General features: G+C 35.9%; 6 protein-coding genes across 8 annotated transcripts; 2 read left to right on the top strand and 4 right to left on the bottom strand.

Annotated features, from left to right (window-relative positions):
- The first annotated feature begins 10530 nt into the window (after positions 1 to 10530).
- LOC113297485 (nuclear pore complex protein NUP160-like) lies at positions 10531 to 23644 on the top strand. Its single transcript, XM_026545968.1, has 27 exons — positions 10531 to 10837; positions 11052 to 11184; positions 11277 to 11535; positions 12265 to 12325; positions 12527 to 12684; positions 13153 to 13238; positions 13687 to 13791; positions 14409 to 14506; positions 14630 to 14750; positions 15151 to 15333; positions 15483 to 15675; positions 15768 to 16339; positions 16671 to 16833; positions 17254 to 17531; positions 18361 to 18548; positions 19440 to 19513; positions 19594 to 19940; positions 20696 to 20764; positions 20867 to 21185; positions 21375 to 21506; positions 21613 to 21721; positions 21810 to 21881; positions 21994 to 22129; positions 22236 to 22343; positions 22553 to 22693; positions 22929 to 23102; positions 23206 to 23644. Exons 1-27 carry the CDS (start codon positions 10635 to 10637, stop codon positions 23248 to 23250), a joined length of 4527 nt encoding a protein of 1508 aa, XP_026401753.1. The 5' UTR covers positions 10531 to 10634; the 3' UTR covers positions 23251 to 23644.
- Positions 23645 to 27784: 4140 nt separating this feature from the next.
- LOC113297483 lies at positions 27785 to 29973 on the bottom strand. The gene is made up of 4 exons (XM_026545967.1): positions 29649 to 29973; positions 29329 to 29441; positions 28782 to 28945; positions 27785 to 28437 (listed from the first exon to the last, which is right to left on the bottom strand). Exons 1-4 carry the CDS (start codon positions 29683 to 29685, stop codon positions 28038 to 28040), a joined length of 714 nt encoding a protein of 237 aa, XP_026401752.1. The 5' UTR covers positions 29686 to 29973; the 3' UTR covers positions 27785 to 28037.
- Positions 29974 to 30668: 695 nt separating this feature from the next.
- On the bottom strand, positions 30669 to 32471 carry LOC113292947 (zinc finger BED domain-containing protein DAYSLEEPER-like). 2 transcript variants are annotated; one of them, XM_026541752.1, is made up of 4 exons: positions 31990 to 32471; positions 31414 to 31723; positions 31179 to 31331; positions 30669 to 30944 (listed from the first exon to the last, which is right to left on the bottom strand). In XM_026541752.1, exons 1-3 carry the CDS (start codon positions 32293 to 32295, stop codon positions 31207 to 31209), a joined length of 741 nt encoding a protein of 246 aa, XP_026397537.1. In that variant the 5' UTR covers positions 32296 to 32471; the 3' UTR covers positions 30669 to 30944; positions 31179 to 31206. The 2 variants fall into 2 exon arrangements, with proteins under 2 accessions (XP_026397537.1, XP_026397538.1); XM_026541753.1 differs by having other exon boundaries at positions 30669 to 31106; positions 31231 to 31331.
- LOC113294700 (zinc finger BED domain-containing protein DAYSLEEPER-like) lies at positions 32315 to 33966 on the bottom strand. The gene is made up of 5 exons (XM_026543078.1): positions 33372 to 33966; positions 33123 to 33263; positions 32675 to 33041; positions 32449 to 32572; positions 32315 to 32359 (listed from the first exon to the last, which is right to left on the bottom strand). The coding sequence occupies exons 1-5, from the start codon at positions 33964 to 33966 to the stop codon at positions 32315 to 32317; spliced, it is 1272 nt and encodes a 423-aa protein (XP_026398863.1).
- An 11245-nt stretch (positions 33967 to 45211) lies between these two features.
- On the bottom strand, positions 45212 to 47082 carry LOC113294699. Its single transcript, XM_026543077.1, has 3 exons — positions 46878 to 47082; positions 45973 to 46772; positions 45212 to 45889 (listed from the first exon to the last, which is right to left on the bottom strand). The coding sequence occupies exons 1-3, from the start codon at positions 47080 to 47082 to the stop codon at positions 45212 to 45214; spliced, it is 1683 nt and encodes a 560-aa protein (XP_026398862.1).
- A 7158-nt stretch (positions 47083 to 54240) lies between these two features.
- LOC113297482 (alpha-N-acetylglucosaminidase-like) lies at positions 54241 to 68981 on the top strand. 2 transcript variants are annotated; one of them, XM_026545965.1, is made up of 19 exons: positions 54241 to 54687; positions 56084 to 56157; positions 56548 to 56759; positions 57007 to 57128; positions 57879 to 57964; positions 59299 to 59393; positions 60984 to 61065; positions 62144 to 62250; positions 63555 to 63585; positions 64508 to 64625; positions 65176 to 65226; positions 65650 to 65759; positions 65945 to 66047; positions 66268 to 66366; positions 66943 to 67053; positions 67370 to 67614; positions 67984 to 68221; positions 68313 to 68391; positions 68511 to 68981. In XM_026545965.1, exons 1-19 carry the CDS (start codon positions 54448 to 54450, stop codon positions 68744 to 68746), a joined length of 2439 nt encoding a protein of 812 aa, XP_026401750.1. In that variant the 5' UTR covers positions 54241 to 54447; the 3' UTR covers positions 68747 to 68981. The 2 variants fall into 2 exon arrangements, with proteins under 2 accessions (XP_026401750.1, XP_026401751.1); XM_026545966.1 differs by lacking the exons at positions 54241 to 54687; positions 56084 to 56157 and adding an exon at positions 56241 to 56258.
- The last annotated feature ends 1888 nt before the right edge of the window (positions 68982 to 70869 follow it).

The raw sequence follows: 70869 nt of genomic DNA, 5'->3' as shown, positions 1-70869 counted from the left end.
CTTATTTTATTATTATTATTTCCCTAATTTCATGAAATTCCCCAGTTTCAACAAAACTCATGGTTTCTCCATAGTTTCACGAAAGATAATATTATAAAATAGGAAAAGGTGCCGTGAGACCGAGCAACTTGGCCGTACGGCCATGCCCTAGACGTGGTCGGTCCCACACCTTGCAATCCCTATTCTTTCATAAATATTATTTCTCTCATCTCATGAAACTCCTCAGTTTAAGCAAAAATCATGATTTCTTCATATTTTCTCAAATATTGCTCAAACCATGAAAAGGCCAAAAGTCGACATGGTCACACGACCGACTAGGCTACTCACGAAAAATATTAAAATACCATTATTTTAATGTTTACAAAATAGTTATCAAATGAGCACACATGCTCATTCGAGCAAAAATCAAGAACTTCAGTCAAGATAAAACTCTTCTGAAAATCTACAATGTTGCTCAAACGCACATCAGAAAATACCAAAACTCTTAGGACTGAGACACGGACATTATGGTGACACGGGAATGCCTCCTTGACCGACCAAGGCCGGGTCTAGGGCTTGCAAAGAGCCGGTCCCACACGTTTTCATAATTTTGACCTAATTTGCTCAATTGCTCATATTGGATCCAAACTCTTTTCAACCAACTTGGAGTTTGCTAAAACGGCCACCAGCTGGTGCCACGACCACCAAGAGTCGGTATCATGCCCTCTTGATCGGTCCCTCACTCTTCCATAATTAGGTTTTATCACCTAATGCTCAATCGAGCACTATTTCAATAAATGATGAAACCAGCATTTTATCATCATTCTTTCACCAACTGATCAACTCAGGACCCTGGTGCAAGCTCACTTGAGCACTTGGACACCACATGGACGTCCATCATTCCATGTGGTCGGTCTCTCCTATTTTCAACAATTCATCAATTAACGAACGATTGATCAAAAGTTAGGGTTTCGAACAAACGCTTCACGAATTCATCATTTTGAACAAGTTCAAACACTAATAAATTTATGTTGATCCAGCAATCAACATCTGGATTAATTATATAATATTCGGTAGTCTACCAATATTTTAATTAATATTTTATTGGGTCATGTTACCAATAAATAATTCGTCGAATTGAGCAATACTTGCTCAATTGCTCGAATATTGATCCAACTATCAATATTCAGTAATTTATCAGTAATTCGTAGAATTGAGAAATACTTGCTCAGTTGTTCGAATATTGATCCAACTATCAATATTTGTCGAATCAATGAATCCCTGAGAACTCTTCACTCATGCTCAATTCAACAAAACCTGGATTCATTGTCTAAACAGTCAACAACCGACTAATAAAATACACGTCTGTTATGCAGACTCCACGATTCGTGAGACACTAATCACGTCACATGGGGGTATATCACTTAGGGTTTTGGTATGGCGGCCTACGGCACGTGGATACATCCATGACGAGAAGTGTGAGTAAGTCGTGCAAACGGTTGAAGGAGTTAGCAAAGTAGTGGGTGGACGGTTAACCAAGTCTCTGCACAATCTGGAACTGGTTTTCACCACGATTCCCACTTTCCTACTCTTTCACTCAAGAAACCGTCACACCTACAGGGGATCAATATGTTTACTATTCTGATAATATAAATAAGTCTCTGAATCCATGATTGAGGACAACGATCATTAGTCTACACAGAATTCCTCGAGCAATTACTCTCAAGAATTCATCAATCTCTCAGAACTTATTCGAACTCATCAGTTCATCATTATTGCAGAAACCTTTAATACATCCACAATCCTTGATCATCATTGATCTCACACAATTCTCATCTTTCCTCCTACAGATCAACCCATTCCCCTATTTGCGACCGAATTGACTCTGGAACGACCATTGACTTGGTTTAGGCCGGAGTCATACAGATTGATCTCTCAAATCTAAGCACTCCCTTTTGCAGTGCTTCTGTGTGAGGTTGAACAGTTTTCTCGGTTGAGGAGTCTCGACAACATGCTCGTCTCTTCAATTCCCCGAAAAACCAGCAAATCGTTTTTCTCCATCTACAATCCCTATTTTTAGGAGGAACACGATTATGTGGTTTATCTGATGACTTGGATTCATCTCTGGAGAACCGTTTACTTCTCTTCAAAAGAAGATCCCTAAACTGTCTTGTGATCAACGAGACTGACTTGTCAAGATCTTCATCTGATGAATCGGCCTCAGAAAGATCATCTTCAGAGACGTAAACACTTTTACTTTTATCAAGTAATTTAGTGTTCTTTAGTGCTTTGAAAGCAACATCCTTACTAGACTTGGACGTATGCTCATGATCAAAGATCTTTATCTTCCCAACCAGAGTATTTATGGATAGCGTTGCGAGATTATTTCCTTCAACGATGGCATTCTTCTTAGAGTCGTATCTAGATGGCAACGATCTGAGAATTTTCATCACAATGTCCCTTTCAGGAATGGTCTTACCTAATGCAAAAGATGCATTAACAATTCATAAACTTTGTGATTAAACTCATCAAATGTTTCTTCATCTGCCATACGAAGGTTTTCCCAATCAAAATTTAGGTTTTGAAGTCTAGCTTATTTCTCACTGGTATTTCCTTCAAATACGGTTTCTAAGATATCCCAGGATTCTTTAGACTTAGTGCACGTAGTCACATGTTGCTGAAGATCTGGGGTAATGGCATGTATGATAGCATTTAAGCCGTCAGAATTTTGCTTTGCAGCAAGGATTTTTTCTGGACTATATCTACCAATATCCTTAGGTATAAATACATCGTCTTCTGTATTAACCGAAGGATCATAGACATTAACAACACGTACCCATGTTTGAAAATCACGAGCTTGAAGAAAAGCACGCATAGCAATTTTCCACCATAGGTAGTTTGAGCCATCGAAAACTAGTGGTCCGTTTATGGAGATAGAATTCATGTCCATAGAGTCAGATCGCTACAAACACAGACTTGTAAGGTCTTTAAACGTGTTTTCCTACTCTGATACCAAGTGAAAAAGCGGGGTCTAACAACCACACCCAATATTTCGATTAGAAATCTGTATGGACTAACTCCAATATACTTTTAAGAGAATCAACTAGACAGTCAGACTCAATCTTAATAAAAGTATATCAAAGAGTTATATATTTCTTTCTCGATTCAATACTTACTCAAGCAAATAGAAATCTGCGAGTCTAAATGAATACAAGAGAAATCACTTGAACGGTACCAAAGACCAATGTTCAAGTATCAATCAATTTCAATCAACAACCAAAGGTAGGATTTACCAATTGATTGATTCAACGCACAACCTGTGATATTTCAATTATATAACAAAATATAATGCGGAAAAGAAATAACACAGACACCTGAAGTTTTGTTAACGAGGAAACCACAAATGCAGAAAAACCCCGGGACCTAGTCCAGATTGAACACACACTGTATTAATCCGCTAAAGACATTAGCCTACTACAAACTAACTTCGGTCTGGACTGTAGTTGAACCCCAATAAATCTCACACTAATCCAAGGTACAATTACGCTCCTTACGTCTCTGATCCCAGCAGGATACTACGCACTTGATTCCCTTAGCTAATGTCACCCACAACTAACAGTTGCTACGACCCATAGTCGAAGACTTTAATAAAAAAAATATGTATCACACAGAAAAGTCTATGGTAATAGATAAATATGTCTCCCACAGAAATACCTACGAGTTTTTGTTCCGTCTTTTTATAAATCAAGAAGAACAGGAACCAATTGATAAACCGGACTTATATCCCAAAGAACAACCTAGTATTATCAATCACCTCACAATAATCTTAATCGACTAGCGAAAGAAGATATTGCGGAATCACAAACGATGAGACGAAGATGTTTGTGACTTGTTTTATATCTTGCGTATCGGAGAAATCAATCTCAAGCCAATCCTTACGATTGTACTTATTACGATAGAAACAACAAGATCAGATCACACAACTACAAGAAAGTAGTATCGGTCTGGCTTCACAATCCCAATGAAGTCTTCAATTCGTTAACCTACAGGGTCTCGGTAGAAACCTAAGGTTAAAGGAGAAACGACTCTATCTAATACAACTAGTATCACATAGGAGGCGTGGGGATTAGGTTTCCCAGTTGCTAGTGTTCTCCCTTATATAGTCTTACAAATCAGGGTTTGCAATCAATGTTAGCTTAGTAACAAAGCATTAAATATTTACCGTTAGATGAAAACTTGATTAGATTCAAGCTAATATCTTTCAACCGTTAGATCGAAACTTAGCTTGTTATACACAAATGAAATGCACGTTTGTGTAACCGTACCCAAACTTGTACATCTAGTTGGTTCAACAGTAGTTAACCAAATGGTTAGCCATATGAGCACTTTCATATCAACCATATTCTTCTTTACCACAACTAGTTCAAATGACTCAAATGAACTGGTTAGAGAGTTGTTCAATTGCTTAGATCTTTATAATGGACACAATTGAAATAAAAACGATTTGATTCACTCGAATCAATTCATGAACTTTATAGCCACGGTTTGCAAACTTGCATTCATTAGTTTATATAAGTTTAAGTCCACGAATAATCGTTTTTAGAAAATAACCAACTTAAGTTCGCGGACTTAAGTACCCATAATAAGTTTGTTTTCAATTCACAAACTCCAGCAGAAATTCTTGGAATGAGAACCTCCGACAGTATGCGGTCTGGGTAAGCGGACTCTAGTTCCGGTTTTCCTGAGCAGCAAAGTACGCATACTTTGGTTCAAGGAATAAGGACTTATACATGTATGAGTTACCATACAATTCTTATATCCAACCATGGTTATATAATTTAAACTCTCATTTTAATCATTGAAACATTCTTAGAGGATGTTATATAGTTGTTGTTCACAAACCACTTTTTATCAAAGACATTTTCAAGTGATTGAAACTTATCATGACTTTCGTCACTAGTAAAGATGAACTTGGCCAAAGCGAAAGCTTACCAACACATATTTCGATAAATAAATAAGCGATATAAACTCGACTTGAAATAGCAAATGTGTATAATCATAGTCTATATAGCAAAACGACTTTTGTCTCAAGATAGGAGATAGACTATATAGACTTTTGAATGATAGATAAGTTCAAGTCTCCACATACCTTTAAGTCGATGAAGTTCCACCATTTCCTTGAGTAGTTCTTCGTCTTTGTATGATGATCGCTATGGTGTCTTGAGCACAACTACACTTTCTATCCTAGTCCGAGACTTAGCTAATATTTGACTAGAAATCAAGACTTATAGTTTTGATCACTAACATTGACAAACATGCTTGAGATAGTAACGCATGCGAGTTCGACCGAGCAGTGCTCTAACAATGTTTTTCACTATTGGGGTATTTTCCGACTATGGGTCTAGTTTGTGTTCGACGGGTACCCATATTACTTTTCGCGGACCTTCTTTGGAAACCCTAAACTGTGTTTCCTTGAGAAACCATTTAAATACCAAAACCTTTTACTTGAGTACGCTTACTCCAGGTTTTTTCTATCTAGAATGGTTGCTCCTCCGTGTTCTTGGGATTTTCCGGAAGATTTTATTCATAACTCTATTTATTTCGAGTTCGAAGTAAAGAAGAAAAGAACCATTGTTAAAGCTGACAATCTTCATCCCGGTGCATCATGCTTTTATGCATACTCTCATCAAGATCGAGAAAATGCCGAGATGGTTTCTGCTGAAGTAGTTCATGGTTTTCTCAATGATCTCGTGAGAGCAAAACTGAAGCTTGAAAACTCTAAGAAGTATCTTGATGTGTTCCATAACCGAAAATATTCTAAAGATATGCAATAAACACTAATTTTCGGTTTGTCTAATTCCAATTAATGTCCAACTAATATATCGAAATCCTTCATGGATGACAACTCAACATTAGCTAGCATACAAATATACTTTACTAATATATCTTCCAGAGATATGTTTTACTTGTTGGAAAAATAAAACATATATATATATATATATATATATTTAAAAATGTTATCGAAAAGATTCTCAAACATTTCAGTTTGGGATCTCACCTTGATTATCAAGGAATATCTTTGAACAATAAAAGATAACATTTTACACGTGTTCAAATTACTCACAATTTCAACATCTTGAACTTTCCTTAATAACAACTCATATTCCGATATTTACAAAACCCTAAAGTATATGTAAAACCGGAAATGTGAGATTATCTATTGGGACCGCTCCTGCAAGAGATCCCCCAAAGGGATCGGTCCCGCTATGGATCCCCAAGTAGGGATCGGTCATACTATAAATACCCAATGTGAATTGGACCGCCAATCCCATTGATTCCTTTCAGCTACGATTTTTTTCCCGCAAGTTTACTTCCTTAAACTCATGTAGTTAAACATAGTTTTCTAGGTATGGGAATCAATCCTAAGTTCATTACAAAATCTAGTAACAAGTTACAAATATATTGTTTATGTCGCAATTACGAAGTTCAAATGATAAGTGTTATACTTCATAATTCAGTATACGTAAGTTGCGATGCAACTTGTATAGTATTCCCTGAGACTTTGAACATATCTAATACTAGAGTTTCATATATATAACTACGCATGTTATATTTTCAATCTAAATGTCTTGAAAGTAACGAAGATAGAAATGGAGATAAGTCAAGTCTTGTATTACTAACCTCGAACAGAAGGGTGATGTGTTCGGTATGTCGATATATCTTCAGATTCTCCAGGTCTTCAGAGTAATAGTTGTATGTCTCATCATTTCTAGACTTCCTAGTTTAACCTAATGGGGTTGAATTTAGTAATTTAATCAAGCAACCTTGAGTTTTGAAACTAAAATATGACAACCAATCTTGACACACAAATGTTTGGCTGGTTCAAACGAGCAATGCTCTAACAATCCCCCCTTTGTCAATTTTAGTGACAAAACTCTAACACAAATGGATAATACAAGAATTAAAAGATAAAGATATCAATGCTTATACAACAATAATGTTTGGTGAGTCACCCAACGTCCAGGATACATTGGATTTTCTAACTACCGGCTGAGATCTTCCTTCCCCTCCTAGAATAACGTACTTGATTTGGTTAATCCAATGGCTGGCGGTCACTTACATCCCATGCTATAGTGTATTAATTCTGTTTCTTAAAAGCGAATCATAAATTGAGTTTTCATTGGGTTTTCATTCATATTCGTATTCTGATTAATATTTTCCTCTTAACTTTCTTATTCCATAACGTATCATAAACCCTAGATGCGTTTCTCTCTTCCATAACATAAGGTATTCCCAATCAAGGTATTCTCAATCCAATTCATATTGAATTTTGCTTGCTGCTCAGAAAAAAATGCTCATCCTTTCTCTATAAAATGGCTAATCCCAATCGAGATCAGCATCAGTTCCCGAACATGTAAGTCTTCTTCCCGAAGATTCCAATTTCGTTTTACCTCCACTTTCGATCCGGTGAATATTTTTCGTTTTCATGTTAGCTTGGGAATAGCGACAAAATATTGACGTGCTTTCTTACTTTCGTTTTCTGACTTTTGATTGTTTGGCTAATAGCGATAAAATATTGTTAACATGTTAGCTTGGGAATAATATATGGGATGTTATTTCTTTAGGGTGGATCCCCTGTATGATTGTTTTTTTCTTCTGTTCGTAGGTGCTTAGGATGCAAGCAAGACCACCCCACCATACATAGTGGTCAGTGGCATGAAAAAAGGAAAAACGCCTATGAGATTTTGGATACTTATTAAAAAAAACTATTACCCAACAAATCCATATGAAATGGGACCTCTCCTACACCGTCAAACCACCCACTTAATTTTATTTTCTCTAATAATGTACCGCATATGCATACAAGCAACAATGACTACATGAAGAGAGCAGCATTACGAAGGAGTATTGATGGATAACAGTTGGTACTATCTTGCTTGCCGTTGATGTAGCAAGAAAGTTCTTGGTGAGGATGGTGACCTTTGATGCACTAAATGTTATTAGATTACATAACAAATCTCAACTCATTCTTCATAAGCTTGATTCCGAGTTTCAACAACACAATAACATGCAGATATTCAAAAATAAATGCCATTGTTGAAGCATTTGAATGACAAAATTTTTTACCCCCCAGAAGAAAAGCTAGGTATATATTCAATCCAAACATATTTATTATTCCCTTTTGTTGTATGCAATACTACACAACATAATGATATGTTTCCCTCCCTTAAGTCAATGCTTTACTCTTTACTTAGATATATACTTTTCAACACATATATCCTTTCTCAGTGATTATAAGTCACCATATACTCCATATATTTCTCTTCCTTTTGTCACAAAAATGACAAAGAAACGAAAAAAGCACATAAACAATCCGATAAGATCTTACAAGTTCATAAGAACACGATATACAACCTATAAGAGTTAAGCATAGAGGTTTAGCATACCACTTTTAATAAGCATCACTAAAACCGAAACTACCAAGGTAATTTGTTTTAACCTCTTACCAACGAAACAATTACCCGTAGTAATTTTTTTTTTTTTGATAAGTCAAACTAAAATATGAATTTACTTAGCTACTTATCAGGATCTAATTATTCAGAAATAACTGTACCTTATTTTGATAAGTCTAAACTAGGTTAGCTAACTAGTTTCTTATTGGGACTGATTAAAGTTGAATAATCGTACCTTGTTTTGATAAGCCTAAACTAAGATTAGAATTAACTTATTTTTCTTATCAGGAATCAATTGGACTAAAGCAATTGAACCTCCTTTTGTTAAGCAAAAACAAAAATCAAAATTGATTTAGTTTATCTTAAATAGGAAATAAGGTACCAAAACAGTTCTACATTATTATGTTGAGCAATAGCAAGAATAGACATTAAATAAGCTTTTCTTAGCAGGAAAACGATTAAACCAAAAATTTTTACCTTACTTCGATATGACAAACCAGGATCAAAACAGATCAAGTTTTCATATCTGGAAAGATTATCAAAATACTTCTTCCCTCGGTTTTCACAACCACTCACCCTACAAAGATATGACGCTTAAGCACCAGTTTAGTATATAACTCTCCCCCGTTGTTTTGTTATTCCCTTCAAGACAAAAGAATAACAAAGCGAGACAACCTTTACCGGAGAAAGGTCGACAAGATCTTAGCTATTACGTGCCAAAGTAAAAAGCTAAAATTGAAACTCATATGTATACTAAATACACAACTTATGAAACATAAATTGATAATAGTATAATCGTGACATCACACATGAGTTTAAACAATATCTACTTAGGATTATTTGATAAAGCAACCCAATATGTTAAGTCACAAAATCATAAGAGATAGACATATTATGAGATCGAAACAATAAGGTTAATAAAAACTGAAAGTAAATCTCATAATCCCAATGAAAAGAGAGATAAGAACCACAAGATGCACAACCTATCAAAATAACACAAGATTTATAAAATAAAAACTTATTATTGATAGTTGTAAATAAACCTATACAAGAACTAAAATATATCAACAATTGATTGTCTATTAGATGATTAAGCAAAAAGGCATCTAGCTTAAGCTTTAGATGTGCTCTAATTGTTCACTGAAGTTTCTTCAGTATTCAAACTCATGAAACAGGTCTCGAGGAACTTGTCAGCTAGCATCTCTTATTTTTCAAGTTTTTCAACTTGTTCTTTCAATAGTTGTAAGGTATGCAATAGTCTCTTCAATCATGTTCTTCAGCTAGTCTTGATTCTGAACCAATATGATGAGATTGGTTCTTAGTTCTTCTAAACCAGTGATGAAATCGTCCATACTGTCAGTAGGAATCCATTTGGTTACCTTAGGATCTTGAAAATCTAAAGCAAGTAGGACTCCTCTTGAGACCCTTTTGAACTATCTGAATCATAATCAAATATGTTTTTGGAGACAGTCTTCTTCTTACTCTTTGTATTAGTCCCTTGAAAATCTTGAACTTTTGAGCTTCCTCTTTGTTTGTCTTAGTAAAACTGCAAGTTACAGGAGGCATGTTCAAGACATTAAATAAATTACTTTTATAGTCAAGTAATTGCACTTTTACATTATTCCACTTGGTAAGATCCCATGGTTAGTTCTGTCACGAACTTAGACTTTATGCCAAGGTACATCTTGTTGAAGTAATTTTTTGGCCATTATTGTGTTGGTAGAATTATACAAGGGGTATTAGGTTGATACAAAAAGATTATGGTGTATTTTGTACCCTCGTCATTTCATACATATAAACTGATCAAAAATTTATGATCACATGAGATTCAATACCTAAAACTTAAAAATGATTAAAAATGAGTCACTTTACGGTTCACGATTTTAAAAAACCTTGATCACTACTACTACGACCGCGACATCGCATCAGAAGTGGATATTGAGATCACAATTCACAATGTTTTTCCATGTTTCAGCAAACCATGGGCTGAAACAACCTGAACCGGAAGTACTGGGCTTCAATGTCAGGTCACGAAAACTGGTCCACTGCACTTTAACAAGATCCACACATCTTTCGGTCTTTTCAGTCCATTTTTCTTCTTCTCTAGAAAAAAGAGAACACAGCCTCTCTCTCCCGCTCTAAGAAACGAAACCAAGGGAAGGGGAAAAGTAAGGGAAATATTTTTGTTGTTTGTGCGAAGATATGAGGAGTGGATCGATGGCGGGGCTGGAAGTTCCTGTAATCGGCAGTGATGCAATCAAGTGGTTTGAGATTCAAATTCGTCCTTCTTCACTTGCTATTACTGGTAATACTGCTACTTCTCAGCAGCAGCACTCCTTCGCTCCCATGCCGGAAGATGTTTCCTCATATCACATCATTGGAAAACCCCCTGCATATCTCATCTGGTACTAGTACTCTACTTATAATCACTATTTCTTTTTCTTTTGTTCTTGTTTGATTTTAATTTCATAATCTCTTTTATTATGTATGTTACATATTTTATGTAACCCTAACTACGTAGTTAGTTCTTATTCACTCTCCGTACAAAACTTATTGTTAATATTAATATTATTATTTTTACTATTATTACTAAGTCCTGTACATAATTTCTTTTGACAGGAGAATCCATAAAAATCAACCCAATGCTCTCGAATTGATTGAATTTTCAGCTTCAGAAGAGTTTCCAAAGACTGGTCTTCGCCTCATCTTTCAAGATGCACTATCCCCATTTGCTTTCATATGCAAAAACGAGGTTATAGTTTTTTTGTTTTGTTTGTACTGTGTTCTATTTTGTTTGTACTAGTTTTTGGTTTAATACCTGTCAATGTCTTCTTTGCGGTGCAGACTCGCAGTAACCCATATCTTCTTTACACACTTACGATCTCTGGAATTGCTTATGTTATTCAACTGAGAAACTTATGTGATTATGCATCATGTACCATATACCCACAAAATGAGTTTACGGAATTCGATTTGAAAGCTAATTCACAACCTGAAACAACCATAACTAGTGTAGCAGCAGTCAAAGGTTGTTTAGTTGTAGGGAGAACTGATGGCTCAGTTGGATGTTTCCATCTTGGCATACTTGATCCATCTTCACTAGGTAATATTCTGTCTGTGTGTATCTATTTATTACATTGTATAAGACAGTTAGGGATGGTTGTCTAATATTTGGAGTTCTTGGTAAGCTTCCAGACTGGTACATTTCTTAAGACATTCTTTATCGTGAATCTGATTTGTTATTTTGCTGCTGATTAACCAGTTTCGAACAACTACAAAATTAAACGAATATCTGATTTAGCTAAATGAATATCTGATTTAGCTATATTGTTGATACAGTAAGGGCAACCAGTTTCATACAACGGCATATTTCAACCTTACAGAAAAACATCTACAACAGTCACTTTTGTCAGGTCCCAGGGTTTAGCAGTTGTTCATCCTAGGAATATTCTAACATATGGAACAAGCCAAGTTGAAATTTTATATTCCCTAATGTGAGGCTGTTACCAGCCTCATTTGACTCTAGGTCGCATGAACCTGACTTCTTAGTGTGTTATTTACATTGAGTCAGATCTTTATCTCAAATTCGTCTAATCTTTCGGGTCTGAATACCCAATATGCTAACTAAAAAGTAGTGTCTAATTTTGAACACATGAATAGTAAATGATCATGATGAATTAAGACCTTATCGTCTTCTACATCTGCTTCAGATTGAGACTGTTTTCATTTCTATGCCCCCTGCGGATAAAACGTTGGAATATGTGCATCGTTTATTACTATTATCATTGATGCAGCAGATTAATAGTAAAAAAATTCTGTAAATTATGGTTAGGATTCGTGAACGAGCTGAGAGATGATGCTGGGATTGGTCGCCTGTGGGGTTTCATGTCAAGGTATCCTTGTCTTCCCTGTTGACATATATTTTCCACAACTGACTTGAATAAGAATGTTCGAATAAGAATGTTCGATCAATGTACAGTTTTCTTTATGATCAGCTGAAATGATTCTATTGTCCAACTGCAATATGTATTCTGGCTGTGCACATCTTCTCCTCTTTATCTCAATTTTTCTTTTTGTGTTCGCATGTCAAACAGGGGTAGAGCTGTTGGACCAGTACAAGATATGGTGATATCGGATGTGCAGGAAAGAAGTTTAATTTTTGCACTTCATGCTGATAAAACCTTACGAGCGTGGGATCTTCTAGGTCATACAAGGGTTCTTCATCATACACTTAGCATTCCTGAATCAGCAGGTAATCTTGTTTTTTTCCTTCTTTCTTCAATTGAATCTGTAGATCATTACACGAGGCAAGATCACATTGTGAAGACATCCGAAAGTGCACAATGAGTTCTTAACACACCGATGGGTGGGGTGTGGGGTGGGGTGATGACTTGAACCTCCAATTTACTTAGCCGAAGTTAGATCCCTAGGCAACTAGCTATTCCCTACTCTTCATCATCTCTTGTTATCACTACTCTAGATTTTACCTGCTTAATCCTCTAATCCTCTTTCACTGTCCTCAAAATATCAGTTAAATTGCAGCCACAGGGGTAATATTGAGCGGTGTGGGGCCTCAGCCAAGGGTCAACCCAGTATTTTATACCACAACTTTTAGGCAATAGTGACTGACCCTGGGGTTAAGCCCATTCTAGTTGCAGATCGACAAGATTTTTCTTGTAGGCAATGTGTTTACTGGCCTCTGTTTTTATTTTACTTTCAGGAGCTACACTTTTGAGATTTTGGGTTGGTGATGCTAATCCTGTTACGTGTCTGATTCCCATCGCACTCTTATATAGAAATGACATGGTACGTTCGATGTGCTTCTTCGTTGATCAATATGTTTACAATTTTATTTTTTTCTCTGCATTGCTTTCTCAATCTGGCAGGGCATGGCTTGCTGTTTAGATATAGAAAAGTACCAATGCATATCTCAAGTTTCTAACTGCAAGCACTTCCAACTTATTAGAGCTAAATACCTAATACTTCTCCAAGATTCATTTAGGAACAATTGGGATATGATTTCCTCTTTGTTTCCTTATTTCTCGGCATGGGGATAACCTTGAAACACGGCCGTGTATTCTTAACAAGCTGAAGCTTAATAAACTGCAAAGATATTTGGTAATTTCATATGCAATGAAGCTGAAAGTAAACAGACACATTTACTAAACGCCCCATCCAGGATATTTAGATTGATGATTTTTCAAAGGTTTCTGTAGCTAATGGTGATTCTGATTTGTTTTGTTGAATTTTGAAGGAAGTGGATAAGGACATCATCGGCATGTTTATCCTACGTTTTAATCCGGGAGACAAAATCAATTTGTCAATGGAACCATCAATGCAGAATATTTATTTGGGAGAGGTAATAGCGTAATTTCTATTTTATTTGAAATACAAAATCATCATTTGCATTCAATTCTGCCAAAAAAAATATCGACCCTTTGATTGATTTCCTAACACAACAGTGTTGGCTTTTTAAAGCGTGTTTATGTCGCCATTATGCCCTAATACTAGCTTAAGGTTAATGCTAGATTAAGTTAAAGATAAATAGTGAACTGTCCCATGTATGCATGATTAGGACTCTTTTCTAGCTTCATACATTAAAAGAAAATTATGTTTTATTCATCAACCAAGTATGAGGAATAGAAGTTGTAGAAGTCCAACTCAAATGCCCAGTAAGTTAGCATCCTTATCTTCTTCAATCTTCATAATGATGTTTTATGTGTTGTTAATGAAGCTGTATATACCGTTTATGATACTTCAGTAGTAACTGAGAGCATGTCCTAACTCTGTAGAAAATGAGTAAGTATAAAGTTATGCCTATTACTGAATTGTATATAAAGGGTATAATCTGTTTTGATATGTATGGTGTGTATACCATGTATGATGCAGATTTTATGAGCTGTAGCGGTTAAGTTGATATCATGTAATGAAGAATAAAGAGCTGAAAATCTAACAAATATAACTTATTTGCATCAGGGAGCTCTAGTCGACTTGAAATTCGCTTCTGACAAGCTTTGGATACTGAAAGATGAGGGGCTAGAATCGTATGATATCCTTAACAATGATGTTAATCTGTAAGTGTAACTTATTGTGCTCATCATTTCAGCAGTTTGCTAAGGATCCTTTTCCGCCCATCTCTATTTTCTCAGGAAAATATATCTTTACACTGTCTTAGTCCATATAAAACTCTTTGCCAGGGAGAAAGTGCACAGCTATGGTATGCAGGAAGCATTTGTTGCCGACCAGCTACTTCAAGTTTCAGAACATTCGTCGGATGATCTGATTTGGGCAAGCAATTCATTATTTTCCTCCGTTAAGGTGCTCGCAATTGCCCTTGTTTTTTTAATTTATTCATCTGTCTACAATAACACGTACTTCAGTTTTATTTACTTCTTTTCTCTAAGCAAAAAGTGAAAAGTTCAATGTTGTGGTTGCTCAAGGACGAGGCTTTTATTTGCAGTTCTACTTTACCTTGATCTGGTTCCATCTGTAGATAAGATGGACGATAATTTAAAATGCATTCTAGGACATACATAAGATAGACGATAATTTGTAATGCATTCTAGGAAATAGATGTTGAATGGTAACAATTAGGGTTAGGTTAATAAAGGAAACTAGGGGCTCTACATGTTGGAGTCATTTTTTGAAACATCAGGTTGCTCGATATCTTCTTATTTTTCTTCCAAAAGTCAGTGTTTTTTCTTCTCTCATTTTGCAGGATCAGGTTGTTCCCTTTGTATCTTCTATTTTTTCACGTAGGCTGCTGCATCCTGGGGTTCATCAAAATGTTACTTTTCGTGCAACTATTCAAGACTACAGTAAGTACTGGACTGATTCTGAGTTTCAATCCTTATCACTTGATGATCTAAAGCAGGAAATGTTTTCTCTTATTGAGAGTGAGGTATGTCTCTCTCGGCACTTGTATTATCAATATTGTTGCATTATGTGTCAATATTCATAATAAACATTGTTTGTCCACTGATTTTTTCCTTTTCTCGGAGGAGTGCGCAACTGAATAAAGCTTATGATTGATTGTTTCTTCTGTCTCAGGGAAGTGCCAAAAACCCAATTTCGATAGTTTATTGCTGGAAAAGTTTTTGTGCTCGCTATTTTCGTTATTGGTGTAAAAATAACAGACCATATGGCTTGCTGGTTGATACGGCGACTGGTGCTGTTGGTTTAATCAGGAAAAGTTCTATATCTTTGTTTCGTAGTTTGGAGAATGTTGAGCTGCTTATCTATGGTATGTGTGAGGTCCTTGGTCACTTCAGATGATTTTCCAGAGATGAAAACTGCTATTTCTTTGTACTGACTTAATTTTGCCTTTTGTGTTAGGTGCTTTCGATGAATTTGGTCATTTAGTTATATCTGGCTTGGATTTGCCAGATGATGATAGTGACTGTGAAATTCTTTTTGATGTTTTAAGATGCATTAGTAGTATTAACCAACAATTAGGAAGAGCTGCCCCGGCTATTTTTTATGAATGTCTTGTTGGTTTACCAATTATCTCGTCTGAAGAAGTTATCCCGCGTTTGCTGAAGATTTTGGAAACTGGATACAGCTCTTCTGTAGCAGCAATCCAAGTATCACAAGTCGGAGCTGATAGCGCCTGGTTGAAGGAATTAGGGGACCACAAAAATCAGAGAAAATTTTCAATTGACATGCTGCGGTCTCTTAATTCTTTATGCAATAAAGCTGGCACATGGACCAGAGTTTTGAATGTCATAGAACATTATCTAAAATTTCTTGTCCCCTGCAAAAGCATGCAAAAATTGGATTCAGAAGTGGACTTAAATATTAGTACATCCATTTTGGTTCAGTCTACATCTCAAGTTGCAAAAGTAATGTTTGAATCTGCCTTGGACATACTTCTGCTGTTAGGCTATTTGGTAAACATTAGTGGACAGGTATTATTTTTTGCTTTCTACTTTTGCAGATACTAAAAAACTACAAGTAGCATCCTATGCACTCTGGCTATCTATGATTGATTGAGAGAATCCTGCATGTATGCACTCAGGATTGCTTTAAAAGCTTACCAACTTGAGGATGAATGTTTTCTTATACTGAATAATTTAAGGAGTTGGAATTCTGAAGTGCAATACTGGAACCCATTTCCATATATCCCTTAATCATTACTATTCTCATTGTCTTGGTAGCTTTCTGTGTTTTATGAGTTATCTTCACATAATGCTTCAATTTATTCTCTTTCTACGAAATTCCTAATATATTTTGGTGCAGGTGCAAATGGTAGGAGATGATATCTCAAGGATAGAACAAGAACTGGTCCCGATGGTTCAAGAGATTCTTATGGAGTGGCTCATCCTGCATTTCTTAGGAACTATGCCTTCCAGATCACCGACCCCGGAAGATTTCAGTTCTCAACTCTCAGCGCTGCACATTGGTGAGCTTATGCCATTGTTTCTTTAGAACTTTGTCTGTTATCTTCATGTGGTGTGATGGGGTGAAACAATGTTCTGGTCTGTAAGAGAAAAAAGATTTACTGACGAGTCTGACATACATGAGGTTTCAGACATGTCATATACAGTGGCAGTCATGGTTCTAACCTCTGATATTTCGGTACCGTGAGGTTCTGACTAAATTTTTACTATGTCTGGTGTACATAGTTTGCCCGTAAATTTTTAGATTCCCGACTCTTCTGGTTGAAACATCTTGTTTGGTGTATAGCAGTGGTTATGCCTGTTGCCATGCATGTGATTTTAGATATTGCCCAGACTTGAAGTACATTGATTAGTTACCACTTGCTTTTAGTTCATCTTCATTGTGTAGGTTTGATTTTGATTTTTTTTCATGCTTTTTTCAGATAGCAACGCTGATAAGAAACGTTGGAATCAGAAGCTTGGCACTTATGATTTCACGTTGGCCAGTTTGCTTTTTCTAAATTTCCAAAGTTCCGCTGAAGACAAAGTCCACCTCTGTTCTAGATATCTTCCTAGTCCAAACAAATATATTAATTCGGTAAGAAATTTCATCAGTTGGATTATTTGGGGTGGGATGGGCGGAGAATCTTCTGGTTTTTTTAGTCATTCAACGGAACTCGCAAAAATCCTACTTAGGCATGGGCAGTTTGAAGCTGTTGAGGTAAGCTTTACATCCTCGTTAATGTTTTTTTTTTTCTTTTTGGTATTTAGCATAACCAATCGCATCTAATCCAAAAAAACTTTAGCTCACTGTTAACTTTTATGCAACTGAAGTGAAGGAATGGCCTTTCCGGCCAAGTCTTTTTGAGTAAAGTATTGTATGGACAGTGAGAGCCTAGTTTATCCAGTTTATAAACATTCTGCTCCATTAAACTTACTATCAAGTATCAAATGGTTTTGCTGCATTCTCTGTGATGCTAAATTCGATATGCCTCCTTCCGTATTTTCCTTTTCCTGGTAAATAGGTTTGTAATGAGATTGGGAAACACCTGCCAGTGCTAAATATAAAAATGTCACTTTGATCTCTGATCGGGAGAACAATACACTATCTGGAAAACCGAAGGTTTCACTATCCCTCTAATGGTTACATAGTTTCTTCCCCATTTTGCTTAGTTGCCGCCAAATGGTTTATAACATGTCACTGAATGCTCAATGGTGTCCTTAAAATGATAAAGAAGTCTGACCAACAGTAATATATAGAATAGGAAGGAGACTCTAAAGAGAGCAAAAGAGTAACAAAGGGAAGTGAAGAAAGATCCCAGTGGTAGTTGTGGTCTTTGAATTGAAAGGTGATTTGGACTAGGCTTTTAGCCTACGATGACGATGTGATACTTAACGACTTTTTCAGTAATTTAATCAACTGAGAAGTTCCGAAGGCATAGGTCATGATTTACTGCAAAAATAATTGCGGCTGTTAATAACCTGCCTTTTGTTGATACTGCTACATTTTTGCAGTTTTTTTACTAAAATTTATTTTCTCTACTTAATAGAGCCTAATCGCAATGATTGATGCACACTCACGTAAAGAAAAGACGTCCCTGGGTGTCCAGACTACTGATGGCGACTGGTGTATACGCCTTCATCTTCTAGGATTGTGTCTTCTTGCAAGGGCACAATCTGGATTGCAAGGTATCTCAAAAGAAGTAAAAGTTCGTGAAGCTGTTCGCTGTTTCTTTAGGTATTAACATTTCGTGCTTTATGTTATCTATTGGTCTTTTGTGTTTCGTTGACCATCAATGTGTTCATAATGGTTAAGGATTTACTTGCATGGCTGTGTGCCTGAGTTTCTAACTTTCTACTGACAAACCATAAGGTATAGAGTGATAGCTTCAAACTTGCATTTTGCTGTTTGATCATGTGTGCTTCCCTATATTATTATTTTTAATCTTGCATCCTTTTAGCTTTAAACTTGCATTCTACGATGATCATGTATACTTGTATCGTTATTTTTAATCTTGCACCTTTTTAGTTGTTTATTATGAGCCATATAATACAGGTTTTGGATCCATATCAGCATGAATTTACAAGTTGTGCGTTGTTGTTGGAGTATGATTTTCATCCTTTATCAGTATCCCGTAAAGATTTCAAGTCCTTAAATTTGAGCGTCGATGCATTTATTATTCTCAAAATTTCTGACCTTTCTGTGTCTATTCAAAGTCGATATCTGTATAATTAGGATACTGTTATATTCCTAACCTCAGCGTCTATTTGGATATGTGAGGGTGTCATGTGTGACTGATGTAACGTTATCTAACACATCCTGAATTATTTATTTTTTAGTATTTACCTATAGTTATACAAGAACACATTATACGGGTAATTTGCAGTATAATTTTCAAAATTTGAGCAAGTATGAAGAATAGAAAGTCAGGCATGTTGAAAGCAATATGAGCAGATCGGGGTTTATTTTAACTTTCTGGAAGTCATGTAGCATGTTCAGCATAGTTTGGTGGAAGAGTAAGGTTCAGTTTGTTAACTGGGCTGACAGATTGTGTGTTAGCTTACATCTGCCTTTCTGTCCTACAAGCTTGCATTTTCTTTTCTGAACTACAGTTGTTTATACTTACAGGGCTTCTTCTGGAAGTGGAGCATCAGAAGCCTTGCAGAGTTTGTCTTTCCCAGGCCTCCCCAACCCTGGTCATTGTGAGTTCAGTTACGGAAACATGTTTTTTTAGTTAAGCATGATAGACTTTTGACTCTGTTTTCCCCCCTTTTGTTTTTAGCTGATTGTGAGTCGGCAGCAGCATGGAAGCTTCATTATTACCAATGGGCGATGGGAATTTTTGAGCAATATAACTTGAGTGAAGGTGCTTGCCAATTTTGTCTTGCAGCACTAGAGCAAGTTGATGAAGTTGTTGACTTAGAAGATTGCACAAATAGAGGAGGTCTTCTCGATGAATCCGCAACTATGATTAAAGGAAGGCTATGGGCAAATGTCTTCAAGTTTACATTAGATATGAGCTTCTACAATGATGCTTACGGTGCTATTGTCTCTAATCCGGACGAGGATAGCAAAAATATCTGCCTGAGGCGTTTCATCATTGTTCTATGCGAGCGTGGAGCTACTAAGGTGATTATATATATTCTTGTCTTCTATGACTGTGTATGCTATATATTTACAAAAAGTCTGGACGAACCGAGCCAGAAAACCACAAAAAAAAACCCGATAGACACATTACCTGTGGGCCCCTGCTAAACAGGGGCGGGGCCCACTGGGACCCACAAAATTTGTGGAAAATGTGAGAGGCGGTTTATTTCCGTTGTTTTTTCCTCGGTTCGTCCAGAACCACTGATATATTTATCATGTTTCATAGTGTTTAGTTGTGTTTCTGCTGGGACCCTCACAAAACTTCCAACAGCTCAGAGTTCATCACATACAAGTAGGAACCCACTCTTAGGTCACTGTGTGAATGAATCCTGAGATGTTTTAAGGAATAAACTAAAATTGGATCTCTATTGAGTAACTCTGTTAGTATCTGGTTTGACAACTAAATACCAGATTTGCCTACTACTTTATCTCTCATATGTACCATAAATTTTTCTTTGACACATGTAGCTGACCTTTGAATCTTGTTACAAAACAGTAGTCGTAACTTAGTCTTAAAACACTTTTCCTAGTTTCATCTCTTACCGTATCTTGCACATCAAGATCTTTCATAATGAGAATGAGACCCCTAAGCAGCACAAGCTCAGATGGAACATTGTGGTCATATGTCATTTATTTTCTTTATGAATCCGTGGCATCAAGTTATCCAATGTTGTGTATCAGTGTGTTCATATTCTCGGTTTGAAATGTACTTGGACTAATAGATTCCTGTATTGCAGGCACTTTGTGATGGTCAACTACCTTTTGTGGGGCTTGCGGAGAAGGTTGAGAAAGAGCTTGCATGGAAGGTATGCCTTTTTTTCCTTTGCAAATGCTAGAATATGCATATCTATCAGGCTATCTCTATTTCCTAGAATTTATCATTGAGGTTCGTTTTATGAACTCAACAGGCGGAGCGGTCAGATATTGCAGCAAAACCAAATGCATATAAATTGCTTTATGCTTTTGAAATCCGGAGACATAACTGGCGAAAAGCAGCTAGTTACATGTACCGATATTCAACACGCTTGAGGAGTGAATTAGCCTTGAAAGAGAACCAGCAGCTTTCCATGGCACTACAAGAGACACTCAATGGGCTCTCTGCTGCTATTAATGCTCTGAACCTTGTGCATCCCGCGTACGCATGGATAGACCCTCAATTTGATGGATACTCTTGCACAGATGAAAATTATCCAAATAAGAAGGCTCGAACCAGTATTGAGGAGAGCTGTAAGTTTCTTTAACCACTATTTATTCAGGAACTAACTCGCAACATCTGTAATGCACTCTTTTAGTATGACTCTGCTTGCACCCGAACTTTGTCAAGCTAGTGATTTAACCACTGGTGTGCTTTTTCATCATATGATAGTGTTGAGAGGTTAGATAACTAATTGTGCGAAAAATCTTTTATTTTTGCAGCTCTGGCTGACAAGAATATTAAATCTTCTTGTCCCCAGCATTGCATCGATATTGAGAAGCTTGAAAAAGAATTTGTCTTCACCTCAGCGCAATATTTGCTTACACTAGCAAATATGAAGTTGAAATTTACAGGTAGAAGGTCAAACACTCAGTTCTTTAGATATATTCTCTCTGTGCGCACCAAAAAAAACCCTTTCAGATGTGCTTATTGTATTGCCTGGTCTGTATTTCTTTTCAGGAAAACAAACAATTTCGTTAGAATTGGTGGATATTTTGGTTCAAGCAAACTTTTATGATATGGCATTTACAGTTCTTCTGAAGTTCTGGAAAGGTTCTGAATTGAAGAGGTACCATCTTAGAAGCTCGGGAAGATATTTTTATTCTGTAGTCTTGTTTGCTGCATGATTATAATATTGGACGTAATTCTTTTCACAGGGTATTAGAGCGAGTATTTGCTGCTATATCGATAAAATGTTGTCCAAGCGGATCAGGATCCACATTTATTGGGTAAAGTACATAGTTTCCATGTCTGATCTTTCAGTCTTTTTTTAGTCATGCAGATGTTGCTATTGGTGACTGGTGCCAAATATACATAATGTAGTTGACATCTTGTTTTCAGGAATGATTTGAAAGCACACAGTCTTATACTGACATCATCAGAAGATGAATCATATGTCCATGGTGCAATTGATGCAACTCCCTTTATTCATCAATCGAAGGGGAGTGGCCAGTGGGAAAAACTCGAGCTTTACCTTGTGCGTATCTATTGCACAGCTATACCTTCGATTCTACTTTATTTATCTTGCCCGCATATACTTGAACCACAAGCAATTTATTCCCACAAGTGATGGACATTTGCAGACGAAGTATAAAGATTTGCACCTGAGGTTACCAGTAATTGTTGCTGAAACACTAATGCGTACAGACCCTCAGATTGAGTTGCCTATTTGGCTGGTTCATATGTTCAAGGTAATTCTCTTAATTAAAAGTCTTGCTCTTGCATAATATGAGGGAAGGTACCGTGTTACACTTTTAGTTTCTGTATAAGAGGAAAATAATACCGTTTCTTTTTCAAAATTTCTGTATGGTTTATCTGTAATTGTCTTCCCTAACACGATGATATATATACTATACGGCAAAGCAAGACCCCTGAATTAATGCAGTCGTGCAATCTACAGGGAGGTAGACATGCAACCAGTTGGGGAATGACTGGTCAAGAATCAGATGCTGCATCTTTATTTCGGTTATATGTTGATTATGGTCGATTTACAGAAGCTACAAATTTATTGCTTGAATACATGCAAGCCTTTGCATCTCTGGTAATTTTTATGAAATCAGTTCTACGCGACCGTATATAGCTTCACTTTATAGCTTGCTGCCTAGCTTTAAATATTTCGTTCCACGTTACAGAGGTTGAAAAACCATGTATTTTATGCTTTCTTTATGATATACTATCCTCGTTTTCATACGTGCTATTATGATAGTTATTGCGATTTCCATGTTGGGTGGGCTACTAAAAGGAGGCTCTCCATTCCATTTGATTATATGGTGCAGAGACCAGTGGACATACTCAAGCGAAAAAAGATGTCTGCAGTTTGGTTCCCATACACAATGATCGAGAGACTTTGGTGCCAAATTGAGGAGTGGAAAAGCTTTGGTCATAATAGTGATCAAGGTGATAAGCTCCAAAAGCTATTGCATGGAGCTTTATTGAATCATCTAAAACTAGTATGTTATGCTTTTCCTTTTGATGAATATGTTCTCTGATTTGCTTTTATCTTCGACAGTAAAGATCTTCATTCTTTCTTTTCCCCAAAACTCTGCTTTACAGATAAAGGTGGATTCACGTGATGCAGTATCTTCCGCACAGTGTTAAGAAGCTATCAGCAGCCAAAGATGGTGTCCAATGCTGCAGTAATATTTCAAACTCCATGATCTGCATTATGAGCAAGAAATTAAAGTAAGCGGTCCTTCACGCTGTTCAAGCAAGTTTTAGGTGATCTCAGTTCAGAACATCAAGTGTTCAGGTTACAAGCAAGTTGGAGTTGGAAATGTCTCTTTTTTTCTTCCCGTCTCAGTTGTGCGTCCGATGTTGTATTAGCTCAAGCAAGTATTACAAATATGTAATGTTGAAGACGAATGGTTGTTAGCCATTAGAAGAAATTTAGGAACAAATGTGCATAATTTCAACAATAGTGGAGTTTTGTACTACCAATTTCTTGGTCTCCGCATGATTTGAAGGGATGCAATCGTTCTGCTTTTGCTGTCAATTTCTCAATTTGTCCCAAGGAGATGCTCTCTTGTCTTGCGAATATGTTTGAACAATTTCTACCTACTTCTCGGATGGTCTCTCTACTACGGTTTAACAATTTCTACCTACTTTTGGGATGGTTATTCAGTTTGTAAGTTGACAAGGGTAGTTGAAATTTCGGAAGACACAGTCACAAAGATAACAGATCCGGAGGATTTGTAAATGGTATACGAGCCCAATGTCAACGTGAAATAAAGAACAATAATAGCGTACATCTCAGAAGTGCTGGGGCATTCACAAACACAAATATACCTTTACCTTGCTAAATTGGGGCATATGCCACTTAATTGGGGCCTATATCTACATGACAAAATAGGGTCATTAAAAAGTAATTTCTAGAAACTCCTTATCCACTATTTATGTTAATGCATAATATGCCCTTATTAAATTAGTGATGATTAATTAAGTTAATATTTGTTAAATTAATTAGTGTTTGAGTTTGATTATAGTGTTAGGATTAGATTAAAAATTCATTTCTTTTTTAAGGTTTGGAGGGAAAGAAGAAGCAGAGGGAAAAAAGAAAAAACTAGGGTTTGTGATTTTCTTACCAAAATTTATAGTGATGATGAAGACTCTAGTAGTGATGAAGAAGTGGGTGCATCAGATTATCATGATTTCGATCCTACCGAATTGGATAATTTGTTGAATGAAGAAGAGCATGACAACCAAAGAATGCTTGAAGATATTATTCAAGCACAAGAACAATATCGTCGGGAAGAAGAAGGTGATAATGCTTCAAATAGACAGGTATGAGCTGTAATGATCTACAAACATGTATTTGCATGTCTCGACCGCCCAAAAAGGGAAAACTTTTCAAAAAAATAATCCCAGAATCGGTTTATTCGATATCACCACTTAAACCGATTCTGGGTAAAATCCCCAAATTGGGTACAATAATCGGTTATTGTCCATCACCACATACACCGATTGTGGTAAAAATTTAGGCGCGATGGGTACGTGACTAAAATCGTTTTTGTTGGTGATGTGCATAATCCGATTTCTTCACTTGAATAATCACGTAGAGTACACGAAGTTGACAATCGGTTTATTTACGTGTATATGTAATCCGATTTTGGAGAAAAAAAGTTCCAGGACAAATATGAACAAAAATCGGATTACATGATACGAGACATGAACCGATTGTAAACTTTGAAATTTTTTCGTCAAGTCCTTAATCGGACTTTATAGTTGCACATATAAACCGATTACTGATAATCGGTTTTCTCGACTGTAATATATAAACCGATTTTGGATCCTCAACTTGTTGATATTTCTTGTAGATTGTTGTGGCGTTTGAAGAAGATCATCCCAAACCCGTATCTCTGCTGGGTCATGATACCTCTGCCCACTATTTCATCGATTTGGAATGGAAAGAAAGAAACAATGCAAAGCAATGGTTTATAGACAAGGGAATAGAGATCAAATGCGCGTTAGTTTTAGGTCGTCATTCAAGTCAAGATCGTTTGGAACTTGTTTGTGAGAGAGGTGGACAACAAGAAAGTCACTGGGGAAAGGACAGACTGTACGTGAAGACGACGACAAGGGAATACATTACTAAATCAAAGAAGTATGGTTGCCCGTTTAAGATTATAGTTAATAGACCCAAGCCCAATGGTAAGGTATACAAGCACTCTAAAGTGATGAATATTTGTCATAATCATGATGATCCTGGAATCTCTTGTTGGACACGCGGCCGTTTGTGGGTTGAAACCACATCAATTGGAAACGGTGAGGTCGATGAAACCGTGTCGTCACATGATTGCGAGGTACCAACAAGGAATTCCTTTTGAAATCATTGATCCGTTTTGGAAGCAACTAACTTTCAAACCACCCCCACCCGAAGAACCACTCGAATCCTTTGTGGACACGGATATTGGAAGAGAAATCATCGAGAAATTCGCAAAAAAGGATGGCTTGGGACGAAAAGTTTTGATGTACGACTTAAAACTAGACGCTAACCCCCATATGGTACTGGTCAGAGAACCAACGGTGCTACCGCCGATGGGTAGACCACCTACCAACATGGATAGGAATGAAGAAAGGAACGAGTTTAAGGTTGCAATGAGAACCGGAAAAAACCCGTTATTGAGTCGTAAAAGAATCTTTTCTCAACATGAGCATGAAGGCGCTAAATATGAAGAGGCGCAGGTTCCAAAGAAAAAGGGTCGACCAAAAAAGGGGGAAAGCGGGACAAGTAGCGCACAAGCCAAGACAAATGTTTCAAACGTTCCTTCACAAATTGAGAATGAAGAGGCACCGGCCAAGAGGAAAAGGGGTCGACCAAAGAAGGGAGAAAGCGGGACAAGTAGCGCACATATGGTCCTTTCAAATGATCCAATCGCTCCTTCGCAACATGAGGATCCAATCGATCCTTCTCAAGAAAGTCAAGCGCCAAACAATCTAATTGTTCCTTCTCAAGAGAGTCAAGCGAGTACAACACGAGTATCAAGGATACGTGCGTGGAAGGGACAAGCAAGACAAATGGGTTCTATGGTGACTATAAGGACCGCTCTTGGTGATGGAAGCACGCCTAGGGATGAACGAGGTAGACCCCATCGAACGTGTTGCACCATATTCGAGGAGTATTACTCGAAACTTCCTGAAATCGTTAAGCCCTATGTGTTATCTACCGACGACGTGGATGCGGATGGGAATTGTGGTTATCACGTTGCGTCGGAACAAATATGCCATATAAGTTTGGCGGACGATGAGAACCTAACTCAATGTCAATACTTTAGAAAGATGATGGCTTTGCGCTTACAAGAAGACAAGGAATTTTACATATCGATGATAAAGGAAGGAAAAACAAGACAAGACAAAGAAGTGATTTTTGAAAAAATGGTTGCTAGAGTACAAGGGCCAAAGGGGAATGGACCAATTACCCGACAGTATTGGATGCTTATGCCTCTATGTGGTCATCTCTTGGCGGAAACGTGGAGTTGCGTTGTTCATCTATTTGTCAAGGTATCATGCTATACATATGCACCAAAATACACCATTTGGGATGAATCGCTTAAGGATCGGAGAATTGTTTTATTCAACAATAACAACATACATTATATCGGTCTTAGAGTACGTGATGATTGTCCATTACCACCGGTAGATAGGTTTCATGAGGTCTCGGAGGCCACCAAGGAGTGGCTAAAAAATACGATCCCAACATGAGGTGATGAGAGGAATTGATCGGGTCGGATCAATTCGATGGTCTCCATTTGTTGGAATGAGTATTTTCCTTATGTTAAAAACTTGATCTATCGAATGTTTATATTTTGTCGCTTTCTTATATTGTATTTTGCAAACTTGAATCAAGCTTAATGAATGAAAGTGTTTTTCTTTTTTTGGGTACCTTGAACTCATGAAATTTGTAATAGAATCGGATTTCTAATACGTTTATAAAGTCCGATTTTGGAGGTAGTTTGCTGCAGCTTTTTCAGAATCGGTTTATATGGACGACAATGTAATCCGATTGTTCGAAGAAAAAGTTGCAGAGATTTTTAACTCAATAATCGGATTACAAATGGTACAAGATGTTCCGAACCTGAAACCAGAATCGGTTGATGTGTGTATTAGTGTAAACCGATTATAGTTGTTGTTCATCACATCAACCCAGAATCGGGTTATATAGGTTCACATTAAAAACCGATGTAGGCCACAATCAGATTAATATGGTGCACCTATAAACTGATTCTGGGTGGATTTTCAGAAAATTTAATGACTGAATTTTAAAGATTTAGAGGTAAATCATTGTAGAGTACCACTTGGAAGGAATGGTTTAAAGGGATTTAACTTAATCACTTGAATTGTTTTTTGTTTTTTCAGAATCCATACATAAATTAGATTTCAATTGTTGTTTGAGATTGATTAGGATTTAGTTTTGATTTTCATGGAAATTGAAAAAGAAATCGAGTTTTGATTAATGATTTTTGTTTTTGTTAATTAAGTTATAATTTTGTATTTGTGTTAGAATAATTAAGGTTTCTTTAAGGGTTAATTTAGTATTTTTACAATCTTTTAGACACCCTTTATCATTCTTTATTGGGTGGATGAATAAATCCATAGGCCCCAATTTAGCCAGACAAATATACTGTTCTCTTTAAAAAAAAAAAAAAAAAAAAAATTTGATAACCATACTGTTCTCTTTAATCAAGAAAATAATCATAATCCCATTAACAGCCTGTGGACCCATCTCACTATAGCATACCCATCTCACTAAAGAAAATAAACCCATCTGATCCTACATGGATGCTCACTGTCAATCAGCCACAAGCCAATATATAACACTCACTGTTCATCCATGTCAACTCTTTCTTTGTTATCCTTGTGAGTTTAATTTCCTTCGCGCATTCAGCTTCTCATTCCTCCTGCAGCCATTCTTGTAGTTTTGCTTCTCTATCAGCTTTGAACTCCTCGTAGTTTTCTGTAAGCAAAGATAACTCATGAGGGGGTGAGTCTCCATCATAGGGTACTGGTCTTTCATGCTGCTGCTCTGCAATCTGACTTGACAACGGGAGCTCTTCAGCTGCTTCTTTATCAGGCAATGTTGAAACATGTGCTGTAGCTGATACCTCTTCAGAGAGTGGAGGACTAGGAAACCGTAGCTTCTCTTTTGCCGATTTCAGAACACTTGACAAATAACTAGCACTTCCTTCTCCATCTTGCGGGTTGCCAACTGCTCCAGACCCAAAAGCCACGGGTCCCCAAGAGTTGATGCTTCTACTTGTCTGAGATGCTGAACTCGAGTTGCTGATTAACCTGAGACAACACTGCACAAACTCATCATCAAAGATTCAAAAGATACAAAATAAAAAACAAAATCTAGCTAGTCATAAATCGATATCTTGAATTTGATAGATTTTGGTTCCTGCTCTGGTGTGTAGCAGCAGCAGCTTAACTCAATAGACAATTTTGCGAGTTTTCCTTCCAAATTTCCAAGCTTATCTTTGTAAATCGTTACATTATGTGGTAATAAGATGATTCAGTTGCAAAAGATAGTAGAAGCAGGAACATAAGTAGATAACACAGTATTACATGTCAACCAAATGATCCAAAGCATGTTTACACCAATTACATCAATATATAAAATATATTACCCTCACCGTGGGTGTGATGTCAACATGACAATTAGAGACTTATTGATCTCCTTAACCATATCATCGGCAATTGACAATCCACATTGTTTCATTGACCTCACCATAGTAATAGAGTCTTCCAAATCTTCTGTATGAAGCATAGTTTTGTAAGACTTGCTCACAACTTTTCCCTACAAAATTATATGTACATATTGCCACATCAACATAGCGTCTATCAATGTACCAATGGTTTATACATGCAATTTTCTTTCACATAGTTACTCCATAAGAGTTATATACATCTCTTTAAGATTGAGACTTCTTTTAACGCAGTGCACGCCGAAGAAAACAACTGTCGACCCAGAAGCACCAGAGCAGTGTTTCTACAGCAATATTGGATCTTTGGAATGAAAAGTGTACCATAGTTACGAAACATGATGTAGGCAACAATTTTTTTTTACAGCAACTATAATTTAAATTCCCAATCGTATGTTTGATACTATAATACCAAATTCTGATTGCACTAAAAGAGAATCATAAGGCAAAATATGGAAGAGAGCTAGAATAGACTCACATTGAGATGGAGAAGATTAGGAAGGGCGGTGTGGGTATGTTGCTGGACGTAATAAAGACCAACAGAAGGTTCATTTGCCAAATACTTCAACATATCTACCACGCCTTCGTTCACTATTTATAAATTTTCAATCAGAAGAAAAAAACTCATTCAGTTTGAACTCACCAAACCATCAATCAAACCCTATAACAGTTAAAACCCATCAATCAAGCTCGAATTTTTTATGCTAACAATATTTACATATTTATTTTTGTGTGCCCTAATAAATTGTAAACTTAAACCTAAGAAACCGAGATGAGAAATAAGCAAGGAAGTATTACCATTCACAAAGCCATCGATTGTGGAGAATCCTTCCATCTTGTTATCATCCACAAGGAACAGAAACACCACCCGCTCATCACGAGTCACTCACTGATTGCTTTTTTCTTCTTTTTGTTACCCGGATTGAATTGAATTGGATTGAAAATAATCTATTTCCTAACCAGACGTTTTCATTACTAAAAGACGATGATTGTGTGTAAATGAGACAAGAGTTTACTCTGCTTTTAACCTGACATCACCAGATAAACAATGGTCCATGTAGATTGTTGGTAAGTGGGTAGGAGTAGGTAGGAATTTGATGGAGATTGGATTGCTGTCTATCGGTTATTTCATTAGAGGTTGAGACTTGATATATACACGAACGCTATTATTGGGGCATCACATTCCATTAAAGAGGCGTCACCTAATAAGACAAAAATGTGTCATCCAGAAATAATATCAAAAACCCCTTATCTCAAATAATTTTGTAATGACCGAATAACCTTTTAGTTAATTTTAATTTTATTTTATTTAATTTAATTAGATAATAATTAATTTTTACTGTTGGAATCAATCCAAACCTGGACGTAAAACTAATTTCTACGGTTGTAATCAATTAAAACCTGGACGTAAAATCAATTTCTACGGTTGGAATTAAAAGGAACCTGGACGTAAAATTGAAATTTACGGCTAGGTTGACGAAAGGAAAATTTAGTAAACTAAACCTAGACGTAAAATTGAAAATTACGGTTGGAATTCAACTAAACCCGCGGGTTACGGGTTAATACAAGCCTGAGCTCGCGGGTTGAAATTCTTCACGGGTGGTCATTTATCCCACCCGTGCCCGTCCCGGGTAAAGCTCGCGGGTTCACGGGTGCTCACGGGTTACCTGGTTTTTGTTGAGTCAACTCGCCAGAAATCGATTTCTGGGCTATTTCCTTCCACATTCAGGGCATCTAAAGTTCCTTTCCTACAAGCTACAACCTAAGTATCCAACATTCATCCAATTCATTTGGTATATCAATTCAAAAACTCAAAATTGCAAAACTAAACAAATTAGTCTTCTTAAAGAAACACAGACACAGTCACACAGATACTATCATAGTATCATACATTCATACTAGACTTACTTTACTAGTCATTAGTAGTTTACTTTAGTACTTAAGTACTTTAGTTACAGTTACACAGTACTTCATCAGTTCATGATGATAATTGATAAATAATGAAAATAAACTTCCGAGACCGAGACTGTAGATACCATTGTTTCTAATTTGTATCACCAAGTGCGACAATATCACAATATTAATAACCACTTCCTGCACAAAATATATATTGTGTGGTTAATCAAAAAAAGTGTTAACTATCAAAAAAACATCTCCAATCTCTTTTCTATGCAATATTTGGAGATACTGGTAAGTGATAAAACATTCTCATATTCCATGTTTATCTTTGAGTTGCTCCAACTATTCAATATGAATCTGTAATTTCAAGAAAAAATAAACCAAACAAAAAAAAGATTCAAGTCAAAAACATAGAATTTGCATAATTACCCCGCTTTATATTGAAGAAGTACGCATACTAACTAGACGCATAAGAACTTACTTCCTCCACATCCTCCACTGCCCCATCCTCCACTGCGTCAGGTTCAAATCCTAATATATCTTCTTCAACGATCACATTGTCCTCATCCATATCTTCTTTTCCTATATGGATCATAATAAAACAACCAATGTTATAGATAAGATTTAGACACTCAACTAAATAAAATATTATTGATTTACTTACCAATTCCATATTCCCAATCACGAGTTGTTATTAACGCCTCAGCATTTTCAGGTAATAAGGAACTGCGAAATCGACCAATCACCCTTCCTCCAATGCTAAATGCAGACTCCGATGCGACGGTTGAAATAGGAATTGACAAAATATCCCCTGCCATTCTTGAAAGTACTGGATATTGTTGTTCATGGTTCTTCCAATAGTTTAGGATGTCTAGTGAATTTAGACAACCTCTGTACGTCTCGCCAAGATATTCATCTAACTCTGACAAGTCAGTTAATACATTACCACCACGTTCCTGTGTTGCAACATATTCCTGTTGACAAGACACTAGATATCAAGACACGGAATGACAGAATCCCAAACAATCCAACAACCAATTCTTGGGTACATTCCTCATTCTATCATAAGTAATTACAATGACAAATAAACGATATATGGCATTCTCAGAGTTTACATTGACATATTAAATCTGGGTTCAAAGTTATCATCTTGTATTAAAAAAAAAGAACATGTTTTGCAGACTTATACCAATCATGAAGAACTCAAATGAATCAAACTGAACATAAAAGTTGAAATTACCTGAAAAAAATCACTCCCTTCTTGGGCAGCAAAATTCCCACCATTTTGAACACTCAAATTCTGAGCTGCACAACTGTTGGAAGCTCTTGAACTTGACAAGGTGTAATACTCATTAAAAAGTGCTTTTATATTACTATGCACTTTATTAACTTGACATTCTAATTCTCTCTCATCAGGATACAACTTGGAGTAAGTAAATTTCACAAAATTCATTTTCGATGTAGGATCTAACACAACTGCCATAGCCAATATAGGACTCAACTCCTTCCAGTAACTATCAAATTTTGCTTGCATCTCTTTTACCATGTTCCTAATGAATTCAATATTACTTCTGCTCTCTTTCTTTAGTAACACCTGAACTTGACAAATTCTTTCAAAATACAGATTGGAAGTAGGATACTTACTACCAGAAAAAACCTTTGTGAGTTCATGAAACACCTTGAGAAACTTTGTGACTACTTCAATTTGTTCCCATTCTTCATTAGTTGGACAGTCTTCATAGTCTGAATCCACCAACTTTAAATGAGAGAAAACTGGCTTATACAAGATACAACTGTCTAACATAAGATAAGTTGAATTCCACCTGCATAAAACAAACATTCAGTGAGTATCTAAAAAAACATTAATACAAATTATACAATTCTCCAACTTTGTAATTTATAACAGAATAGAAGTGGAATCCCACCTTGTCTTTACGTCTTGCCGAATACCCTTTTTCAGACCAGACATTCCTAAAGTTTCAACAATGTCCAAGAACATTTGTTTTCTTACTTGGGACTTTTTAAGGGACTTCACTGACGCTCGAATCTTAAGCACGGCTGGATCAATCTTCGTAAGTCCTTCTTTTACAATAAAAGCTAAGATATGAGCACAACAACGCACATGAAAGTATTTTCCATCGTTCAACAAGATCTTCTTTGCAACAAGTCTACTCTTCATAATTCCAGCACAAGCTCCGTTATTTGCAGCATTATCCAAGGTGATGTTGGATACCTTTTCTTCAATTCCCCAATCTTCTATCATTGCAAATAACTTAGAAGAAAGGTGTTCACCTGTTTGAGGTAGTAGAAAGGGGAATAAGTTAACATGAAATTATATTTAAGATAATAAAGAAACAAAATTAAGTGCTTTACCTGTATGAGGTGGTGGAAGGGGAGAGAAATTCAGAAGCTTCTTTTGCAATACCCAATCTTTATCAAGATAGTGCGCAGTTAAGCTTATATATCCAGTAGTTGTTACAGAAGTCCACATGTCTGATGTTAGACATATCCTACCTGTAAGGGTAAGTCATACACATTAGCACATCATATTAATCAATTACTCATACATAAAAGTATAAACAAATCATATGGGTCATTAGGATTTGAAATTTTGAATCATACCTGGAGCAAGTTTCAATCTGTTGCGAATAACTTCTTTTTGTGCTTTATGTTTCTTTACCACATCGGCTTTCCCAGTATTCCTTGATATTGGTTTAAAGTCATCATTTAAATAAGCACATATATCCCTAAACTCTTTCCACTCTACCAAAGCAAATGGAACATTTCTTGCAATGAGTAAAGCTGAGAACAAATCCCGTAATTTCATTTGATCAACCTTGCGTACACGGGTAGACAGCTGGGTATTTTGTGAAGCTAATATCATCTGCCCTACGTCCATAGACTGACGTTTAATGCACTTATGCCTTTTCATGGCTGAGGTTCCACCTCTTTGGCTTTCATATTTATATCCTACATTACAAGCCTTGCACACCCCCTTCGTTGTACCATCCTTATACTTAACGAGTTTAAAAAATTCCCAAACTTCGGATCTAAGTCTATTTTTCTTTCCACGTGCAACTTGTGCAGGTGCACAACCAACAGTTGGATCCTCATTCACAGAATCTAGCATCTCAACATCATCATCTTCATCATCAGCACTCATAACATCCTTGTAATGGTCTGGTTCTGGTAACTCTTGTTCTTGTACACTTGACATCCTGAAATGGATGGAGCGGCCACAAAGAACAAGTCAAAGAGTCATTCAGAAACATGAAAATTACATAAACAGAAATTGAAAAAATACATAGACAATGACATCCAACAAAACTATTATAGTACATGCATTTTCAAGTCACCCAAAACAATAACATCTAACAAAACAAACAAATCAAACAAATCCCCTAAATCTCTGTAAAGAACATAAAAAATCTCAAGACCCACATGCCACAACAATAAGAAATTTAATTCAGTTAAAACTGTCATTCCATGTTTCAACAAGAATTCATGTGATAAAAAAAAAAGATGGAGACACCAATAAGCAGTATTGCAGTAACATTGTAAGACTAAGAGTCTAAGACCCTGACTTAAATCAAGAATTGCATTATATGAAACAACATCTGGTCTGCAATTCCATTTCAACATCTGGTCTGCAATTCCAAATAACACTTTAGTTTTGATAATGATCCCAATTCCCAATACATGATTAAATGTAACATAAGATGGTAAAAATACTAAAAACTAATTGATCAACTAAAAACTTAACCAATAAACCAAAGTTACCAAACCACAAATTAGACGAAATTTGAGAATAATAAACCAAAACTAATTGATCCCAATTGTTAATATTCTTAAGGATTTCAACTAAAAACTTAACTATCCACAAATTAGATGAAATTGTGAATACCCATTGATTGGCTCACAGAAATCAAATCACCAAATCAACTAAAGCCTTTAAACCAAGCAAAACTAATGAGTAATAAAAAATTAAAGATTAAGAAAAAAACCCTTTTTTGTGGTAACTGGTAAGAACTGAAACATCATGAAATTAAGAAAATTAAAGATTACCTATCTTCACAGAATCACAATCACAAGTTCACAACACAACAATACTAAGAATATTAAAGATTTGTTGGGATTCCTATGTAAAACCCTAGATTCCTAGAAGAAGAAAATAAAGAACAAAACAAAAATTAAAATTTGATTACCTGCTAGCCTTGAATCTTTAGATCAAATTAACTGCCTTTGATCTAGATCTAATAGTTCCTCAATTTGTTGTTCAGTTGTTCTGTGCGTCTGCGTCAGGAGACTGAAAGAATACTAAGAGTTATCAATTGGGCTATAAGCTGTCATACAAATACTAAGACTGAAAGAATAACGTAAAGATCTAAATTTTGTTATCAATCTATTGATACAAATCAATGATGACCGAGAATGCATAAGATTTGATGAAATAAGATAGCGAAGTTGGAACTTACTTTGAGATATTTGTCGATGATGGAAAGATATGAGAATGAGATGCAGCCTCAAGACTCAGGAGACTCTCTCTGAGTCAGGGAAGAAGAAAAAAAGAGGAAGAACCGAAGTCGAAGATAGGAAAGCTTAGGGTTTTCCCGTTTTATACGATGGAGATTTGGATGACACGTAACAAGCTACGTGTTTGAGTTTCAGCAGGGTATAAAACTACGGGTTACGGGCCAGACCGCGGGTTTCACGGTACGGGTCGGGTTAACCCGTTTCTTCACAAGCCACTAATTGTACAACCCGCGCCCGTCTTGTTTAGTTACCATCCGGGACGGATACGGGTTTTCACGGGCCGTGACGGGCCAACCCGCGGGTTTTGGCTCGGATTGCCAGCTCTAATCACATTTCATTAGAGAGGCGTCACCTAATAAGACAAAAACGTGTCATCCAGAAATAATATCAAAAACCCCTTATCTCAAATAATTTTGTAATGACCGAATAACCTTTTGGTTAATTTTAATTTTATTTAATTTAATTAGATAATAATTAATTTCTACTGTTGGAATCAATCCAAACCTGGACGTAAAAACAATTTCTACGGTTGGAATCAATCAAAACCTGGACGTAAAATCAATTTCTACGGTTGGAATTAAAAGGAACCTGGACGTAAAATTGAAATTTACGGCTAGGTTGACGAAAGGAAAATTTAGTAAACTAAACCTAGACATAAAATTGAAAATTACGGTTGGAATTCAACTAAACCTGGACGTAAAATCACTTATGTGGTTGGAATTAAAAGAAAACTGGACGTAAAATCGGATTTTACGGTTGGAATTAAAAGAAACCTGGACGTAAAATGAGCTTCTACGGTTGGAAATTAATCCAAATCTGGACGTTAAACTACATGCAAATAAAATTTTACGGTTGGAATTAATCCTAACCTGGACGTAAAATCACTTCTACGGTTTTTAAATTTTATTTTAGTTAAAGGGTAAGCTAGACATTTTGTATATGTGTTAGGATATCCCATAACTACTTTTTTAGATATTAAGAATCCAAGTGAAGCCCCTCTATTGGAGTGTGACGCCCCAATAATAGCCTTCATATATATACTGTGTCTCTTAGACCAAGTCTCATGGGGTCTAGCAGCTAGATTAGCAGTCAGGACTACCTCCTAAGTCTTACGGGAGTGTTAATCTAGCAGCTGGATTAGCAGTCCACGTCATCCCAGCGCTGAATGGTTCAGCGCATTAAATCTCAGCCGTCAGATCAAAAATAAATCTCTCAGTGCTGAACCATTCCGCGAAAAGGTGGTTTTTCAAGCGCTGAATCATTCAGCGTAACTATCTAGCATGCTAGCTCACATGCTAGCAACTGATAGGAAAGAGAACTAGTATTAACTTTTTTGCCACATTTTTTTTTTGAATTGCAACACTTAAGTGCTAATCTGGCACCTCCAATCTAGCCCATAAGACTAAGTCTTATAACTATCAAAGATTGACTTGGTCAATTTCAATTTCAACCCCCACGAAACATGTTCTAAAGTCTTAGGTGTGATTTTGTCTTGGACCGGGTTTTTTTCTTTTCTTTTCTCTTCTTTTTTCTTTTCAAGATAAAGAATTAATACATGAATTGCATCCAGTGGCGGAGCTGGAAAATTAAGGTAGGGGTGGCTTGAAAACTAATTGGACTGGTAGGGATGGCTTAAGCCTGTGATTTATGCATGATTTTCTTTTCCCAAACTTAAAACTAGGATAAAAATTTGTGTTTTTATGGACTGGCTTAGGCCAGCCCAAATCTATATGTAGTTCCGCCACTGCTTGCATCCTCTTGAAGTAAAAACAAATCCTAGTTTATCTATTCTGGCCAATTTGACATGCGATCGACTACCTTATTTCTCTCTTTTGGCACACAAGAGAAATGCAAAGAGGTACAGTTTTTAAAAAATAACTTAATATCCTTAATTAAATTACAAAGCCTCCAAAGTCCAATCTAAAGAGGAATCTTCTTTGTTGACGGCATCTACCACCACTTTCGAGTCAAACTCAAACAGAACTTTCTACAGCCTCATATTTATTGCCCATCTGACAGCTTCCCACAAATCTATGCATTTTGCTTGTCCTGCAGTTCTGATATTCCTCAGGTGGATGCACTTTGGTGCTTGTCGTGCACCTGCAAAATTACGAATAATTAGGCCAATGCCTCCAGATTTATCACAAATAACTCGTATCTTGCTTAGACCAATAAAAAGAGCGGGAGTTATAGTTGAAGCTGTCGGTATAAAACCGAAATAACTAGTTAGAGTAGGCATAAAAGAGCTAAATAAGATACGTTCTTTTTATCCATATGGTGATAAAACATTTGCCTAAGTTTATATTAAAAAAAATAAACTGACAAAAACTGCTCCAATTAAAAGTTTTTGATTCATCAATCATTATAGACGACACTTACATAGATAGGGTGACAGAAGTAGGAAAAAGATTGGTCTAGTGATCAATCATCTGTAACATCTACCCATTCTGTTATTTTGAAGCAACAGATTCGTTGAACAACTATTGAGTAAAGTAAAAAGAAAAAGCTTTGTGGTGGAATTTCGTTCATTTCATAAAGTAAAATCTTTTTGAATCACTATGGAATCAAATCGAAAATATTTTCCATTTTGATCCTTTCTTTTTAAATTGTATATAATAAAGTTTCCCTTTTGGAGAAAAAGACCTTATCACAAAACCTCATAAAATGAAGTCGTAGGCTCTTTAATTGTACATAATATCTTATAATTGTTAGGAAAAAAGTATCGCACGGTCGCTGGACGAAATAAAAGCTTTATTTCGGGACAACTCAATTATAAGACTAGTCATTCTATTATCTTTTCATTTTAGGTTTGACATGCCGCCTTTCCATATTAGGTAATCCCTCTCTTATATCTAGGTTAAGAAGGAAAAGAACCTTTAGTTGTAATACGACAATGTTCGTATCACGAATATTGATTGATTATTCCTTTTTTTTTTGGTTGAATACTATCTACTCCTATTATTATACTATTATTGTAGTACGTGTAAGAGAAGAAGACAATGCGGAGATTGCAGGTGATGAGAAGGCAAGAAAAGGATGAGAAAATAGAAGAACAATAGGGTTTAGAGATGAGAATGATAGAAAGTTCTGAAAAAAGTTGTTTTAAATAATCTTGATAATAATAATGTTGTTACAAGAACGTAAAAAGCCTGTTTTTATAGGCATGGCAAGAACCTAAAAATAGTAAAACTCTAAAAGAAGAAATAAGGAAACTCTAAAAGAAGAAGTTATAGACTTGATAGACAAGTAAACCAAAGTAGATGCTATGAATCAACTGCGTTAGCTGACACATCGTAAAGGGATCAACTGTGAAAATTGATACAACATAAAGGGATCTGAAAAAGCCGGGGTCTAACAACTACACCCAATATTTCGATTAGCAATCTGTATGGACTAACTGCAATATACTTTCTAGAGAATCAACTAGACAGTCATAATCAATCTAGAGAAAAGTATATCGAGGAGTTAATATCTCTCTCTTGATTTGATTATACTCAACCAAAGACCAAAATCCAAGGATCAATCAATTTCCAATCAACAACCAAAGGTTGGATTTCACAATTGATCGATACAAACACACAACCTGTGATATTTCAATTATATAACAAAACATAATGCGGAATAGAAATAACACAGACACCAGAAATTTTGTTAACGAGGAAACCGAAAATGCAGAAAAACCTCGGGACCTAGTCCAGATTGAACACCACACTGTATTAAGCCGCTACAGACACTAGCCTACTACAAACTAACTTCGGTCTGGACTGTAGTTGAACCCTAATCAATCTCACACTGATTCAAGGTACAGTTGCGCTCCTTACGTCTCTGATCCCAGCAGGATACTACGCACTTGATTCCCTTAGCTGATCCCACCCACAACCAAGAGTTGCTACGACCCAAAGTCGAAGACTTTAATAAACAAATCTGTATCACACAGAAAAGTCTACAAGGATAGATAAATCTGTCTCCCACAGATAAACCTAAAAGTTTTGCTATGTCTTTTGATAAAAATCAAGGTGAACATGAACTAATTGATAACCGTACTTATATTCCCGAAGAACAGCCTAGTATTATCAATCACCTCACAATAATCTAAATCGTATGGTAGCGAAACTAGATATTGTGGAATCACAAACGATGAGACGAAGATGTTTGTGATTTCTTTTTATCTTGCCCTATCGGAGATATAATCTCAATTCAATTATTCAATTGAACTCATACGATAGAAAATGGCAAGATCAGATCGCTCAACTACAAGAGAAGTAGTTTCCTCTGGCTTCACAATCCCAATGAAGTCTTTCAGTCGTTAATCGACAGGGTCTCGAGAAGAAACTTACGATTAAAGGAGAATCGACTCTAGCAAACCAACTAGTATCACACAGGAGGTGTGGGGATTAGTTTTACACAGTTGCTAGATGTCTCCTTATATAGTTTTCAAATTAGGGTTTGCAATCCAAGTTACCTTGGTAACAAAGCATTCAATAATCACCGTTAGATGAAAAACCTGATTTATCCAAGCTAATATCTTTCAACCGTTAGATCGAAACTTAGCTTGTGACACACAAATGAAATGTTTTTATTTAGGTTTGAGTAACCGTACCTAAACGTTTACATTGGTTGGTTCACAAATGGTTGACCAATGGTTAGCCATATGAGTGCTTTCATGTTAACCGTATTCATCTTTCTCATAACTAGTTCAAATGACTCATAAGAACTAGTTCAAGAGTTGTTCAATTGCTTAGGTCTTTATACATAGACACAATTGAAACAAAATCAGTTTGATTCATTTGAATCAATTCATGAACAATATACCCACGGTTTGCAAAGATTGCATTCTTTATAATTTATTGTTTTAAGTCCATGAAATACCGATTTGAGAAATAACTAGCTTGGGTACGCGTACGGGTATGCGTACCTTAGCTACCGGATTTTGAGTTGGTTTTAGTTTCCAAACTCAGCAGACTTTTTCGAGTGAAAAAGTTCCGCCAGTACGCGTACGGGTACGCATACCTAAGGTGACTGGTTTTTGAGTTCGTAAACTTCAAACTCAGCAGAATTTCACGTACGTGAATTTCCGCCAGTACGCGTACCCAACCTGTCTCCTTCACCAATACCGCATGCACACATATGCACGCACTTGGTTTCCGGCACATGGATTTATACACTAATGTGCGAACACACTATATGCTTACATCCATAGGTGGTTACATATTCTCAACTCTACATTTCAATCATTGAAACATTCTTCTATAGTGTTATAACAGTCGTTAGACATAAAGATTAATACTACGAAAATCATCTTCCAGACACTTTTAGAATTTAAATAAATAAACCTAAAAAATAAAGATGAAAAAACGATTGACATCGCTATGTGTACTCACAATAATGGCTATTCCAAACTCTAGTTATTCTTCTTAAAATATAAGAAATAAATTATCATAAGAAGACTTTATAGACATTGATATCTTTGAGAAATTCTGTATCGTTCTCGAACTCCTTGTCGTCAACAGCCATTGGAACATAGGGTTCGTGGAGGAAGGAGTCAATACCAACAAATGGTCTTCGCTGAAGATGTCGAACCATGGCCTTCTGAATTTCCAAAGATCTTAACACACAAGCCTTTATTTGTCGAATCTCCTTTCTTGTCTCTTTCAACTCATCAAGAACATCAGAGAATTTCTGAGAGTTAGAAGGAACTGCCCTTGGCTTCCTCACATTCCTTATTTTTCTTTTCAAGGATGGAGACACTGGAGATTTTTCTTTTTCCTTGGTGATTGATGGCTTAACAATCATATTGATATCTTTTCCATCTGAAGACATGATGCTTGGAGTATCCATGAAAGAACGGTTGTGTGAGAGGAATTCACAATTCAACTTCAAAAAACAGTCTTAAGATATAAAGAATATCAGAGAAGGAAAAAGGAATGTAGGGATTCAAAACCTTTAAACAGGTTCGTACACGCCCAACTCACAACCCTATAAAGAGAGGAATTGTCGATAATAACCCTCTTCTTTTGGCAAATCGGTCCCTTCCAATATTAATAGTGATATGAAGAAATTTCAAGGCCAAACAACTCAAAGCTAAAAAAAGAAAATATATATATATATTTTATTTTAAAGCCTGAGGTGTGCAAGATCTTGTCTCTTTTGAACAAGCACATGAGACAAGATGCACAAAAACAACACAATCAGGTTATGCTATGGTGAACAATGATTTGTCCACCATGACCCTTTTGTACGGAATCAATGGAGCTCTGCCTTTCCGCATGTTTAGACCAGGTTTTCCTCTCTAATGGTCTATATATTTCCTTGGAAACTAGTCTTTTCGAAGAGGACAAGATCTTACATACCTTGGCTGTTTTCTCCGGGAGTTTAAGCTCATTGGCTAGACGATCTGCTCTTCGTTGAAGCTTGTTGACATATCTCATCTTGTGTTTGTAATTGAAACACTTTGAAAATTCATGTCCCTTGAGAGAACAATAGGAGCATGTCAACGCAAAGGATGGTTCAGGGGCCTTTGAAACGCAATCTGTTAGGCACAAAGTAGATCCTGAAACATTAAGCAAAGAATTTCCAAAAGACGGGTCAATTGATTCTTCCATCTTGATTGGGATCTATTCTAAAAGATTATCAAGATTGATGTATGTATTGCTACAATTATCAAAATCAATATTTTCAGACAGAAGAGCAACACTTGATTTCTTGTCTTCATCAGAATCGTAATTGTCAGACATCTCATCAAGTGCCGCAGCAAGACCTTTGTTCCCAGTGTATTTTCTACGATTTTGGCACTCATTTGCAAAATGACCAAATACTTTACACTTAAAGCACTGAGGTATATCCTCGTCATCAGTCTCATCCGTGTCCCTGTTTTTGGGAGGAATACGATTATGAGGTTTGAATGATGCTTTTGGATTATCTCTGGAGAACCGTTTACTTCTCTTCAACAGAAGATCTCTAAACTGTCTTGTGATCATCGAGACTGATTTGTCAAGGTCTTCATCTGATGAATCTGTCTCAGAGTGATCATCGTCAGAGATATACACATTTTTACTTTTATCAAGTAATTTTGTGTCTTTCAGTGCTTTGAACGCAACATCCTTAGATTTGGACGAGTGTTTGTGATCAAAGATCTTAATCTTCCCAACCAGTGTATTTCTGGGGAGGTTATCAAGGTTATGTCCCTCAACGATGGCATGCTTCTTAGAATCGTATCTAGATGGCAGCGATCTGAGAAATTTCATCACAATGTCCTTTTCAGGAATAGTCTTACCCAATGCAAAAGATGCATTAACAATTTCAGACACTTTGTGATTACACTCATCAAATGAATCCTCATCTGCCATACGAAGGTTTTCCCACTCAGAATTAAGGTTTTGAAGCCTAGCTTCCTTTTCACTGGTATTTCCATCGAATACGATTTCTAAGATATCCCACGCATCTTTAGACCTAGTGCAATTTGACACATGGTGCTGAAGATTTGGGGTAATGGCATGTATGATGGCATTCAAACCGTCGGAGTTTTGCTTTGCAGCAATTATCTCAGCAACATCGTATTCACCAATATTTTTTGGAACATTAATGTTACCTACTGCAACAACGGGATCATGATAGCCATTAACAACATATACCCATGATTGAAAATCACGCGCTTGAAGAAACGCTCGCATGGCAATTTTCCACCATAAGTAATTAGAGGCATCGAAGACTGGTGCTACGTTAATAGAGATAGCACCTTTGTCCATAGAGTCAGATGGCTACAAACACAGACTTTTGAGGTCTTGAACGTGTTTGCCTGCCCTGATACCAATTGAAAAAACGGGGGTATAACAACCACACCCAATATTTTGATTAGCAATCTGTATGGACTAACTCCAATATACTTTCTAGAGAATCAACTAGACAGACATACTCAATCTAGAGAAAATTATATCGAGGAGTTAATATCTTTCCATTGATTTGATTATACTCAAGCAAATAGAAATCTGCGAGTCTTTATCAAATACAAGGATAATAAACTTGGATGGTACCAAAGACCAAAAAGCTAAGGGTATTGTTCAAAACACCGGACTTTACACTCCTTTACCAATTCCAAAAGCTCAATGGGTGGACATTAGTATGGATTTTATTCTTGGTTTACCTCGTACAACTATAGGGAATGATTCAGTGATGGTTGTGGTGGATAGATATTACAAGATGGCTCATTTTATAGCCTGTAAAAAGTCTATAAAATGAAGACGTAAAGAACCATTAGGAAAGCAAAGACGATTACCTTTAAATAAAAAGCCATCTTGAATGAGAAAATCATCAACTCCATGAGCCAAAAAACTGCATTGTTCCCAAAGTGACTTAAAGTCATCATCCTCAGCATAAATCTCCTTGATATAATCAAAAGCAAAACTCTCATTTCGAATAATTGCCAAAAGATGTCGCTGTCTACTCAGAGCATCTGCTACTTGGTTAAACTTTCCACTTTTATGTTTGACAAAAAAAGTGTACTTATTAATTGTGGATAACCACCTATCATGCATACGGTTAACCTTAGACGAAGTCTGGAGATATTTCAAAGCATGATTATCAGTATTAATCACAAATTCTTGATGAACCAAATAAGTATGCCATTGTTTAAGAGCTTGTACAAGTGCAAGCAATTCTAATTCATATGTAGACCACTTTTTCTGTGTATCAGAATTCTTTTCACTATGGTAAGCAACTGGATGTCCTTCTTGAGACAAAACTGCTCCAATTCCAACAATAGAAGCATCGCAGTCAACTTGAAAAGGCTTGGAAAAGTCAGGCAATGCAAGGATATGAGCTGAACATAGTTTTTCTTTAAGAGAATTGAAACTTTTATCAACTTCTTCAGTCCATATGAATTTTTCCTTCTTCAAACAATCAGTAAGAGATGCAACAATGGTGCTGAAATTTCTTACAAAACGCCTATAAAAAGAAGCCAATCCATGAAAACTTCTCACATCTTTGATAGAAGTAGGAACATGCCAATTTATAATTGCTTGAAATTTAGAAGGATCTACATGAATACCCCTGGAAGAGATTATATAACCCAAGAAGGTAACTTTAGAGGACATGAAAGTGCACTTCTTCAAATTCACAAATAAAGAATTGTCGAATAATACCTTGAACACCTGAGATAGATGAATGATATGTTCCTTTGCACTTCTACTAAAGATCAAGATATCATCAAAGTATACAATGACAAACTTACTTAGAAAAGGTTGCAAAACCTGATTCATGAGCCTCATAAAGGTGATAGGAGCATTAGACAGGCCAAAAGGCATAACTATCCATTTATATAAACCCTCTCTTGTTTTGAAAGCAGTTTTCCATTCATCTCCCACTCTTATTTTAATTTGATGATATCCATTCCGAAGATCAAGTTTAGTGAAAATAATATACCCATCTAACAGATTAATCATATCCTCAATACGAGGAATATGAAATCTATAAGGAATGGTGATGCGATTCAAAGCTCTGCAATCTATACACATTCTCCATCCATTATCCTTTTTAGGCACCAGAAAAGCAGGACAAGCACAAGGGCTATTACTAGGTCTAATTAACCCATTAGTCAATAAATCATTAACTTGACCCTGTAATATTTCATGTTCAGTTGGACTCAACCGATAATGAGCTTGATTAGGTAAAGAAGCTCCAAGTATAAGATCAATGCAATGTTGAACGTCTCGAAAAAGGTGGTAAACTCACAGGTAATTCTTCAGGAAATAATGCATTAAATTTAGATAATAAAGGTTGTACCTGAGTAGGAATTGGTACCATAGGTTTGGTGTCTTCATGAGAGCTCAAAGTGTGAGATGAGTTTAAGGAGCGAGAGATAGTGGCCACCAATGCAGTAGTCTTGCAATCACTACATTCTTGAATCACTGAAGAAGACTTGGAAGGAAATAAAGTCACTCTTTTACATCTTTATAAAAGGTATAAGTATTATCAAAATAGTTATGAACTGCTCTAACGTCATACTGCCATGGTCTTCCAAGTAGGAGATGTGTTGCAGTCATATCGATAACATCACATAGCACAGATTCTTCATATCCAACAAAAGAAAACTTAATAACACACTGATGAGTAATTCTTTGTGTAGAGGAACTATTCACCCAACCTACAAAATAAGGAGTAGGATGTGGTGTAGTTGGTAATCCCATTTTCTCTACAACAACAGATGCAATGTAATTGTCGACACTGCCACTGTCAATGATCATATCACAAAATTTTCCACCAATAAAGCACTTGGTTTTGAAAATATTATGTCTTTGAGAATAACATGGTTCAGTAAGCATGAGTGTTCGAATCATTCCAACAAAGTGTTCACCATAAGTCTTATGTAATTCAATATTTTCATCTTCGTCACCTTCATCATCATCAAAAACTTTAACATCCTTTGATTCAGTATGTACTTGATTATCTCCAATGAAACCATTAAATCGACGACAATCAGAGGAAGAATGACCAGGTTGATTGCATTTATCTCCACGAAATTTCGAATAAATATTAGTTGGCTTATTTGGAGGAGGAAACTGATTCTGCATCCTATTAGAAAATCCGACACTTGTTGGTTTAGGTTGATGTTGCTGAATGGATAGATGCTTAATAGGAGATGGTAAGATAGGTGAAGTATTGGAAGTAGAAGTTGGTTGAGCAAAATAAAGCTCACTGGTTGTTGTTGTGAACCAAAACTGAATTCTTGTGGATCAACAACCATTGTTGATCCCCTTTCACCCTGGTTACCATAATAAGAATTTGATGGTCTGGCAGCTTTATAAAAATGTTGATAACGAGCTTTTCGTGGAGTTGTTTGTCTAGAAGAATTTAGTACACGCCTTTCAATCTTAATAGCTTGTTGAATAGCTTCAACCATTGTAAATACGTATTGTGTCATTCCCTGTTGAATTAGGTTGTTCAATCCATCTATAATACATGCAACCAAATGTTCTTCAGTTTCATTCAATCTGTTGCGAGCAATTAATGCATATAATTCAGCTACATATTCTTTTACTAGTCTAGCTCCTTGTCGACAGTTTTGAAGTTTGAGAAACAACTGTTGTTTATAATCTTGTGGTAAAAACTTAGCTCTTAATAAGTCTAGCATTCTCTTCCAAGTTCGTATAGGAGGTTTGTGATACTTACGTCGATTATCACAGAGAGTTTCCCACCAAGCTGCAGCTCCACCTTTAAGTTTATATGCTACCAGTTTCACCTTAGAAGAATCAGGGACTTCCATAAAAATGAAAAACGATTCTACTTCATATAACCAATCCAACAAATCCTCAATATGTAACCCACCATTAAAGTTAGGTACATCAGCCTTTAATTTATATTCTGGAAGGTTTCCATAAGGATTCGTATTAGACTTTAATCGTCTTTCTTCTATCCATTGTTGTTCTTGGACATCTTCGTTTTTGTCTTCGTCATCACTGTTGATAGTTACTGTTGCAAAGTTTTTGTGAATATAACCTTCTAATGATTTTGTGTGTTAAATGACATGTGAAACATTCCCAGGAATAGGCGTATTTTGAACAAAGGAAGGTTTAACTTTTGTTGTTGCATCGTCTTCTTTACCTTTTGTTTTCGTTTGTCTATCTGTATCATCGACTAAATCAGGTATGTCTTCCTTTTCTAAACCAGTGTGTTTCAATAATTTGTTTACATAATCTCCTTGGAAAACTAACCTCTTTTCTATAGTTTCAAGCTTCTTTTCCAAACTACCAGTAAGAGTCTTGACGTTTGTTTCATGGGTTTCAAATTTGGTAGTAAGTTTAGACATGAAAAGTTTTCAAGAGTATCTTCAGTTCTTCAATAGCTTTTGTAAAAGTTGCATCTGTCATTGCTGTGTGAAGAATTTGTATGGATGTAGAAGTTGTGCGGAAGCTGTGTAAGGATCTGTTTCTAGATAAAACTAAAAACGCTGTATCTAATACCAACTAGTGTAGTACGTGTAAGAGAAGAAGGCAATACGGAGATTGCAGGTGATGAGAAGGGAAGAAAAGGATGAGAAAATAGAAGAACAATAGGGCTTAGATATGAGAATGATATAAATCTCTGAAAAGAGTTTTTTAAATAATCTTGATAATAATGTGTGTTACAAGAACGTAAAAAAGCCTGTTTATATAGGCATGACAAGAACCTAAAAATAGTAAAACTCTAAAAGAAGAAATAAGGAAACTCTAAAAGAAGAAGTTCTAGACTTGATAGAAAAGTAAACCAAAGTATATGCTATGAATCAACTGTGTCAGTTGACACATCGTAAAGGGATCAACTGTGAAAGTTGATACAACATAAAGGGATCAACTGTCATTGTTGATACAGACCAATTGGATCAACTGGAAGTCTGGAACATTTGATACATTGAAAACAGGTAGATGTCCTATATCAACTACTAACCCATTCCTTGAATTGAAAGGATTTGAGGAAAAACCCATTATATACAACCAAGAAAAGAGGTTTCTAAATTTCTCATCTAATAGAATTGTGTTAATATGATAACATCTTTTATTAATTATTAGAACCCAACCCGTCGGTCTCAAGCTTTCCAAGATCTTCAGTTTCTGGCCCAAAGCTAGTAATGAAAAGAACCCTATACTACTACATTACATAAATTTTCGGTTGAATAGCACATCCTTATATATAAGGAACAAAAAAGGAAGAAAGAGTTTTTGTAACACTTCTTTTGGATATTGATTGAAATTGCGTTGTTGTGTCAGAAGAAGGGAAGCTATACGATTCGGTATACTCTAAAGATGTCTTCGTACACTACTGACGATCTAACAAAGATTAAAGATCCGTGGGTTTCCACTTAATGATCTCATCTTTCACGGAATCGATCCCCTTTGACTGTACAAGAATATGTGGAGCTCAACATGTTTGGAAGCACGGGAGAACGCGCTTTTGGTGATATTATTACCAGTATTTGATAGTGGGTCATTCATATCATTATTTATTATACCTTCTCCATTCATTGCCGGTTGGTTATTCGTCAGCACGGGTTTAGCTTACGATGTGTTTGGAAGCCCTCGGCCAAACGAGTATTTTTTTCAGAGAGTCGACAAGGAATTCCATTAATAACCGGTCGTTTTGATCCTTGGACACAACTCGATGAATTAAGTAGATCCTTTTAGGAGGCCCCAATGACTATAGATCGAACCTATCCAATTTTTATAGTGCGATGGTTAGCTATTCACGGACTAGTTGTACCTACCGTTTCTTTTTTGGGGTCAAGATCAACAATGCAGTTCATCCGACGCCTAACCCGAATTGAATTATAGAGCTATCACACAATCAAACCCGAATAGATAAAATGTTGAATTTAATCGTACCAGTCTTTACCGGGGTTTATTACTCATTTTTGTACTTGCTGTTTTATTTTCTAAATATTTCTTCAATTAAGAAAAAAGAGAGAATAGTGCGAATTCTCTATATCCCACTCGGAAGGATCTCATCTCAAAATTATCCATGGTTGTTTATGTCTCTAGCACGACCACTTGATGAAATGTGGAGGGAAGTGGGCTAAATGGACGATACTACTGGAAGCATTCCTCTTTGGTTGATATGTATTGTAGCCGGTATTCATGTGATCAGTTCAATATGTGTTTTCTTTTACGATTCATATTCCGGGTTGGGTTCATCCCTGTAATATATAGTATGGACTAAGTTGTAGACATGAAAAAGTAAGATCTCAACGGGACCTTACCCCTCGAATTAAACAAAAGGGGTAAGAACCCGTTGAGCTCTTACTTTTCCAATGAGATTTTTATTCATTTCATAACAAAAGAATTTCCAGTTAATACAAACATACTATTCTATTCGTATAAATGAAAAAGCGACCATTTTGCTCTGATGTTTCAAATCGCTCTTTTTTTAAGATGATGCTTTTGGAGAATTAACTCTATTGATTAGATTCATAATACTCGTTCCTACGTATCTGAAATAGGAAAAATGAACGAGAATGAATTTATTTTCTGAATGACAAACATAATATGGATTCTTGTAGATGAGACATCATCCAAATAATTTTTATACTAATAGAAGCTTACTCCATTTATTTTATTATCTCATCAAAGTTTTTGTTTTATTTTTTAGAAGTTCATGGAAGAAGTTCGAGTTACTCAACGAGCTACTCCATACTCCACCCCTTTTTTCGTGTCCACTATTTTTTAGAAATCCAAAGCAGTGGTGAGGTTTCGATAAACTTAGAAAAAAGGGAATAATACTTTTTAGGCGTGAGGGGATTAAGAATAATTATTCTTTTGACACAAGAAAAGGGTGAAAATTTCTTTTCTTGTATCGAAGATTAGAAAGATAAATAATCCCCAATATAATAAATAAATTGTTCCTTTAATTTATTCCTTGTTTTATATTCTTCTACCACTTATGTCGATTATCTACTCTTATTCAAATTGGATTCCTTTTTTTATATACAAAATATGATACTTTTGATTCATTATTTAGTGGCATTTAAAATTTGACAATAGTAAGATAATAATGCAACTCCTATTTGGATTGAAAAAGGGAGTTGGATTCACGTCAAGTAACGCGTTCTTCATAATATAATACTATTTTATTATTAACATTAAAATTAAAAGGTAATTAAGTACTTCACAATATTCGGTATAAAAACAAACAGTAGCAGCAAAGTAAGTAAACTAAATACTATTTTTAGCCATACATAATTACATCGATCAACAATAATTTGGTTTTTATTAATTTTATGTGTGTGTTAACAAATACGTGGACCTAAAATTTCATTTCAGAAAATTGAACCCTCTCGAATTGTTTCTTTTTCAAAACCAAAAATATTTGTGCTAGAATAAACAAATGCCAAAAAGAACAAAAGGCCTTGGACACGTGATGGATCTTGAAGTACTATTTCTGCGTCTCCCTAACCAAATCCACCCACGTTGGGATTACTTGTTAGTGGTTGATCACGCTTGATAGATTCGCATTCGGAAACAAGAAGTTCCGGTCTTGGGGGTATAATATCGACCACTTGGTGACCGTCTGACGTATCTTCTATGCTTATTTCATGTCCCCATTTTTCTTTACGTACAATTTTACTTACTATACCTGTTGATGTAGCATTATAGATTGTATTGTTACTCTTACTCTCATCGGGATAAATCTAACCCCTACCTCTGTTCCGCCTACATATATGAGATATTTTAAGAAGTGAACGTCTTTTTTAATAGCGGGGTATGGGGAAAGAATAAGAAAGGTTATTTCACTGTATTTTTTACCTGAAACAAGACCTATCACAAGAATATTATTTTTTTGTGGGACAATAACTCTGAAAAGAAAGATTTCCCATCTTTTCTTTCATTTCAGGAGAAATACAATCTGAGGGGGAAAATTCGAATCCCTCAGGAAAAATAAGAAAAACCCCTGTATTCAAAGCTCCCCTTTTACCATTAGCAAGAACTTGTTTCAATTATATATCATAAGAGATTCTTACAACTGCTTCAAATACAGTATCATGAAGTATCGCTTGTGGAACCTCAATATCCACAGGCTTATTAGATAAACGAAAATTAGCACAGACTATACGCTCAATCGCAGTTCAACTTCAACAGGGGGAGTCATAGCTCATCTCCATAAATCTTCTTCATCTATATCACCAGCTGAAAATCTCCATCATCTATATTACCAGTCCGCTTCCACCTTGCGGTTACGACACCAACCAGCTGAAAATCTCCATAATCCATCTTATCAGTCCGTGCAATCAAAAGAAGATAAGAAAACTTAACTTGTACCTTAATTGTTGGCACCAACAACAAGGATCAGTAGCGCAACATGGAACAAAACCACCAGCAGTTTGGTTTAAAGCCGTGGTTTGATTTCAGATATCTTTTATTTAATATTTTTCTTTCTCTCTGATTATTATTTCCATGAACTTCACCATGATGTGTATCTAATATCTTGTTTATTGGGGATACTTCGAAACTATGTGATTTGTCTTTGACAATTTATCAAGTTAATATTTCTTCTAATTTTTTTTATTGTTTGTCTTCTACTGCGATTATGACCATGAATTGTTTGTAGGTATTTGAGTGGCCAATCAAATGGCTTGTTTGTGATACTAAAGCTTGATTTTGGAGTCTTAATCCGTTATTCTTAAGATGATATAATCATAAGTAGGAAAACATCAATGTTGCAATGGGATTTTGTGGATTTTGATGTATATTTGACAACCCTAAGTTAACATGTCGAGCTAACAAACATGTTGTTAGGATCAATCCAACTCATAGAGAATACCTGTTGGTTAAGTTACACTAGAGAGTTTATTCAAAGTAGCTTGATTGACTAGATACAAGTAGAGAACTTGTTTTACGAAGTGACTTTGGAGTTTAATGTACTTGTTGAACGTATAATTTGTCTAGGGTTGTTAGTAAACGTATTTCGAAGAAGATTATGCTTGTGTGATTGGTTAGATTCATGTTCTACTAGTAGGACACCCTAATCATTCTCATCCTCGTTATTTGAATTAGTATTTGTTTTCGTAGTTTTACATTAATTTTATTTTTAGAAATTTAATCGACAACTTAGACTCGACTCTCCCTTAGGAATGAACCTGGTTATTGCTACTTATTAATGTAAAAAATGTAAGGAATATATATTTTGTGAGTTTGACACCTCATCAGTTGGATATAAGTTTGCATATGTCCAAAAGATACTCATGATATTCCATAAAGATCCATTTTTCCCAAAGAAAAAAACAAATATGTATTGGGAGCATCACCATCTAAATGTATTGGGAACTGAATATCCCCATCTAAGTGTTTACTTAGCAAAATGTACTCGACCAGATATCTTGTTCTCACTGAACTTGTTAGCTAGATTAGCTTGGAGCCGATACAACGTCATTGGAACATTATAAATAATATCTTTAGATGCCTAAAAGGAACCATTGACATGAGTTTAACCCTATGAAGACAAAATGGGAAATTCTGATGCAATTGCAACTCCTTACACTAAAGCCCCAAATACTGTTTTCGTTGGTTTTGCTGATGACGGGTACCTCTCAGACCTACATAAAGTTCGATCCAAACTGCTTATGTGTTTAGTATCGGGAATACAACGATATCATGGAGATTGATCAAAAAAACCCTTGTGGATACCTCCACGAACTACTATGAGATCATTGCCCTACATGAGGATGTTCGTGAATATATATGCTTAACGTCTATCATTACACACATGTGGTTAGAACTGAAGAGCCGACCTGCATTTACGAAGGTAATGCAACTTGCATAAAACAAATGAATCAAATGGTGATAAATAAGAAACATATATTACCGAAGTTACAACAACAATGTATTATAAACTTTGAAGCCAACCAAGTAAAGGTTGACGAAAATGTGGCATACACTTATTAACTAAGTCGTTGCTTAAGTTCACGTTTGGAAAATACGTGAAAAATATTGGACTAAGGAAATTGTCCGAACTCCCGTAATTGCATGCGTAAGACTAAAAGAGTTCTATGAACTCCCCAATTGGATAGGATAAAGAAACTTTCCGACCTCTTGGGAGGATCTAGCTAATTGCGTGTTGTATTGTTTTTCCCTTCATTGAGGTTACTTTTCCCCACAGGTTTTATTACTTGGAAAAAGGTTTTTAGCGAGACAACAATAATATCAAAAATGTAATCAAGAGGGGAGATGTTGACATCAGGTGGAACATCTAATGATGCAACGATTGACACTCTTTTCTTTTACCGAGCTTATCTTTTTCCGACAGGGTTTTGTTACTAGGAAAGGTTTTTAATGATACAACAATAATACTAGAAATATAACTTCTCGATTGAGGTTATTCTTATCCTTTCAAGTGTTAGGGTTTTTTCGCGAAGTGCTTTCCATACATAGTTGTACAAAGTAGAAAAGTATTGACAATCGACTCTATTTCAGTACCATCGTCTTTTTCCTTCGACCAATTTCTATTCAGCGGACCTTTCTGACAAGGTCTTGACAAAGAAATGGGTTTTTTATGGCGGTCATCTAAGGAGTGTCGTAGTAAAGTGGTCCATGGTATGGATGACCACTCCTTATTGAACATATGTCAACCTTTTCCATGACCTAGGCACATGTAACTCTCCCTCTTCTCATCTACTTAAAGAAAGAAGATAATGAATAAAAAAGTCACTAATTTTCCTTTCTTCTATATTTTCTTTCTCCTCTTTAAATTTACCTCCACTATACACACTATCTCACATGATTTGCGCCATTTCCCCCATTAAATCCAAGCGACAATGGATTTAAAGATAATATCTAGATGATACGTTATAAAATTATATGTTTCTACACAAGACGAACACAATCCAAGATACCAAACCTCACCATCTACCAATCTTAATTTAACCGTCAATTCTCAATGACTGATTTTCAAAGTGGTAGATGATGGTGTTGTACGACTAGGATTATACTTAATTTTGGTTGAAAAGTAGATTTTTATGAGAGAAACATATCATCAAAATATTTACGTACAATTCACTGTCGTTTGAATTTTATGAAAAAAATGGCGTAAATCATGTGAGATAATATGAATGGCGCAAATCATGCGAGATAATATGTATGTAAGAGTGTCTATGGATCTATCTATAATTTACTAATAGTGCATTTGGATACCTGAAATGTGTTTGGATGTACATTCAGAAGCTACTTTTCGACTTCTAGAAATAGAAAAGTCAACTTATTGTGAAGCAAAACTATTTTGCTTCTGACTTCTACTTCTGCAGAAGCGGAAGTCAGAAACAGATTTATATCCAAACGCGCTGGCTTTACAAACAATTAACTTTTTTTGCTTTTAGAAATAACATGGTCAAACTGACTTTTTACTTTTTGACTTCTACTTCTAAGTGTACCTTCCAAACACCCTATAAGGTTTTTTAAAGTTGGCCTTCCCCAGCCGCACCCTTTGCCAATTATTACTGTTTACTGATTAGATTCCATCTCTAGAAGTAGAAAGGTTGGTATCCCATCCATCTCCATGAACCAGTGACAGTGATTGTATTTCGACGGGTCTACTCTAATTCTACAGAAGAAAAACTAAAATCCCAAAAACAAACGCCATTAAAATGAAGTAACCATAAATTCCTTTTCGCCCTTCACTTCCACTCTTCGTTCAGTTCGATTCTAGTATATAGATGCATAAAGAAAATCTCAAAATGTCTAATCCTCTTCTTGCATTACTTGTCTTATCACTTTCCGTTAGTCTTGTTACATCAACCAATGCAATGAAAGAAGAAGAATCAATGGGGGTTCTATTAAGAAAACTTTACAATAAAAAACCCTCTTCATCTGTACAAGAAGCAGCAGCTATGGGAGTTCTTCGAAGACTATTGCCAACCCATGTTTCTAGCTTTGACTTTAAGTTAGTTTCCATGGTACTGTTAAATTAGTTTCATATCTTTGCTTTTATTCAGTTATTTTCAGTTGAAGTTACATCCTATCAATTTATACTCAGTAGTTCAGTCTTAAGCTATTTTAGGGCATCCGTCTGTTTGCTTATCTGGGGTTCTCTTGTTAAGATCATTTTGTTGTTTGATTGATTTATTTTGTAGAATACTCGGCTTTACATAGTCTTATGGAAGTTTCTGAGTGTATTTTTTATATTGATTTGATAGTGATTAAATTTAGGTATCCATGAGTGATGCTTATTAAGCCAGAAGTTGCTAATAGTGGAGCTCTATCTACTTCTTAACTCAGCCTCTTTTTAACAAAAGCACTGTGTTAAGTGGTAAGTCACCATGTCATTTTGAACTTCCATGTTCCTCAGGGTTGCCAATTGAGAATTTCATAAACATTAATAATGATATGACACTACAAGAATCTGTTGGGGGATATATGGAGGTCGCATTACATAACACAGTTGGCTACATTTTGGGTATCTTTTACCTAGGCAGATGTTAATTCTTATGGTTCTCGTTAATGGGGAATTGTCCCAGTCACAAGAATATCACCTGTCATGCTTTTTTCCGTCATTTTTGTTCCGAAATCCTGAGGTCGGTATTGGAGATGTGTGGGCAAGTTTAAGATCTTCGTGATCTGTATTTGCACGATGATTTTTAGCTAAGCAGGTGTTAGTCCGTTGATATTGGTTTATTTGTTTGGTGTGAACTACTAGACATTGTTTTATATCATGGATCAGAAATTGGGATAGTTCATAATCAGATTTGCATGGCAACAAATTTCCTGTTTAATTATTGTTGTATGTTGGTCTTATCGATTGAAGACTTTCCTTCGCATCTGTCTTTGATAGCCTTTCACAGATATTGTTTTTGTTTCAGATTGCTAGAAAAGTTTAATCTCAAGAGAAAACATAGCTCTTAATTCTTTCTTTGCGCTGAAGTACTTGTGAATGTATATCACTTTAAAAGTGCTTTTCATATACGATACTCAGGAATAAAATCAAGATTTTGTAAGCAAACAAGTTGAGATTCAAGACCAGCCATCTCAAATCTCAGGGTTTCCTTAATAGGTCCTCAATATGTAAAAGGACCTATTAAGTTATATGATGTTTTGCAGCCATGCATGAAATATTTAGCATGGGAAGAAACTGTTGTGTTTTAGAGGTTTTTCTACTGAATGTTATATTTTAAAAAGTATTCCTGACATTTGTTATAAAGGCTTGAACCTTTCTTTATTCTCTGATACAGAATATGTAGTAAGTACATATGTTTATAATTGAATGCATTATTCCCTCAAGTGTTATTTTAGATTTCCAAATAACGTTCTGTTAATCTTTATCGTCACTCACAGTGCTGATTTGCTGTTATTCAGGAAGTTTGTGGTGGATCTAGTTGCTTCTATATTAAGAACTCCAATGCTAGTAGCAGGCGAGGATCAGAGATAACGTAGGCAGCTTAAATTAAACAGTTTTTTGATGTTTGTGTGTAGTGCTAGACTACATATAGGTATTGGATTCACTATAACATAAATTTAAAGATTACTTTAGGTAACCATTCAACTCTGAAGTTTTCTATTTGCTGTACAACTATGCCAAATAAATATCAATAACAAACCCTACTCTAAGATGGGTAAAGTAACAGTGTTGGGAGTGCTAGGATTCCGATTTCTTTACACTCCTTGCACTTGAAACCAGCCTATTATTTTGAAACGGAGGGAATGATTCGTCTTGTTAATAACTATATGGTAAAAGAGTCAGGGATATTGCTGGTGTCTATAGTTGCAATATGCTAGTTTACGGTTTATTTTCATTTTGAGAGTTGTCTTTTCCACCCCAGGATAGAAGGCACCACCGCCGTCGAAATTACGTCTGGCCTTCATTGGTACCTAAAATATTGGTGTGGTGCTCATATTTCGTGGGACAAAACTGGAGGCATTCAGATAGCTTCAGTCCCAAAGCCAGGATCACTACCACCTGTAAAGGACCAAGGAGTGTTGGTTAGGCGTCCAGTCCCGTGGAATTATTACCAAAATGTTGTTACCTCAAGCTGTAAGAAATATGCTACGTTTTTATCTGATTTTCTTTTTGTAGTTTGTTTTACACATAACTAACATTGTCCACATAATTAATATACTATGTTTTTCAATATTTCAATTATTTAATTTAGTTTCATTTTGTTAAAATGGTTTCACTTTCCGTTACTGTTGTAAAACTTTCAGAAACCTTCCCTTTTCCATGAGGTTGAAATATTTTAAACATACACAAGATTAATTTTATGCCTGGTTATCTTCTACAGATTCTTATGTGTGGTGGGATTGGAATAGGTGGGAGAAAGAAATAGATTGGATGGCTCTTCAAGGGATTAACTTGCCTTTGGCATTCACAGGTCAAGAAAGCATTTGGCAAAAAGTTTTCAAGGTACTAGCTGTACTCACCATATTATTTCTTATTGCTAGTTTTTCAATTCTGGATTTGAAATTATAGTCCTCAACACATTTGAAGTAATTGATTGACTAACTAACAAATCTAGACCAGATATTTCAGTTCAGCTAGCTAAGGAAACACTCGAGCCTTTGAATAATAGATTTATAGCTATAAGAAATAAGTTAAACGTACAGTAAAGGAACACCTTGATATGTATAGCTTTTCTAACAACCTTCTACAAAAGTGCAAATTAAACCACATTAAGTGTTGGAGAGACTATTATTTTTGTACCTTCTTGCATATGAATTTGTAACATTTCATCTTTGGTCATCTAAGGATGTTAGGTTTGTTGATATTTCCTTGAAAAGTCTGTTTCACGTTTTCACAGTATTTTACGTAATTCAACCATATAAAGGCGTATTTCTATTTTTGATTGTTAATTTCATCAAATACAAGTGTTACCTTTATTCAGGCACTTTTTTTTTCCATTGTGGCATCTTTTGCGTTAATTTTTTCTTCTTTTTTCCTGTCAGCTTGTTTATTTCAATTGTCATTACATCCAGTCTTATGTATGATTGCTTCCCCTGTGTCCAAATCTCTGTGAGATTGGAATGTCTAAACCTTCCCGTTTGGTTCACCTTGATGCCTTAATATCTATCTTGGTTATGTACATGTGGATTCGAATTTTTTATATATCATTAAGTAAAGGAGTCTGATGTTTTCTTCTCTTAATTTCGGTTGCAGGGTTTTAATCTTAGTAACAGTGATTTGAGTGACTTCTTTGGAGGACCAGCCTTTCTTGCTTGGGCTCGCATGGCCAATTTACATGGGTAGGTGAATTGTGGCATTGGGGATGTCATAGCTATTCACTCAACACATTTATGTTTATAAGGAAATGCCTACCCAACTGTTCATACTGTCTTCTGGTTCTTGCCTGGTTCGTTGATACTTGATACCCAATCATTAGATACTGGTCTTGTTATCAGGTTTGCTTTTGGTTATTGGATTTTAATTAGTGGTCACGGCATTATGAGATAAGAATTACCAGTACCAGTATATATGCGCACGGATATAAGATGTTAGATTGATCTCAAAATCAGGGATTGAACTTTGATTGATTACTAAAGACTTAAGTTTTAAAATTCTGTGTTTTGCACCTGTACGATCTTTTCAAAATCGGGGATTAGCGACGAAATTGTTGAGCAACATTATATTTGGTGGGATAATTTGGAGATTTATACAGTGCTCAGAGTCTTGTATGCTTAGGCTACAACCTTGTCTCTCACGCTTTGCTAGTCAAGTCTTGAATTTACATTTCTTAGTGATTGCAAGGTTTATGTTCCACAATCTTAATAGGTCTTTTTTTGAAGTAGACAAGTGAAATCCTGCAGACTGTGTCTATCACTTTTATGATGGTGGGAGGCGTTTTGCTCCCTGATTGAATTCAAATTTGTGGTGATAAAGAATACACTAAACAGTATTATCTTTGACATTTCTCATGTTTGCAAGGATGCCTCGTTATGTGATCTGGTATTTGTACCTGTCTTGGCAATGACTAGCTTGCTGACTAAAGAATCCAAGAAACAGTTTGTTTTAATTAGAGACATTGTCGGGTCAGTTGCATGATTGGTAATTCTTCATTTGAAAGAGCTGTTAATTTTAGCAGCTTAACTATCGAACTGATTCTATGGGCATGTAATTTGAAACACTGGGTACACTAGGAACAACCTCAGAGACATGCATCTGAGCCTGCATTTTGGAATTGGTGTGAAGTTTCACGACCTACATGTTCCAGAAGTATTAAAGCAGATCAGTCAGGGCAAATCAGTTTAATTTGAAGCAGATCATGGTCATCTTTAATTTTCCACTCTCCAGGTTGAGGGCAATCGTTAGAAGCTTCCTTATATATAAGATTTCGATATATGTTTTCTAGTTTTGGATTTATGCTCAAGAAAGTACTAGTTAAGTCTCATGCTTCAAAATAGTAGTAATTAAGTTTCATTAAAACTTCAAACATACCCCTCAAGTGTATTTTTACTAAGAAAAGAAAAATGTGGGGTATGCAAATAATGAGCAAGTCCAGCAAGTAAACACTTATTCTTGATCGTTAGTCAGTTTTTTGAAATTTTCATTTACTTACAATCCTACGTTTCTGCTTCCACAGATGGGGTGGGCCTCTTCCGCAGAGTTGGTTAGATCAACAATTGGTTCTTCAGAAAGTTATTTTGTCAAGGATGATAGAGTTGGGCATGACTCCTGGTATGCTTTGGTATACATCATTATTGGATTTTATATATCACACAGTCATATCATTCATGCATTTAAACTATGACATGGTTGAACTAACTAGGCCATTTTCTATGTCTTGCTATTATTATGCCTTAGCATTCTCCATTGTTTGCAATGAATTAAAATTTTATAGATGCACTGCCAAGTTACATGTTATCATCTTTATTAACAAGCCATACTTGACTTTAAGGTAAAAACCTAGGTTTTTATACTCTTTATCTGTCTGCATCATAATTCATAATTGTAATCACAACAATAGATTTGTTGTCCAAGATTGGTTCCTAATCTGCTGGTCCAATATTATAATAATGAGCTTACTTGGCACAGCTTAGGATATCCTTTATATTGTCAATGTTTTTGTGTGAAAAACTCCACTAGAGGAGCGATTTATTAATAAGCAAATAAATGGAAGACATAAACCTAGACCTCCAATTAGGTTCAAACTTCAAAGATAACTACTTATATCTAAGTTTAGGTAGACCAGAACGGTATAGCCCCATGATACCACACAGAAAAGGCAGACGAAAAGACCACCAAACAGCCGTTTTTAAGGTGGCACCAAACTTGCGTAAAGTATCAGCACAACCATTGCATTCTTTTTAAATTATGAAAAAAGGCGACCTGTGTAGACGAGATGAATCTCAGACAGACACATCCATGGGGTATAATAGACTCCTTCAGTGCATTAATAACTATCATTGAGTCGCTCTCCAACCAAATACTACTATATCACAAGCTTGGGCTTGTTCGGTGGCATGGATAGTAGTTCTGCCACAACTGAAGTCTTTTAGCCAAAATGAATTGAAAAAGCTCCTGTGACTAAGCCAGAGTAGTTCCAGAAAACTGTGTCACCACCCACCTTACCAAGGATCCATAAAGAACACCCGTCAGTGTTCACCTTAACCCACCAATTTTTGGAGGGTGCCACCATACTGACTTTTACCAAGTTGTCCTTCTGCACCTTAGCACTTCCCTTAAAGAGCGAAGTATGGGTAGGCCAGGTAACTCCCTGCCGGTGGAGCCTTTAACCAACCTACCAGATCAGATGGGTGATCTTACCTACATGGCTTGGGTGAGAGGACTTTTTGTATCTTCAAACCAAGCTTGATTTCTAAATCACCATATCCCGTAAAACGAAGTCCAAAGCAAGTGGTGAACTTGAGAGCACGCGTTATAATTTCTGACCAATACAAAAAAAATCTTGTTTGACATCAGTTATGGAAGGCAATCAATACGATTAAAAAAATTGACATGTAGTAGTATGTTATAAATGTGTAAAAGCTATGATGTTTGGAGTTGTGATTATTATAAAGTGGAAAACACATGCAGGACTATATGTTTGCTGTGAAGAAACCATAGCAATGCTTATGTGAAGATAAATGCTACTCTGAATGGCACTGTTGATGTTGTAAAATTGATATCAAGGTTATGGTTGGACGCGTTTGTTTATCAACTTTGAAGTTTGGAGGAGTCTTAGATTTCATATTTGGTCTTTTTTCATGCTTATTTGATCACAATCTCTAAGTAATTCTCCATATGGACTTGCTCGTGATTTTCCAGTACTACCATCTTTCTCTGGGAATGTTCCAGCAGCATTAAAAAAGATATTTCCTTCAGCCAATATTACTAGACTCGGGGACTGGTATGTCATCCATCTTTTCTTTTTCTCTTTGTTTTTGTCCCATCAATAATGTTTGCTGCTACTTTGAGATGTTCTGTTTAAAATTCATAGAGCAGCATCCCTACATTGTCGAAATCTTACAAGTGCTGTTAAATGGAATGGGTTTAGTTTTCACACTGTCTCCATATTTCTTTCTCCTCCTCTCTTTCTTTCTCTTCTTGTTCGTACTGGGAGTCTGGGACATTCTTAATTAGTGAACCACAGCAGGAAAGGAAACTGAATACTCATGATTTACCATAGCCAGTTCCCAGTTGCATCAATGGTTATATGCTTCGATTGCAAGATGAAATGTTTTACCTGACCATCATATTTATCTGCAGAGTTAGGTTATTTTGTCTACTTTATGTTAACTTAGAGTTTTTTTTTTTAACATATTTGATATTTCCTTTTTTGGTCATTCTGAATTTCATGAGTTACAAGTTTATATCAGGCTTCTTCAGATTGAGAAATCTATTCAGGTAGAAAGTTATCTAGTTCATTGGTAAGAAAAAGCAAGACCACTGTAAACTCTCTTTACAATCTCCCTAGTACGCATGGAGAGTCCAACTGAACATCGGCTTGAGGATACAAGACCTTAGGTGTTAGGGTATTCCAGTAGACTGGTTTCCATCATCTATGAGCACTAATCCACCTTTTTACATTACTACTTCGTAGTCATTATGGGAAGATACGGTACTGCGGGTGCTATCATAGCTGAGGAAGGAGAGATAACTTGGCCTCAGACACCCCTTAGAAAAGTTTACTCGTATTTTTGTTTTCTTACAATAAAATGTGATGCGTTCTCTTGGGATTTACTTTGGAGTTGTGTCTTTTATTTTCCTTTTACCCTTTAGATCCTATTTTATGTCTAATAGAAATTATTTACTTTAGTACAGTTTCTTGCTCATTAAGTTGGGGATTTAGTGCATAAACAAGGTTCAATGTCATGGTTTGTTTATGATGAATTAAAAATGTTTTGTTTTTCCTTATGTTTCTAACATTGCTTAAATAAGATATTTCTCCATCTTCACGATTATGGTAATTCTTGATTTCGTAATAGGAATACTGTTAATGGTGATCGTCGGTGGTGCTGCACATTTCTTTTGGACGCGTCTGATCCGCTATTTGTTCAAATTGGCGAAGCTTTTATCAAGCAACAAATCAAAGGTTTGCATCGATTTCTTGGTAACATTTATTGCAATCATTGCAAATCAGTAGTTAATATCTTCTATAATTTATCATCACGTAGGTCTTGACAGTCTTGTAGGTCTCGTCATGGTCGATTAAACTTAAAACTACTTGTATACGCGTGTCTTAATCCATAACACTCACTTGAAATAGATTATACATATACACCTCTTAGAAGCCAAAGTATTCATGAAGCGAATTTGTCACCAACCTCCAGTTATCTAAATACCGGAACCATGTAATAACGAAAAGGGAAGCACATTGATATATGAAACAGACTTAGTCACTTAACATGATAACCTTTGTGAGTTTTGGCCTATCACATATGTAGGCAATCTCCCGAGTACTGAATCATCACCTTATTTGTTTGGAGTTATATGATAATGGGGTGGGAGGGTAAGCAACCTTCAAAAAATAGTTTAACCAAAGTGAAGATTTTAGTAGTTGGTGTAGTGTAGTGAAACTGAGGAATCTTCATCACCTATGTATGCTGTCTTTGTATTTAATTCGTAACATTGGGATTCTTAGTCTCCTTTGCCAGAGTCCGGGACTAGCTACTGACTTTTAACCTCTTCTTTTATGATGAGCTCCAAGTACATCATATCTTTTGTATTCTGTAGTGGTAGCTCCCACACATCCTTTGGTTGACATGTTAAGTATTGTTTTCAAATTCAAACAAAAGTAAAAAGTAGGATCTCACCTACTCATCCTTTGTACCCAAACGGGGCTAATGATACTTGGATTAACTTGGAGTTGTCATTTGCTATGTCCCAGCGGGATCCTTTCCTCTTGCTTCGGATATCAGAGTCTGAACCAGTAGTATATGGTTCTGGGATTAATTGTTCTGCATTGCTCAGGAAGATTATGTGTTCTCTCTGGGCCACATCTATGAGCTCCTGATAGAGGATGTCCCTGCCTGAGCAGTGTTCACGGTCTGCAAAGTGTCTTGGGTTATTTTTGGTACCCAAACTACAAATGATCGTATTACAGATTTAGAGTTCATAGTCTGTTGGCTCGGTCAGATGAAAGATACTGTCTTCAAAACAAACGTATAGGACAATTTTTATTATCACGACTAGTAAGGGTTTATGCAGAACTGAATGTACAGCAGTGCTGAAGTTTACAAGGCGTGCTAGTTGAAACTTCAGAATATTGTTTCTTTATTTCAATTATACTTGTGTATGATGCTTGCCTTCACAACTTTTGGGTGAATGCACCAGAAGTTATCAACTTATAAATACTTATTCATAACCATTTATTTTTCTTATTTGTCTATTTCGCAGAATATGGAGATATAACTGAAATCTACAGCTGGTAATTTCTTATTTCAACAGAACGAAAGTATACATGTGATCTAGCCAATGGATGTAGCATGTATTAAAATTAATATAGGCTGGTACCTGCCTTTTTTCACCAACCCAGAGCCTTCAAAGAAAGCAATGATCTTTTGATCAGAGTCCCACTATGTTGTTTGAATTTACCATGTAATTTCCCATTATGTAGTTAGTTGCTACGTAGCCAGCTAATTCTAGACCAATGCATGTATATCACCCAATTTCATTTTTTTGTTGAAAAATCTGGACATAATGATAGAAGCATTTACCAAAATTATTCGTAAAGTGATGGTTTGACATTTCTTGACAACTGCATACCAAAAGAAAGCATCTGACAACATCACTAAATGAATTTGTTACCAAGTGGTGTGGTACTCATTTTATAGAAGTAACTAGGTTAACGCTTTAGAATTGATTCCTTATATATTTAATGTATTAGAACTTGTCCCAAACTTACTAATAATGTTTAATGGACCCAAGTCGGCAAAATACTATAGTAGACAATTTTGACATATCTAGGCTGGAGTCGTACCATAAAGCTACACATCCATCAGATTTCTTGTATAATGTGCTTTTTCTTCTGAGACCTTGTTATAATCAATTTAGCATGGAGAATATTGTGGAGAGCACGGATGCATTGCTTTACAGCTCAAGTTCTAGAATGAACTTATGTTAATCTTCAAATTATGGTGAATTCCTGTGCAAGTCTCTTGCTTAGGTTTGCAATAGTCTTTTTATCCTCTGGATACTGTTGTCCTTGATAATATACTTTGGCAAGTCTGTGTGGGTAATTACTTTATGACGTAGCCATCCCACCAAAGGTGTTTCACTAAGAACGATTGTATGAATTACCAGAATGATCCACGCTGCTCTAAATTTTGTATCTATGATGATGAAACCAGTGATACATTCAATGAAAATTTACCACCTACAAATGATCCAAAATATATCTCACAACTTGGAGCAGCCGTTTACAAGGCGATGTCGAAGGGGAATAAAGATGCTGTTTGGCTAATGCAGGTATATTATTCACTCTTCGCAGTTGAGCTCACTTATAGGACTTTGCTAAGATCTATTTTTCTTCATACTAAAATCTTAAACAATTAAGGTGCTGGTGGGGTTATAATGATGATGTTATCCGTTGTGATGGTGGTGGTTGTTTATTAGGTCACATTATAATAGTGAAGTAGGAAAGTGGGAAAGAGAGAGGTTCTGGTTGTGGGATCTTTATATTTGTCATTTTATTCAAAATGCTAACATCAAGGTGTTACCTGGTTTTCAGTAGAGCGCCAAATGATTTGGTCAAGGATATGTACTGAACTTCTAACTACTTAATGTTGATACTGCTTCTCCACATCCTTTTAGTAACCGTTTCTTTTGATAAAAATGTCTAAATTTTCTTGGTCAAGTTAACGGAACACTTCCTATAATCTTCAGACTTTAGTGATTGTATTAACTTCAATTGTTTTCTTCCTTGTGAGGCGTTGGAACCACTCTCTTCGACACAGATATACTTCATTTAACACTTCATTCGAAAGACATTTTATTTGATTATTTTGTCGACGTGCAGGGGTGGTTATTCTCGTCAGACTCTGCCTTCTGGCATCCAGCACAGATGAGAGTAAGTACTTATTTTACCAGCTTAACTCATATAGTTTTTGTTTTTTAAATTTTTCTTGATGTTTCATTATGCTAGTGCTCAATTTATGACATTTTAAAACTCCTTGGCTGCTATTGTTTAGGTTCCTTGCGCACTTATATCACATCCTATCAGCAGATCAATAGCGGTGTTGTGTCTTCTGTTTCATATGTTATGTAAACATATTATACTTAAAGAATAAAAACTCCTTTATAAGATTTCAGTTCCCGCTTGAAATTCACCTGATGCAGCAGTAGTATCACAGTACACATCTACTTGTAATTGCATGTTCATATTTCTCCTTGATGTTTTTTGTTTATTTCTGTTTTATCTGATGGTAATGATGCTCAGATTGTTACCGTCTTACAAGTTGATTTTGTTCACTTTTTCGTTTTTATTTGACAGGCGCTTCTCCATTCTGTTCCATTTGGAAAGATGATAGTTCTTGATCTATTTGCTGAGGTCAAACCTATCTGGAAGAAGTCTTCTCAGTTTTATGGGACTCCATATATATGGTAACTGTTAGTTGTATATATATAGCGATTTTCACCCGCTTTCTTTCCTTTTTTCCCCCCAGTGCGAGAGGATGGTTGCAGTGTGATGGCTTTATATCTTTCGAGTTCAATACTTTTAATTATTTGGTTCTGATCAGGCATTATTTAACCACACAATAATTGGATCATCAGTTACATGTGTGCAGGTGTATGTTGCATAACTTTGGTGGCAATATTGAGATGTATGGTATACTGGATGCAGTTTCTACTGGTCCAGTTGATGCTCGTATCAGCCAAAATTCAACTATGGTAACATGCTTTATAAAGTGCTATTAACAACCGTTATAGATCTTTTTTTAATTTCTATACCTGCATAGAGGTGTATAGGTCATCTGAATACAAAAATCAGATACACTGTGTTCATCAATATATATATAGCACAGAAAAGCTTGCCTTCCACTACATCAATTTTCCATCTTGCTATTATGCTTAAAGCCACCTAGGATTTCACACTCCTTTGCTCTATCAGGTTGGTGTAGGAATGTGCATGGAAGGGATAGAACAGAATCCTGTCGTCTATGAGTTGATGTCGGAAATGGCATTTCGTAGTGAAAGAGTTCAACTGAAGGTAATTGAAGCACTTTAAAGTTCAACTGCTCTTACACCAGTTATATAGCCCATGTATTTTTATTTAAAGCCGTTGTAAATTGTGTAGTGTTTTACCTTTTAACTAGTCTAACACTAAGCAAACAATAAAGGCAATCCACATAAGAAAAGAAATTTGAGACATCAAGCAATACAAGAAGTACAAAGTTCCAGGTTCTGGCTTTTATGCAACAGACTCCTCTCCAGTCTCCTACTCCAGCCCCTGTATCTCACGTCTCAATTCTAATTAGCTAATTTAATTGTTAATTGCTTATAGAACTTGCAAACCGAAGTTGAATGGTGAAATTGTGTCAGTTAGGTGAGTTTGTTGTACCCTGTTAAAGAGTCCCTAACTACTCTATTTAGTGCCGATCTCTCTCTCTGGCAAATTAAGTTTTAAGGGAACTGATTGCACTACTTCAACACTGAACGTTGCATCATATTCTTTGTTTGCACGTTTTGCTACTGTTCATGCGTTGATAAGACATTGACAGTGTCAGAAACTGTGTTTGTCATATATTATTTCAGCCGATGCTTAACTTCCTCATTTGTGTTGTAGGAATGGCTGAAATCGTATTCTCGTCGACGTTATGGTAAAGAAATTCATCAGATGGAGGCAGCTTGGGAAATACTTTATCGAACAATATACAATTGTACAGATGGAATTGCAGTATGTTTTGAATCTCTTTACTTTTTTCTGCTCATATTTTTCTTTGTCAAGGAAAGAGTGTAAGGATCATAAAACGAAAGATCAATTCTCTCGTTAAAGCCTTTCATTTCCTTTGCTTCTCGTACTTTTGTTGGCCTGAATTAGGAAAGCAAAGGTATTGAATGTCATGCACTGTGTTTTAAATATTTAATGGTAGAAATGTACATCTTTTCCAAGCGGAGCTATGATCAGAATGAGCTATAATGGATATTTGTATTTCCATGCAAATGTATAATCTGATAAATTACACTTTCCTTCTACTTAAATTTGTTTGCAGGACCATAACAAAGATTACATAGTTGAATTTCCAGATTGGGATCCATCATGGGACTCTGGTTCTAATATGTCCAAAAGAAACACACAGCATCACTTAAGACAGGAAACAACGTTTAGATTCTCCTTTGCAGAAACAAACTCTGTCTTGCCTCAGCCACATTTATGGTATTCAACTGAGGAGGTCATTCATGCCTTGCAGCTATTCATTGATGCAGGAAGCAGTCTTGCAGGAAGTCTCACATATAGGTAAAATCTATTCTAGATTACTCTTATTACAATTCATACATATCAGAAGTAAATATTATAGACAACATTACTCAAGTTAAGATTCACCCTTAAAAATGTTTACCTTGAGATTCACCTGACCATTGGTTACCTTTAATATTAATGCATATTTATGGTGGCAGTTGCGATTTTGTAAATTACTCAGCATATACTATCGAAACTAGTAAACAAATTGTAAATTCACCCTGAACAACATTTACCTTAAGTTATCGTTGTCGATGTTTTCTAGTTTAAGATTTTGTTGATGTTTTTTAGAGTAAGATTTTGTCGTAGATACTCCTGTAAGATTTCACCATCGACTCTGATTATGAAGTTTTTTTATGATGGCAGATATGACTTGGTCGACCTTACTCGCCAAGTACTATCAAAACTAGCAAACCAAGTTTATTTGGATTCATTGACAGCTTTCAAACACAAGAATGCCAAAGCATTGAGTTCCGCTAGTGAAAAGTTTGCTGAACTCATCATGGATATTGATATGCTTTTAGCTTCTGATGATAATTTTCTTTTAGGAACTTGGCTGGAGAGTGCTAAAAAACTTGCAACCACTCCCAGCGAGATGCGACAGGTTGGAATCAATCATCCATCCACTATCTTACTTACATATATTTTCCTTCGTAAATGATTAGATGTCAGAATTCATTTTCTTCTCTTTTTAGTATGAATGGAACGCCAGGACACAAGTGACCATGTGGTATGATAACACAAAAAACAATCAGAGCAAACTTCACGATTACGGTAAGCTATTACTAACTACTTCCTCAAACGAGAGATTGCCTATCCCATTATCATCCTATTGATGATGTCTTCGTTATTATCATATGTGGATCCTAATATATAAAAGTCTGTAATATCAGCAAATAAATTTTGGAGCGGATTGCTGGAAGGTTACTATCTGCCAAGAGCCTCCACATACTTTCGCTGTTTGTTAAAAAGTTTGAATGCAAACCAGAATTTTAAGCTGGAAGAATGGAGGACAGAATGGATTTCTTATTCAAACAAATGGCAATCAGGGGCAGAGCTGTATCCTGTAAAGGCCCAAGGACATGCCCTCACCATCTCGAAAGCACTGTTCAAGAAATACTTCAACTGATACAATTTGATGCTTTCCTGTGGTGCTAAAGTATGTAAAAGAGATACAAATCCCTTGGGAACAAATAAAACTTGTATCAGTTTGTTTTCTTCTTCTGACTCCCACTTATGATCCTTTGCAAGTGTAACATTACCCTTTGGGACAAGCTGTCACTTTTATTATTTAGGCTCCCTAAATTTAAGGAATTTCTTGTCTCTCTCGATGTTTAACATAAGCTTTTTTCCTTTTTGGTGCATTATGTAGTTTGATTCTCTTTTGCAATCGGCAAGCTCTCTCCTATTCATTCTAGTTCTTACTTTTGGTGCTAAAAGAAAAAAATCAAAGTAAAACACTCGAGTGAAAAAATAGCAGGGAAGGATGGGGCTACCGCATTATAGAAATGGAAAAGAAAAAACCAAAAAGGATGGGGCTTCTTAAACAATATTCTATTGTTTGTTTGCGGCACAAAATCTATTTGGGGCATACAAAGAATATCTTCCGCGAGTACATCAGTCAGAGAGTACGCATATCTCAACCACCTCCCACGAACACAATTATTGATGACCGACACCGTCGGTAGAATTGGTGCAAGTTGCCAAAAAGGACTTTTGACTTGGATTTTACACACACCTAAATTTTGATCTTTAACAACTGTCAGTCCTCTAGTCTAGACCGATCGGGAAATGCTGTCTTTTTCTTGTGTTCTTTGAAAATATTGTGTGTCTCATCATGTTGTATAAATCAAACCGGTCGGACATCACCCGGGACGTTCCCTGTGACTAGCCAGTGACTAATTAACAAAGTGCACACGCAGGTTATGAAGAGAGTATACACGCGCTGAACGGAAAAGTTTAAAACGAAAGAGATCAGACAAAACAAACAAGTGGCTATTTACTTTTTTTTTTAGCCAAGTCATGATATTAAAGCCAAAAACAGTAATTACATGTAATTATCAGGGAATTGAAGGGTCCCAGACCCTTTAGAGAGCTAAAGAGCAGACAAAACCTCTAAAAATCTAAGAATATCGAGTGTTTAAATGTCTATTTAAATAAACCCTTTAGTGTCTGTTTACTTATAAATTGGTCTATGGGTGTCTAATCATCTTATGAATGTAACCGATCTTCATTCAACATTATCGAGTATTTGACTGGATTTTTATTAGGATGGATGATAGTATCTCCTTTCCAGAAATGGAGGGAGTACTTTTAAGGAGTCCATGGAGCTTTAGGATGACGTGGTGGCACAACATTCCTTCTCACCGATAGTGGAAAACAAGAGCGTTATGTGGCCGATAAAATTTAAAAAAGAGTTTATAATAGAGGTGCATGTGTTACGCAATCGAACTTGCGAAAAGCAAAATGCAATATTCACCGTTAGATGAAAACCTGATTAGACGCAAGCTTATATCTTTCAACCATTAGATCGAACTTAGCTTGTTACACACAAATGAAAAGTGACTTCGTTTAGATACGAATAATCGTACCTAAACGTGTGCACCTTGTTGGCTCAACAATAGTTAACCGAAATAAGCCATATCAGCCTTATTCATCTTAATCATAACTAGTTCAAATGAGTAGATTAGTTTTTTTTTTTTTTTTTTGGCAAGAGATGTAAAACATGAAAGACTACCGCACTTCAGTTCAGACCGTGAAGACAAAGAACAACGAAAGAGACATCAGACATATCGCTAATAAACACGTCTAATTGTCAAGAGAAATCAATAAGAGATATCCCCCTATGTGCAGGCATAAAAGACTTGTCTAATCTTAATTCTAATAGATCAACTGCTCAAGAGTCGATACATACGGTTTTTCTTTTATTAATGACTTTGTTTGATAATCGTGGCTTTTGCTTTACTAAAACACAATGTTTGATTGTATATATAAGAGGGAGAGAGACTCTGGTCCTTCTCTTTTATAAAAATGTATTCTAACTTCTTTTTTTTATTGCTAAAGCATCGTCTATGTTAGTATAAATAAGCATCAGTGTTCCCAACTAACGCGTATTTTTAAGAAATGCACATTTTAAGTGCCTGCACCCGCACCATTTGTTCCGATTTAGTGTTCCCAACTAATTCCCTATGTCACATATTTTGTCCTGTTATTGTTGGAGCTAGATTATGGATAATTAATCATCGACTAATT

This window comes from Papaver somniferum, chromosome 7 (assembly GCF_003573695.1).
Source record: "Papaver somniferum cultivar HN1 chromosome 7, ASM357369v1, whole genome shotgun sequence".
Lineage (NCBI taxonomy): Eukaryota > Viridiplantae > Streptophyta > Magnoliopsida > Ranunculales > Papaveraceae > Papaver > Papaver somniferum.
The sequence above is the reverse complement of the archived record's forward strand: the minus strand, read 5'-3'. Positions and strand labels throughout refer to the sequence as shown.

What these genes read in the sequence shown, in the direction of transcription:
- LOC113297485 (XM_026545968.1), top strand. Translation starts at nt 10,635, where the DNA reads ATGAGGAGTGGATCGATGGCGGGGCTGGAAGTTCCTGTAATCGGCAGT. An exon ending in CCCCCTGCATATCTCATCTG is followed by an intron (nt 10,838 to 11,051) that starts GTACTAGTACTC and finishes TTCTTTTGACAG; the next exon opens with GAGAATCCATAAAAATCAAC. An exon ending in TCAGGATCCACATTTATTGG is followed by an intron (nt 21,882 to 21,993) that starts GTAAAGTACATA and finishes TCTTGTTTTCAG; the next exon opens with GAATGATTTGAAAGCACACA.
- LOC113297482 (XM_026545965.1), top strand. Translation starts at nt 54,448, where the DNA reads ATGCATAAAGAAAATCTCAAAATGTCTAATCCTCTTCTTGCATTACTT. An exon ending in ACTTTAAGTTAGTTTCCATG is followed by an intron (nt 54,688 to 56,083) that starts GTACTGTTAAAT and finishes GCTGTTATTCAG; the next exon opens with GAAGTTTGTGGTGGATCTAG. An exon ending in TATGGGACTCCATATATATG is followed by an intron (nt 65,760 to 65,944) that starts GTAACTGTTAGT and finishes ACATGTGTGCAG; the next exon opens with GTGTATGTTGCATAACTTTG.
- LOC113297483 (XM_026545967.1), bottom strand. Translation starts at nt 29,685, where the DNA reads ATGGAAGGATTCTCCACAATCGATGGCTTTGTGAATG. An exon ending in AATCGATGGCTTTGTGAATG is followed by an intron (nt 29,442 to 29,648) that starts GTAATACTTCCT and finishes ATTTATAAATAG; the next exon opens with TGAACGAAGGCGTGGTAGAT. An exon ending in ATGTTGACATCACACCCACG is followed by an intron (nt 28,438 to 28,781) that starts GTGAGGGTAATA and finishes GTGTTGTCTCAG; the next exon opens with GTTAATCAGCAACTCGAGTT.
- LOC113292947 (XM_026541752.1), bottom strand. Translation starts at nt 32,295, where the DNA reads ATGGTAAAAGAGATGCAAGCAAAATTTGATAGTTACTGGAAGGAGTTG. An exon ending in AAGGGAGTGATTTTTTTCAG is followed by an intron (nt 31,724 to 31,989) that starts GTAATTTCAACT and finishes TCTTGTCAACAG; the next exon opens with GAATATGTTGCAACACAGGA. An exon ending in TGATTGGGAATATGGAATTG is followed by an intron (nt 31,332 to 31,413) that starts GTAAGTAAATCA and finishes TGATCCATATAG; the next exon opens with GAAAAGAAGATATGGATGAG.
- LOC113294699 (XM_026543077.1), bottom strand. Translation starts at nt 47,082, where the DNA reads ATGTCTAAACTTACTACCAAATTTGAAACCCATGAAACAAACGTCAAG. An exon ending in TAGACAAACGAAAACAAAAG is followed by an intron (nt 46,773 to 46,877) that starts GTAAAGAAGACG and finishes AATCATTAGAAG; the next exon opens with GTTATATTCACAAAAACTTT. An exon ending in TTGGTTCACAACAACAACCA is followed by an intron (nt 45,890 to 45,972) that starts GTGAGCTTTATT and finishes CTATCCATTCAG; the next exon opens with CAACATCAACCTAAACCAAC.
- LOC113294700 (XM_026543078.1), bottom strand. Translation starts at nt 33,966, where the DNA reads ATGTCAAGTGTACAAGAACAAGAGTTACCAGAACCAGACCATTACAAG. An exon ending in CAGATTGAAACTTGCTCCAG is followed by an intron (nt 33,264 to 33,371) that starts GTATGATTCAAA and finishes TTACCCTTACAG; the next exon opens with GTAGGATATGTCTAACATCA. An exon ending in CGGCAAGACGTAAAGACAAG is followed by an intron (nt 32,573 to 32,674) that starts GTGGGATTCCAC and finishes TGTTTTATGCAG; the next exon opens with GTGGAATTCAACTTATCTTA.